Source organism: Symphalangus syndactylus, chromosome X (assembly GCF_028878055.3).
Source record: "Symphalangus syndactylus isolate Jambi chromosome X, NHGRI_mSymSyn1-v2.1_pri, whole genome shotgun sequence".
NCBI classification, from domain to species: domain Eukaryota; kingdom Metazoa; phylum Chordata; class Mammalia; order Primates; family Hylobatidae; genus Symphalangus; species Symphalangus syndactylus.
Genome location: NC_072447.2, coordinates 138605149 through 138676547, shown reverse-complemented (window position 1 = coordinate 138676547; position 71399 = coordinate 138605149). Strand labels below are relative to the sequence as shown.

General features: G+C 44.7%; 3 protein-coding genes across 10 annotated transcripts in view; 2 read left to right on the top strand and 1 right to left on the bottom strand.

The window, feature by feature from the left end:
* The first annotated feature begins 1854 nt into the window (after nt 1-1854).
* LOC129475125 (cancer/testis antigen family 45 member A1) lies at nt 1855-9956 on the top strand. 2 transcript variants are annotated; one of them, XM_055267052.2, is made up of 5 exons: nt 1855-1932; nt 5626-5800; nt 7736-7984; nt 8363-8456; nt 9699-9956. In XM_055267052.2, exons 2-5 carry the CDS (start codon nt 5632-5634, stop codon nt 9754-9756), a joined length of 570 nt encoding a protein of 189 aa, XP_055123027.1. In that variant the 5' UTR covers nt 1855-1932; nt 5626-5631; the 3' UTR covers nt 9757-9956. The 2 variants fall into 2 exon arrangements, with proteins under 2 accessions (XP_055123027.1, XP_063491444.1); XM_063635374.1 differs by lacking the exon at nt 1855-1932 and adding an exon at nt 2169-2201.
* A 20413-nt stretch (nt 9957-30369) lies between these two features.
* LOC129475547 (cancer/testis antigen family 45 member A1) lies at nt 30370-66508 on the bottom strand. Of its 7 annotated transcripts, none has more exons than XM_055267674.1 (5): nt 66381-66508; nt 34526-34700; nt 32342-32590; nt 31870-31963; nt 30370-30627 (listed from the first exon to the last, which is right to left on the bottom strand). In XM_055267674.1, exons 2-5 carry the CDS (start codon nt 34692-34694, stop codon nt 30570-30572), a joined length of 570 nt encoding a protein of 189 aa, XP_055123649.1. In that variant the 5' UTR covers nt 34695-34700; nt 66381-66508; the 3' UTR covers nt 30370-30569. The 7 variants fall into 7 exon arrangements, with proteins under 7 accessions (XP_055123649.1, XP_055123650.1, XP_055123648.1 ...); XM_055267675.1 differs by having other exon boundaries at nt 66364-66480; XM_055267673.1 differs by lacking the exon at nt 66381-66508 and adding an exon at nt 42822-42897.
* Nucleotides 66509-69172: 2664 nt separating this feature from the next.
* The window catches only part of LOC129475418 (sarcoma antigen 1), a 16276-nt gene continuing 14049 nt past the window's right edge, over nt 69173-71399 (top strand). Inside the window, exon 1 of the mRNA XM_055267471.2 lies at nt 69173-69343. Within this exon, the coding sequence (XP_055123446.1) occupies nt 69257-69343 (87 nt within the window). The 5' untranslated portion in view covers nt 69173-69256. The remainder of the gene's footprint in view (nt 69344-71399) is intronic.

Genomic DNA, 71399 nt, shown 5'->3' with positions numbered 1-71399 from the left:
AAATCTCATATTTAGTAGTGTATATCTACCAACTTAGTTCTTTTCCTTAAAGACTGTCTTAGCTTTACCAAATCTTCCATTTGCATATACTTAAAACAATTATCTGTTTGTCAGTTTTTAGAAAAAATTTTGTTAACACGGTGGAATTTTAAATATGATTGCTACGATCATTCTGAGAGAAATAACAATAATGTCTCTTAATAATGTCTTCCATTCCATGGAAAGAAAACCAAAGCGCCAATAAAGGCATGCCTTTTTATCAAGCAGTTCAAGTCAAGTCAAAATCAAAACTAGAAGTATCAAGCAACTCAAGTCAAGTCAAAAACAAAAACCAAAGTGCTGGTACAGGCGCACCGTGGGTGACCTGGCCACGCTTCCACTCAAATGGAGTTGGCAAGTTCCAAAGACCAGTCTTACCAAGTTTTAGATGTCCAGACTTAAAGTGCCAGTTCCTTCCCGGTGTTCAGCCACTGCGTCGATCCTCCGCGGGGGCCTGCTGTGCACTGCTCTGACAAGGCGTTCCACCGGGGCAAATGCCTACCCCGGAGCGCTCTCAGGATCCGCATCGCTCAAGCTGGCCAGAGTTCCCAGCAGGGATGCTCTACAGGGCAGGCATAAGCTGCCTAAGGAGCTGCCTCGACTGTCCTTTAATCACCTCGCTTCCCGGTCAGGAAACCAAGAAATGTAGCAGGATGAGCCGCAGACAAAACTCCTCAGACACCGGATTAAAGAAGGAAGTGGTTTATTCGGCTGGGAGCGTCGGCCAACTTGCGTCGTAAGAGCTGAGTTCCCCGAAAAAGAAATTCTTAGCCTTTTTAAAGGCTTACAACTTTAAGGGATCCGCGTGAAAGAGTGGTGATAAATTGAGCAAGCGTGGGAAATGTGACTGGGGGCTACATGCAGCAGCTAACAGAACAAAAAGTTTTACAATGCTTTTTTTCATACAGTGTCTGGAATTTACAGATAACACAAATAGTTTAGGTCAGGGGTTGATGTTATGATTATTACTTTTTTTAATTCCTAGGGCCGGGTGGTGGTGCCAAGGTTGTCTGGCTATTTATTTTACTTTTTTTTTTTTTTTTTCCAACTTTTTGCTTTCTCTCTTTCCTCCTGTCTTGTGAACTAGGCAAAGTAGGGGGAGGAGGGCAGCAGGAGTAATAGTGGTCTCCTTCCTTAGCGGGACTACAGGTGCGCGCCACCACGCCTGACTAATTTTCTGTATTTTTAGTAGAGACGGGATTCACCATGTTGGCCATGCTGGTCTTGAACTCTTGACCTCAGGTGATCCAGACACTTCGCCCTCCCAAAGTGCTGAGATTACAGGCGTGAGCCGCTGCGCCCGGTCAGGGTTGACTTTAAAAAACAACCCCCTCAAGTGAAAATTTCAGTTTGTTGTTGTTGTTGTTTCTTTTTCTTTCTTTTTCTTTTTTTTTTTTTTTTGATAGAGTCTCCTGTATCACCTGGGATGGAGTGCACTGGCGCGATCTTGGCTCACTGCTACCTCCGCCTCCCGGGTTCAAGCGATCCTCCCACCTCAACTTCCTGAGTAGTTGGGACCACAGGCATGCACCACCATGCCCAGCTAATTTTTGTGTTTTTCTTTTTTTTTTTTCTTTCTTGTTTTGGTTGGTTGGTTGCTTTGTAGAGCCGGGGTCTCACTATGTTACCCAGGCGATTTCATCCCGCTGTGTGAGAAGGTTCTGCGTTCCTCTGCTTATGTTGCTGTGCAGTTGTTACTGAAAGTCGCCTGTAGAGGGCGCCAGAGTCAACGAAGGGGAGGGCTGCGCTTCCTGGTTCTGTGGGGCACGAGGCTTCTCCTCAGGACTCTGGCGCCCCCAACAGGTTCCCAGTGTTCGGCTGGGGCAGGCACGCTGTGGCTGGCTACTTGCCTTCCTTCCATCCCCTTTGGGCCGAACGGGATCGGTGCTTCTGGTGAGACGCCTCCCCATGCACATCACTCCCAGGTGCCCTAGGGGGCACATTTCCCACAACTCCCAGAGGGCAGGTTTCTAGAAAGTGCCACCAGTGGGGAGGCGCCACAACTTCACTGCCATTTTGTGAGGTGCCACAATTCACTGCCATTTTGTGAGGTGCCACAACTTCACTGCCATTTTGTGAGGTGCCACAATTCACTGCCATTTTGTGAGGTGCCACAACTTCACTGCCATTTTGTGAGGTGCCGCCATCTCTCCTCCAGCAAGGTCAGGACTTCAGGACTGTGAGTGGGCAGTTTTTCCCCGGATGCTTTAATTTCGCCCTGGAAAGTGTCCTTTTTCCTCAGAGAGAGTCTTTTCTGTGGTGTTCTCTGTCCGGTGTGTGGGAGGGCTCCCGTGGGGAAGTGGCTCAGCTCTGGGGACACCGCCATGGGCGCCTGTGTCAGCCGCGGGGGAGCGTTTTCCTTGGGCACCCCGTCTCGGCTATGTTGTGGGGCCGGGGGGCTTTTCTTGGGGGCTCTCTCTCGGTGATGGAAAAGGCGACTTTTCTTGCTGAAATGACCTGAGCCCGGGGGGTGGGGGCCATGCCTCGGTTGCCTGTGTCGGCCTCAGGTGCGGCGGTGTTTCTTTCCCACTCAGTCGCTGTCCTGAGGGGGGACTCTGCCTTGGGGACACTATCTGTGCTCATGGAACGTGGTGGGGGTGGCTGTGCCCCGGACACATGATTGTAGCCCTGTGGGGTCACTGTCAGGGGCTTTATCTCAACCTCTGATGGACTCTTCCTTGGGTGCTGATGTCGGCCGTGAGGCGCATTTGTCCTCGGGTGTCGCTCGCTCTCAGCTAGAATGTGTTGGCCTTTCTTTGGTTCTGCTTATCCCCGTTGTGGACGCTTACTGGATGCTTTCTCTTGGTGCTGGGTTTTTAAAATTACTATCCGTAGGTGCACTCTCCCGGTGCCGCCGGGGAATGGGGTAATGTTCCTTGGATTCTCTAAGCCTATGGTGGGACTCAGGGAGCTCTGTGTCAGCCATGAACGAGGCCACGTGACCTTGGGAACTCTGTCTCGACCCAGGTTGGGGTGCTTTTCCTCGATTGGTTGATCTCAATTCTGAAGGAACTCTTTCCCGGGATTCTATCTGATCTTTCAGCCACAGCCTCAGGTGTCTGTGTGGGAATGGGAGTCCAGAAATATTCGAAGGTTCCAGCTGTGCCACATTCGAACACTCACCGTACCGTTAGTCTTTCATTCCAGCCACTCTGATGGGTGTGCAGTGATCCCTCCTTATGTCTACACTCGCGTTTCTCTGCTGATTAATGAGATCGAGTGCCTTTTTAAAACATTGTTTTTATTGATTGATTTTTGTTTGTCTTTTGAGACAGGGTCTCCCTCTGTCACCCAGACTGGATTGCAGTGCCACCGCACCCGGCTATTTATTGCATTTTTTTTTTGCACCATTTTATGTGTTTATTGGTCATTTAACTATGCCTTTTATGAAGTTCCTTTTCAGGTATTTTCCCCCAGCTTTTACTGAGATGTTTGTATTTTTAAAATGGATTTGTAGCTTCCATATATTCTGTATTTGAGTTATACACACAGGCACCCAGGCGTATATGTACATATATAAAAATACATATACAATTTTAGTATCTTCTATAAATCTCTTTTGCTTTTACACGATCTCAATAATGTGTTTTAGATGAACAGATTCTCTTAATTTTATTAATCAGTGTATTACTTATGGCTAGTGCTTTTTATTATTTTAAGAAACATCTTTGCCTCACCCAATGCCATTAGGATAATATTCCTTTTTTTAAAATTATACTTTAAGTTCTGGGATACATGTGCAGAACGTGCAGGTTTGTTACATAGGAAGACACATGCCATGGTGGTTTGCCGCACCCATCGACCCGTCATCTACATTAGGTATTTCTCTAATGCTATCCCTCCCCTAGCCCCCCACCCCCTGACAGGCCCCACCATGTGATGTTCTCCTCCCTTCGTCCATGTGTTCTCATTGTTCAACTCCCACTTATGAGTGAGAACATGTGGTGTTTGGTTTTCTGTTCCTGTGTTAGCTTGCTGACACATGTCCCTTCAAAGGACACGAACTCATTCTTTTTTATGGCTGCATAGTATTCTGTGGTGTATATGTACCACATTTTCTTTATCCAGCATCGTGGCAGGCGCCTGTAATCGCAGCTACTCAGGAGGCTGAGGCAGGAGAATTGCTTGAACCCGGGAGGTGGGGGTTGCAGTGAGCAGAGACTGTGCCACTCCACTCCAGGCTGGGTGACAGAGCGAGGCTCCGAATCAAAAAAAAAAAAAAAAAAAAAATGTCTTCCAATGCACGGAAAGAATATTTTTCTCCATTTACTGCAGTCTTGAATTTCTCTGAGTGATGTTTTATAATTTTTGTGAAGCACTCTAGCACATCTTGATTAGATTTGTTCCTAAATATTTGATGTTTTTGGAACTGTTTTTAATGACATTTGAAATCTCATATTCTAATTATTTGTTGCTGTTAATTATACAGAAATGCCATTGGTTTTCATTATATCTAGTAAGTTGACTAAATTTGCCTATTAATCATAATGATTTTATTGTTCTGCATTTTTCTATGCACAGAACAATGTCATCTGTGAATAATGACAGTTTTATTTCTTTCCAAATTTTAAATCTATTATATTTTCCTGATGCTATGGCACTTTTTAGAACCTCCAGTAAATTGTTGAATGGATAGTGGACATCTTTGTCTTGTTTTCAAACTCAGGGAGAAAATACTGATACGTCACTATAAAGTATGGCATTTACAATTTTTTTGTACGTATGCTAACCAGAATAAGAAAATTGCCTTGGACTTTAAACATTGACCCACGTATGAAAATGATCATGTGGTGTTTCCCTGTTATTTTGTTGTTGTTGTTGTTGTTGTTGTTGTTAATGTGGTGCACTACATTTATCGATATTCAAATGTTAAATCAGTGTTGCCTTTCTGCAATATACTCCACCATGGCTGATGTATGTCCTTTTTAAGTACTAGTACATTTTATTTGCTCACCCTTAGTTTGGAATTTTTGTGTCTAAGTTCAGGGGTGATCTTGGCTTGTATTTTTGGCTTGATCTTGTAGTTTTTCTTCCTTCTAAAGTCCTTGTCAGATGTTGTTATCAGTTTTGTATCAATCTTCTAATAAGGGTTCCTAATAAGGGTTAATACAGATTGGTTTATACATCTATTTGAATATATAAGCATAAATACTTATATATTAAATGTATATGATGTATAATATAATGCATAATATATAATTTAAAATATAATGTATAATAAGGGTTAATACAGATTGGTTTATACATCTATTTTTTCTAATGAGGGTTAATACAGATTGGCTTATACATCTTCAAATAGGTAATAATATTTTTATCTATTTTTGGTTGATGACAGCTGCTTATTCCACAAGCATTCTGATTGATTTGGTTATACCATCTTTCTTCTGTTTTACTTAGTGCACATTAAAATTAGGTTTCTTTTCCTGAGAACAGAGTGTTTGTTGAGACTTGGTAAATGTTGGCTCATGATTAAAAGTGAAATTAATGATTCAAAGTCTTGGTTGTATACACATATGCAGACTGTTTGCCATTTTGTGATTGTTAGATTTTTGTCGTGAATGGAGTATGTTCACTGGTGTTTTTCAGGAAACAATGACCGATAAAACAGAGAAGGTGGCTGTAGATCCTGACGCCGTGTTTAAACGTCCCAGGGAATGTGACAGTCCTTCGTATCAGAAAAGGCAGAAGATGGCCCTGTTGGCAAGGAAACAAGGAGCAGGAGACAGTCTTACCGCAGGCTCTGCCATGTCCAAAGGAAAGAGTAAGTAAGCCTGTCCTCACCTGCTCTTCATGCTGTATCCAGTGCAGTCGGCCTCCTGCCTCATCCCCTCCAGAGAAACTGTCCTTGACAAGGTCAACAATTTCGGTTGACATTGCCATTAATTTCTCAGCAGCATTTGACAGTTGTTCACTCGCTTCTTCATGAAAACCTTCCAGGATTTCCATTTCCCACAATCTTTTTTTTTAAATTTCCTGTCCTTATTGGTGAATCTCTATCATTTTTTTCTTGAGACGGAGTTTCGCTCTTCTCGGCCAGGCTGGAGTGCAGTGGCCAGATCTCGGCTCACTGAAATCTCCGTCTCCTGATTTCAAGTGATTCTTCCGCCGCAGCCTCCCGAGTAGTGGGATTACAACCACCAGCCACCACACACAGCTAATTTTTGTAAGTTTAGTAGAGATGGGGTTTCGCCATGTCGGCCAGGCTGGTCTCGAACTCCTCACCTCAGGTGATCCACCCACCTCAGCCTCCCAAAGTGCTGGGATTACACGCACGAGCCACCGTCCCCGACCCCATCATTGTTTTTTTCTACCTTTCTTTTTCTTCTCTTCTCTAAATACTGTAAAAAATTCCTGAACCCCAGCATCTCTCTCTCTCCTTCTATTCCACTCTGCCATGATCAATCACTGAGCTCCTGTGATACCTCCATGTTTCCCATTATTTCCCGCATCAAACACATACCCTCCAACCCTGCAGCCGGGTCATGATGTTGGCATGTAAATCACGTGACGCCATGTCGCTCCTGAACACCCATCCTCAACACTCCTAAGCACTCAGAACCGACTGTGAACCAGCTTTGGTCTGCGAGGTTCTGCGTGGCCTGGCCTCCATCACCCTCTCCTCACATGGGCCCCATCATCTCCTGACTCTCTCTGCTTCTGTCCTTCACCCCGTAGTGCCCGGTCCATCCCCACTCCAGCCCATATCCTTGGCCTCGCCGCAACCTGGAACTCCCCCTCTGCCTCTGCGCAGGCAGCTCTGCTTCTTCCTTCAAGCCCTGCCCAAGGATACCTCCACAGAAGGCTCTGCCCAACCAGCAGCAGCTCCTGGGGCTCCCTCTGCTGCTGTTGCCCACAGGCCCATGGACTGCTTCCTTACCACTAGCCCAACACTGTATGTTTCATTTGCTCATTGTGCACGTACTGTCTGACCGCCCCATGAGGATGTGAGCTCCACAAGGGCGGGGAACGTTGCTCTCTGGGCTGTTTACTGCTGATCCCCAGCTACTGGCACGCTGCCTGCTACAGACGATGGATAAATGAGAGGTGTCAGACCTGGAGTGAAAAGAAAGTCACTTTTGTGAGACAGAAAGGAAGGATGAGGAAAATCATACACTAAAAGGGACTTTTTGGTGATGGAGTGCGTATAGAACTTTCAGCAGTAACGGCCGCCTCTATTTTCTCAGAATATGTTTGATAGAACAGGAGACCGGTTGAGTTGTATCCCAGTTGTCTGGGTTCCAGCTCAGTAAAGCATGGCAGTTTGTAAGTGAATGTGAGAAATCATGATATCAAGTGAGTCTTGTTGCTTTCATCTTGTAAAGCATAACAAGCTGAAACTATCCCATGAGTACCAGGGATCTGTGAATGTTGCTTTAGAGTTGTACTGTCTTACTTGGTTTCCATATCTATTCATAGGGCCAGAAAATAAGAGGTGGTTTTATTGTATTATGTGTCCTGGCCTCAGTTTGTCAGGCCTGGGATTTCTCCCTGGTACGTCCTCCCATTTATGAAATAAATAATTCCCTAGAAACTGAGGAGCACATAGATGTACCCAGAGGGGTGACGAAACACACATATCTCACAGCTCAACTTCTCAGTTTGGTTTCCAGATCTGTCATTCATGAGGTCTATGTGGAGGGGAAAGAAAGTGGTCAAACACCAACTGATGGCTTTTAGTCAAAATTTGTTTCACCAGAGCTTGTGACAGGAGATGCTATTCCACCCAGCCAATTGGATTCTCAGACTGATGACTTCACTGGCTTCAGCAAAGATGAGATGATGCAGAAACCTGGTAGCAAGGCACCTGTGGGAGGAAACATTACCAGCAGTTTCTCTGGAGATGACCTAGAAGGCAGAGAAACAGTCTCTTTTCCTAAAAGCCAAGAAGAAATTAATGCTGATATAAAACGTCAAGTAGTGAAGGAAATCCGATGCATTGGACAAAGTAAGTAGTGTAAGAATGTCTGTTTTATAAAACTATAGGAAGTCTCTCTTTCTATGATTCAGAAGATATCCATGCTACCTGTTGAGGCTCATTCTTTGCCAGAGTTGAGATTGCACATAATTTATGGTGGTTCCTCTTTTCTTTGACTAAAGCATAGTACATTTTTTCTTTTTCTTTTCTTACTTGGTTATGGTTAAAGGAGTTACATTCGTATGTATGTGCAGGTGTCTTTTCTATTATTTAGGTTTTGTATGTGCAGGTATCTTGATTTAAGCATTTAAAACATTTTAGCCTCTGAAGCATGATTGCTGAGGTGTAGATTCACTTCTGTTCTTCTTTATATTTGATAATACTGAAGTTTTTTTTAAACATCTTCAGAATATGAAAAAATCTTCAAAATGCTTGAAGGAGTGGAAGGACCTACTGAAGTCAGGAAACGATTTTTTGAATCGATCATCAAGGAAGCAGCAAGGTGGGTAGAAACAGGAACTGTCCAATTTCTTTAAGCACTTGGGCTCAATAGAGTACTGGGGGTGAGCGTGGGGGAACAGCTTCTGCCTTGCGTTTCTCAAACCCTGGTCCTCACTCATAGTTATGGCTGTCTCCCACAGTTATGGCTGTCTCCACAGTTACTTAGGCTAATGTTATCTGAATCTAACTCATTCTTCGAATCCTATGGAGACTTCCATTTTCACCATAGTCTGAGGTGCGCATTGTCCCTCAGTTGACACTCTTTGTATTTGCTAGACTACCTCTTTTTAAAAAATTTCTGTAGGGACATAGCAGATGCATATATTTCTGGAGTATATGAGATATTGTGATGCAGACAACAATGTGTAATAATCACATCAAGGTAAGTTGGGTTTCTGTCACCTCAAGGTTTTATCCTTTGCGTTACAGACAATACAATTATACTCTTCATTATTTGTAAATGTGCGATTAAATTATTACCGACTATAGTCACCCTGTTGGGCTATGACATGCGACCTCTTATTTATTCCATACTTCTACCTATTAATCACCCCCACTTCCCACACCCTCCACCCCCACTAACCTTCCCAGCCTCTGGTAACCGCCATTCTACTCTCTATCTCCCTTAGTTCAATTGTTTTACATTTTTACTCCCAAAAGTAAGTGAGAACACGTGAAGTTTGTCTTTCTGTGCCTGGCTTATTTCACTTAACGTAAGGACCTTCGGTTCTATCCGTGTTGTTGCAAATGACTGAATCTCATTCTTTTTTTTTTATGGCTAAACAGTACTCTATGGTGTATATGTACCATATTTTCTTTATCCACTCATCTGTTAGTGGACACTTAGGTTGCTTCCAAATCTTAGCTACTGTGAATGGTGCTGCAACACACATGGGAGTGCAGATATCTCTTCGGTACACTGACTTCCTTTCTCTTGGGTATATACCCAGCAGTGGGATTGTTGGATCATGTGATAGCTCCATTTTTAGTTTTTTGAGGAACCTCCAAACTGTTCTTCATAGTTGTTGTAGTAATTTACATTCCCACCAACAGTGTATGAAGGCTCCCTTTTCTCCACACCCTTGCCAGCACTTGTTATTGCCGGCTAGACTACCTCTTACCATGCAGATACATTTCTATTTCCATGCTGACTGTTACTTCATCTTTCTATCCGTCACAGTGCTTCCTACAGCATAGGTTCTTTGGCTATCTTTTGGTTAATGACATGTCTCTTTCTTTTCAGATGTGTGAGAGGAGACTTTGTTAAGCACCTTAAGAAGAAACTCAAACGTATGATTTGAGAATACTTGTCCCTGGAGGATTATCACACACCAAATGCATAATCTCATTAATGATTGAGGAGAGAAAAGGATCAGATCGCTGTTTTCTACAACGGAGCAGGATATTGCTGAAGTCTCCTGCCATATGTTACCGAATCAAATGGCCTTCCAGAGGCTAAGAAATTTCTGTTAGTAAAAGATGTTTTTATTTGAAAGGATAACTTGTGTTTTGGTTATTTTGTATTCCCACCTGTGCTGGTAGATATTATTAACCCATTAGGTAAATACTATTACAGTCGTGGTTTCTGCAGCAGCTCACATTGTTGTAGCTGGTATTTGTAACTACCTTCTTTCACTACCCATTTCGCATTCCCTTTGCCCCAAGATAGCATGTCAGTTGGTCATGATGCTTGGCCTGGCAGGATGACTCAAACCTTCATTACGGAAGAGTCTGAACCATTAGATGTCCTGCCTGGATGGGGTTGCTGTGATTTTCCGTTAACTCTAATCGAAAAACACGGGAGGACTAAGAAGCTCTCTAGACATATCATACATACTCTTCCTTAGCCCCTGGTGTAGTGGGAACCTGATCTCTTGGTTTTTTGTTTTTGTTTTTGTTTTTGTTTTTGTTTCAGTTTCCATCACCCGAGCCAGTAGCAGACCCCCAAGTTTGTCTCTTGGTTGAGAAGAATGAAGAGTTCAAAGTGGTCAGCTGGAAGACACAATTTTCATTTCAATGGAATCATTTTTGTTTCCCCTGTTGAAAAAATTTCTCAATTTCTAGTTAAGACCTCTAGTCCAGCAGAGCCAAAAGTTTGCTTCTTGAGAGCAAAGTTTGCTTCTTGAGCAGAAAAAGAAAAATTTTGCTACTAGATACCCATGAGTAATAGTGAGAGGAGGCCAGCATCTTGCCTCTTTCATTCTTGAAGACGTAGATAGGGCTATGGGAGAAATAGTTCCACACACTTGATGCTGGGATACAGCATTGCCGCCTCTGAGATTGTCAGCCAAAACACTGCCAGAAAGATCGAACTACAACTCAGGCTTTAAAAGATCACTCCACAGTTCTATTGAGCCAGCCACTTCAGGATGTTGAAGAACATCACAAGACTAGTGAAATACATTAGCATGAGCCCATTCCCGTACTTCATTTCCTGTAAAGTGAGTTTCATGTTTAAAGCTGGTGCAGTGTGGGATACCACGATGGTGGATACAGCCTTTCCTAATATCACAGTATTGATTTTCTTGAAGCACCGTGGGTGGGAATGAAAATCCATATGCAGAATAAGTGTCCATTTGAGCAAGATCAACGTGATGCCCCTTCAATTGTGGAAGCAGACCCAAGTAATCACAGTGCTACCTGGAAGCTGACTGACCACTCTGGGACATGGTGCCATACTGGGGACTCAGTGTTGGTCTCTGCTGCTGGCAGATTGAATAGCGAGCAGCGGCTGTAGTGAGATGGACCTGGTAAATGAAAGTTCATGTTGCCAAACCCACAAATAATCTTTATCTCAGCCACCATAATCATGATGCACCATTACTGCTTAGGAGACAGAGGGGTGCACCCAAGGAGGTATGGAGGTGTCTCAGGTAGCTTAGAGTGGCCTCAGCCGAGACCGCAAGTATACGGCTACCTCAGTTCCACAACTTTAAGAAGTTAGACCTGCCCGTAACCCAAATGAGCTTGAAAACAGTTTCTCTCTGAGTCCTCAGTCAGCGGCTTGGTTGATACCTTAACTTTGATTTTGTGAGATCCTAAGCAGAGAAACCAATCCAGGCTGCATGGATTTCTGATCTACAGAACTGCTTATATATTTGTGTTGTTTTAAGCTGCTGAATTGGGGATAATTTCTTTTGCAGTAGTAACAAACTTAATACATGTTGTGCCTGCATATTCTGAAGAAACAAATGAAAATCAGGCATGATGTTTTTTATTTTCTAGTCAACTGGTCACAGGGAACTCCACATGCCAGGTGCAGGACTAGGGAAGCTTCTCTTTTTCTGGGCCCAGATCCATGCTAGCAGGGTTTCAGGCACCTGCCAATGGGTCACGGTACTGCACAACATTGAGGTATATACTAAAACAACATCTTTTATGCAACTCGGTTCTGTGTTCCTTATTTAATAGTAAAAAAGGCAAGATGTAAGAACATGCTGTTCACCTTATAACCACCATCTTGACATTCCAGACTAGTAGGTTGTTAAACGTTTCACTCAGGTAGAAGACCCCTGACGTTGTGTGGGAATTATTTCTCACATCATGTCTTGCAAGTGTGTCGCTAATGTGTCTGGATTAGTTGCTACCTCCTGCACAGTCAGCATAATGTCATGAGTGCAATGAATGGTGTCACATCTGGTTTAAGAGAAAGGTGGCCATTTTCTCTAAGGACTCGTTTAGGATATAAACCTAGAGAGTTGATATAAGCTTGAAATAGGAAATGATAGTACATTGCTGTGCTTTCTAGCTGAATCCAAACTCTTGTTTATGACAATTACTGAAAGAAAGCAAAACATTCACCTAATCAATATTGTATATCAGGTTCTGAGGGATGTCACAGTTGCTGACACAACAAAACCACCTGTAGTACAGCAGCTGCAGTTGGAACAACAATTTGATTAAGTTTAGGGTGCAATCTTGGCTCACTGCAACCTCCACCTCCCGGGTTCAAACAGTTCTCTTGCCTCAGCCCCCTTGTGTAGCTGGGACTATAGAAACGCATTATTACACCTGGCTAAGTGTTTGTATTTTTAGTAGAGACAGGGTTTCACCATGTTGGCCAGGCTAGTCACAAACTCCTGACCTCAAGTGATAGGCCCACCTCAGACTCCCAAAGTGCAAGCGCGAGCCACTGCGCAGGGCCCCGGCTATTTTTTGTATTTTTGGTAGAGATGTGGTTTCGCCACGTTGGCCAGCCTAGTCTGGAACTCCTGACCTCAAAGGATCCACCCACTTCTGCCTCCCAAATCCTGGGATTACAGGCGTGAGCCATTGTGTCCGGTGAAAACTTCACTTTTAAGTGAAACGCAGAGGCAAAATCTGATAATCAGAAAATGAGATACTGCATGTTCTCATTCATATATGGGAGCTAAACAATGGGTACACATGAACATAAAGGTAGAAACCATTGACTCTGAGGACTCCAAAATGGAGATAGAGGAGATTGCGCCACTGCACTCCAGCCTGGGGGACAGAGAAAGACTCCGTCTCAAAAAAAAAAAAAAAAAAGATGTTTCATCTTAATCCAGACTTTCCACATTCCTGAGTTGAGCTGTATTCTTCACTCTAAACTAGTGGTAATTCCAGAAATTTAGTGGCATAAAATATTGTTGCCCCCATCTGAAAATCTAATTGCCACCACCAATTTTTGATTCAGTAGTACCAGATAGTAAAATTAAGAAACCTGCCTATTGAAAGTATTCTTTCTTTCTTTCTCTCTTTCTTTCTTTTTCTTTCTTTCTTTCTTTCTTTCTTTCTTTCTTTCTTTCTTTCTTTCTTCTTTCTTTCTTTTTCTTTCTTTCTTTCTTTCTTTCTTTCTTTCTTTCTTTCTTTCTTCTTTCTTTCTTTCTTTCTTTCTTTCCTTCTTTCTTTCTTTCTTTTTCTTCTTCTTTCCTTCTTTTTTTTTCTTTCTTTTGAAAGAGTTTCACTCTTGTTGCCCAGGCTGGAGTGCAATGGTATGATCTCCGCTCACCACAACATCCACTTCCCCGGTTCAAGCTATTCTTTTGCCTCAGCCTCCTGAGTAGCTGGGATTACAGGCCTGTGCCACCACGCCCGGCTAATTTTTTGTATTTTTGGTAGAGATGGGGTTTCTCTTTGATGGTCGGAGTGGTCTTGAACTCCTGACCTCAGGTTATCCATCACCTCAGCCTCCCGAAGTGCTGGGATTACAGGTGTGAGCCACTGCACCCGGCTGAAAGTATTTTCTAAATATTTAGAAATTTCTGTTATGAATTAGTATTTTGGTATTAATTTACTAGAATATTTTATTATATCTGCTCTGCTGAGCACATTACTAACTTGTAATTGGAGAATATGAGCAAGATTCATGTTATTTATTTTTAATAAAACAGATATTGTTGTCCTAAGCCAGACCTGATCACCTGTCTGGAGCAAGGAAAAAAACCCTTGACTATGAAGAGACATGAGATGATTGCCAAACCCCCAGGTAGGTGTGAGTGAAAATGAATACAAGAGATGACACAGATAAGAGGTCCCAAGGTCAATGAGAAAGCCAGTTTTTAAAATGTGATTCAGGAAGCTGTGTTCCAAAGGAAATAGTTCCTGGGCAGCTGTGTTATTTGTTTATTTATTTATTTAATTTTGCTCCTACAAAGGGGCATCTTCTGTCTTATGATTTTAAATTCTCTAAGGATTCCACTTTTCTTTTGGTGGGCTTCCTTCAAGTTCACAGTGAGAGCCAAAGTCCTCTTCACGGCATATAAGAGACTGCACAGGCTGGGCACATTGGCTCATGCCTGTAATCTCAGAACTTTGGGAGGCTGGGGCAGTGGATCACCTGAGGTCAGAAATTCGAGATTAGCCTGGCCAACATGGTGAAACCTCGTCTTTACAAAAAATACAAAAATTAGCGAGGTGGGTTGTTGGGCCCTATAGTCACAGCTACTTGGGAGGCTGAGGCCAAAGAATCACTTGAACCCTGAAGACAGAGCTTGCCGTGAGCCAAGATCGTGCCATTGCACCCCAGCCCAGGCAACAGAGTGAGACTCCGTCACAAAAAAACAAAACAAGGCAAACAAACGAAAAAGAGACTGCACAATCTGGCTGCTTTTCCATTGTTTTGCGGACATGCAAATATCTATCTGCATTATTTAGAGAAACTAAAACTATTTTTCATGTTCTCTTTTTGCATCAGGGCTGATATGTGTGAGAGTGATAGTTTCTGTTGCATTTTTTTGTTCATTTTCCCGCACAGTCTGTTCTGTTTTTATTACTATAAAGTCTTGAAATATAGTTTGAAATTATAAGTATGATATTTTTCTGCTTTATTCTTTTTCCTCAAGATTGCTTTGGCTATTCAAAGTTTATTTTAGTTTCACGGAAATTTTAGAATTGTATTTTCCAGTACTGTGAAAAAAATGCCACTGCAATTTTGATAGGAAGTTTATTGAATCTATAGATCACTTTGGATAATATGGCACTTTATTAATATTTATTCTTTCAATCCATAGACATAAAATATTTTAAAATTTATTTGGATCTTCTCTAATTTTTTATTGTAAAGATTTTTATCTCCTTGGTCAATTTTTTTCTCAGAAATGTATTACTTAATGCTATAGCAAATAAGATTTTTTTCCCTCTATTTTGTCAGATAGTTTGTTTTAAGTGTATGAAACCGAAGCCAGGCACGGTGGCCAATGCCTGTAATTCCAGCACTTTGGGAGACCAAGGCAGGTGTATCAACTGAGGTGGGGAGTTCGAGACCAGCCTAACCAACATGGAGAAACCCTGTCTCTCCTAAAAATACAAAAATTAGCTGGGTGTAGCGGTGCATGTCTGTAATCCCAGCTACTCGGGAGGCTGAGGCAGGAGAATTGCTTGAACCTGGGAGGTGGAAGTTGCAGGTAGTCAAGATCACACCATTGCACTCCAGGCTGGTCAAAAGAGCAAGACTCCTTCTCCAAAAAAAAAAAAAAAAAAAAAAAAAAGTGAAACCCTTTACATACTTGTACATTAATTTTGTATTTTGCTAATTTACTGAGTGTATTTATTAGTTTAGACAGATTTTAACGTACTGTTTATGGTTTTTTATATACACAAGTGTATGAGCCCTTCCTTCCTTCCTTCCTGCCTGCCTGCTTTCCTTCCTTCCTTTTTCTTTTTTCTTTTCTTTTCTTTTCTTCCCTCTGTGGCCCAGGCAGGAATCTACTCAGCTCACTGCAGACTCCCTGCCTCCGGCTCCCGTGATTCTCCTGCCCGGGCCTGCGGGCTACCTGGGATTGCCGACGCGCGCCACCACCGCTGCCTGCTTTTTCTCCTTTGGCTGGAGGCGCGGTTACGCCATGTTGGCCAGGCTGGTCTCCAGCTCCTGACCCCGAGTGTTCTGCCCGCCTCGGCCTCCCGAGGTGCTGGGACTGCAGACGGAGTCTCGCTCACTCGCTGCTCGGTGTTGCCCGGGCTGGAGTGCGGTGGCGTGGTCTTGGCTCGCTGCAGCCTCCACCTCCCAGCCGCCTGCCTTGGCCTCCCAGGGTGCTGGGATTGCAGCCTCTGCCCAGCCACCGCCCCGTCTGGGTGGTGGGGAGCGTCTCTGCCTGGCCGCGCATCGTCTGGGATGTGAGAAGCGCCTCTGCCCGGCCGCCCCGTCTGGGAGGTGAGGAGCTCCTCTGCCCAGCCGCCACCCCGTCTAGGAAGTGAGGAGCGTCTCTGCCCGGCTGCCCTGTCTGGGATGTGAGGAGCGCCTCTACCCGGCCGCCCACCATCTGGGACCTGAGGAGCGCCTCTGCCCAGCCACCCATCGTCTGGGAAGTGAGGAGCGCCTCGGCCCGGCTGCCCATTGTCTGGGAAGTGAGGAGCACCTCTGCCCGGCCGCCCCGCCTGGGATGTGAGGAGCGCCTCTGCCCGGCCGCCCTGTCTGGGAAGTGAGGAGCACCTCTGCCCGGCCACCCATCATCTGGGAAGTGAGGAGCGCCTCTGCCCGGCTGCCCCGTCTGGGAAGTGAGGAGCGCCTCTGCCCTGCCGCCCTGTCTGGGAAGTGAGGAGCGCCTCTGCCCGGCCACCCATCATCTGGGAAGCGAGGGGCGCCTCTGCCTGGCCACCCATCGTCTGGGAAGAAGTGAGGAGCGCCTCTGCCCGGCCGCCCCGTCTGGGAAGAAGTGAGGAGCGCCTCTGCCCGGCCGCCCCCTCTAGGAAGTGAGGAGCGCCTCTGCCCGGCCACCCATCCTCTGGGAAGTGAGGAGCGCCTCTGCTGGGCCACCCATCGTCTGGGAAGTGAGGAGCGCCTCTGCCCCGCCGCCCCATCGGGGAAGTGAGGAGCGCCTCTGCCCAGCTGCCCCGTCTGGGAAGTGAGGAGCGCCTCTGCCCGGCCACCCATCATCTGGGAAGTGAGGAGCGCCTCTGCCCGGCCGCCCATCGTCTGGGAAGTGAGGAGCGCCTCTGCCCGGCCACCCATCGTCTGGGAAGTGAGGAGCGCCTCTGCCCGGCCGCCCCCTCTGGGAAGTGAGGAGCGCCTCTGCCCGGCCACCCATCGTCTGGGAAGTGAGGAGTGCCTCTGCCTGGCCACCCATCGTCTGGGAAGCGAGGAGCGCCTCTGCCCGGCCACCCATCGTCTGGGAAGTGAGGAGCGCCTCTGCCCGGCCGCCCTGTCTGGGAAGTGAGGAGCGCCTCTGCCCGGCCGCCCAGTCTGGGAAGAAGTGAGGAGCGCCTCTGCCCGGCCGCCCCGTCTGGGAAGAAGTGAGGAGCGCCTCTGCCCGGCCGCCCCCTCTGGGAAGTGAGGAGCGCCTCTGCCCAGCCGCCCCGTCTGGGAAGTGAGGAGCACCTCTGCCCGGCCGCCCATTGTCTGGGAAGTGAGGAGTGCCTCTGCCCGGCTGCCCCGTCTGGGAAGTGAGGAGCGCCTCTGCCCAGCTGCCCCGTCTGGAAAGTGAGGAGCGCCTCTGCCCGGCCCCCCCATCTGGGAGGTGAGGAGTGCCTTTGCCCGGCTGCCCCGTCTGGGAAGTGAGGAGCGCCTCTGCCCGGTCGCCCCGTCTGGGAAGAAGTGAGGAGGGCCTCTGCCCGGCCACCCCGTCTGGGAAGTGAGGAGCTCCTCTGCCCGGCCGCCCATTGTCTGGGATGTGGGGAGCGCCTCTGCCCGGCCGCCCCTTCCGGGAAGTGAGGAGCCCCTCTGCCAGGCCACCACCCCATCTAGGAAGTGAAGAGCGTCTCTGCCTGGCCACCCATCATCTGGGAAGTGAGGAGCGCCTCTGCCCGGCCACCCATCATCTGGGAAGTGAGGAGCGCCTCTGCCCGGCCGCCCTGTCTGGGAAGTGAGGAGCGCCTCTGCCCGGCCGCCCAGTCTGGGAAGAAGTGAGGAGCACCTCTGCCCGGCTGCCCCGTCTGGGAAGAAGTGAGGAGCGCCTCTGCCCGGCCGCCCCCTCTGGGAAGTGAGGAGCGCCTCTGCCCGGCCACCCATCCTCTGGGAAGTGAAGAGCGCCTCTGCCCGGTCGCCCCGTCTGGGAAGAAGTGAGGAGCCCCTCTGCCAGGCCACCACCCCATCTGGGAAGTGAAGAGCGTCTCTGCCTGGCCACCCATCGTCTGGGAAGTGAGGAGCGCCTCTGCCCGGCCGCCCCATCTGGGATGTGGGGAGCGCCTCTGCCCGGCCGCCCCGTCTGGGAGGTCTACCACGGAGGCCAGAAGCAATGTGGGGGCTGGACGTGGTGGCTCACGCCTGTAGTCCCAGCACTCTGGGAGGCCGAGGCAGGTTGATCACTTGAGGCTAGGAGTTCGAGACCAGCCTGGCCAACGTGGCGAAACGTTTGAAAAATACAACAGACAAACCAACCAACCAACCCAGCGACAACAAAACAGGTCTACCCTGGGGTCATACTCTAATTTTTTCTATTTTCCTCCATTTCTGATCCTTTATCCCACTTTCTTTTTCTTCCTCTTCCTTCTTCTTTGTCAAATAGAGGATTGAGTTATTATCATTGATCCATACAAAGTCCCTCTCTCATTTATTTTCTTTAATTCCCACTCCCCATTTCTATTCCCCGTCTTCCCATGTGCAACCTTCCTAATATGTTTGATATGCATCTTTTTGTTTGTATGTATTTTTGGAAAATGTTTACTGTTTTGTGTGCAAAAAAATTAATAAAAAAAAAATTTTAAAAAATGGAGGCAGAGGGGAGGGAGGGAGCGGGTCGGAGGGTTGAAAAACTACCTATTGGATGCTCTGTTCACTATTTGGGTGATGGGTTCACTAGAAGCCCAAAACCCGGCATTATGCAATTATATCCAAGTGAGAAATCTGTACATGTACCCTTTTGGCATCTATAATTTTAAAAAGGTTAAAAAAGAAAGCTTCAGTTTTAAATCTTAACCAAATATACATGAAAAAGATTACTATACTTGAACACCTTTACAGGTTTCTATGTTAGTTTTTGGTATTAAAGCAGAAACCTGTTCCTGCTTAGAAACCTGTTCCTGTCTTAAAAATATTGTAGACAAATGATGAGAAATATGGGATATCGCCCCGGAAAAAGATGAGGAAAAGATAAAAATGGCCAATCAGAACCTTTAGAATTAAAAGGACAAACAGATCGGACCGGATTGGGGTGTCATTTTTAGAAGCAGCCATTGTTGAGCCTCAGGCTCCCATTCCTCTTGTTTGGCTAACTGCCAACCCAGTTTGGGTGGAGCAATGGCTGCTGAAACAGGAGAAACTTCGAGCCTTTAAAAGAGCTGGTGCAAGAACAATTGCAAAAGGGTCATATAGAACCTACTTTCTCCCCTTGGAATTCTCCTGTATTTGTCATTAAGAAAAAAATCAGAGAAATGGAGAATGTTAACAGAATTAAGGGCTGTTAATGCTGTAATTCAACCCATGGGTGCACTACAACCAGGGTTACTCTCCCCAACAATGATCCCAGATAGTGGCCTCTCATAGTGATAGATCTAAAGGATTGCTTTTTACCATTCCTTTAGCTGCCCAAGATTATGAAAAACTTGCTTTTACTATTCCCGCCATAAATAATAAAGAACAAGCGGACAGATACCATTGGAAATTACTACCACAAGGCATGCTAAATAGCCCGACTGTTTGCCAAACTTATGTCAGGAAAGCTATTAAACCAGTTGGAGAACAGTTTAAAAAAATGTTATATTATCCATTACATGGGTGATATCTTGTGTGCAGCTGAAACTAGGGAAGAATTGATGTTGTGCTACAAACAGTTAGAAAAGGCTGTAAATGCAGCAGGGTTGATTATAGGCCCCAATAAAATCCAAACTTCTTCTCCCTTTCAATATCTAGGAAGGAAGGTAGAGCAAAGTGCTATTAAGCCTCAAAAGGTTCAAATTCGAAGAGATACTTTAGAAACCTTAAATGATTTCCAAAAATTAATAGGAGACATTAATTGGATTTGTCCAACTTTAGCCATTCCTCCTTATGCTATGTCTCACCTCTTTTCTACTTTACGTGGTAATTCTAACCTTAAAAGTAAATTCTCCTTGTCCAAAGAAGCACTGGAGGAACTTCAATTAATTGAGAAAAAAATTCAGCAAGCACATGTAGAATGGATTAATCCGATGCAGCTATTACAGTTTTGTTTTTCCTACTAAGCATTTGCCTACAGGAGTTATAGTTCAACAGAATGATCTGATTAAGTGGCTTTTTCTACCTCACAATACAACCAAAACATTCTCTCTGTACTTGGATCAAATTGCTGTGCTAGTAGGACAAGCGAGGCTGCGCACAACAAAGCTGATGGGATATGATCCAAATCAGATTATAGTTCCATTAACTAAACAACAAATTCAACAAGCCTATGTTAATTCCCAAAAATGGCAGGTTAATTTGGCAGGTTTCATTGGCATTCTTGATCATCATTATCATAAATCTAAGATATTTCAGTTTCTAAAATTAACATTCTGGATGTTGCCTTCTATTACTCAAAAACCCCCTATTAAAGGGGCCATTACTGTTTTTAACTGATGGATCTAGTAATGGAAAAGCCTCATCTGCAGGACCTCAACAACAAGTTTTGCAAACTGACTTTGCTTCTGCTCAAAGGGCTGAACTTATGGCTATGATAACAGTGTTAAAAACTTTTAAACAGCCAGTAAACATTGTTTCCGATTCAGCCTATGTAGTGCAAGCCACACAAAATATTGAATGTGACTTAATTCGAAATGTGACTGAACAACTTAATTTTTTATTTCATTCTTTACAGCAAGCAGTACAACAAAGGCATTCACCTTTCTATATCACTCATATGAGAGCACATACTAACCTCCCTGGCCCTTTAGCTAAATTTAATCAAAGGGAGGATGCACTGGTGTCTGCAGCTTTTGCTGATGCACAAACATTTCATTCTTTAACCCATCTTAATGCTGCTGAAAAAGATACGGTCTATCATGGAGACAAGCTAAAGAAATTGTGAAACACTGTTCTGCCTGCCAAGTTCTGCATTTGCCACATTAAGGAACAGGAGTTAACCTTAGAGATTTATCTCCAAATTCCATTTGGCAGATGTATGTAGCACATATTCCTGCTTTTGGAAAATTGTCCTTTGTTCATTTTTCAGTAGATACCTATTCACATTTTATCTGGGCCACATGTCAAACAGGGGAGGCTACAGCTCGTGTTAAAAGACATCTTTTATCTTGCTTTTCTGTTACAGGAATCCCAGAAAAAAATCAAAACTGATAACGGCCCAGGATACTGTAGCATTCTTTCAACAATGGAATATTGCCCATACTACAGGTATTCCATATAACTCACAAGGACAGGCAATAGTGGAAACAGCTAATCATACTTTAAAAACTCAAATACAAAAGCAGAAGGCAGGAGACCAGGAATATAAAATACCACATATGCAATTGCATCTAGCTTTATGAACATTAACTTTTTTAATGTACAAAAAGATCAACCCATAACTGCAGTGGTACAACACCTGACAGGACAAAAGGAAAATAAAAAGGCTGGAGAAGATATATGGTGGAGGGATGCACATACAAAGAACTGGGAAAAAAGGAAAGATAATTATATGGGGAAGAGGATTTGCTTGAGTCTCTCCAGGTGACAATCAGGTGCCTGTGTGGGTGCCCACCAAACATCTGAAGATCTATCATGAGCCACAGCATCTAGTGGACCCACCTGTACAGTGCAAATTGAAAGTTTGAAAAGCCTCTATTTGCTTTCCCTGTGCCTTCTGGTCGAAGGGGCCTGTTTCTCATTTTCAGTGGCCTCCCAGCTACAGCTACAAAAGTATTTGCTTCTGTTTCAGTAGATTTACTAACGTGGGGGTGAGGGTATGCATGTCGATGCCCTCAAGATGTGTACGACCATGGAATGGCAGACTGGAGGGACCCATGGATCCCAACCATGGACCAGGTTCCCCCAGTATGAGCCATGAGCCAGTTGAATCTGAATGTGAAGATGGAACGAAGACCGACCAGAGTCATGATGCTTAATGGACCAATGCTTTCTGACTCAGCTCCTCTCCACCCTGAATACAAGAGACCCTAATAGTTAGGCAGGAATATCACTGCCCCTATTCAGCATGAAAATGTTACAGAAGACGGACCTTCATCCTTCTGCAACCCCTAGAATTAAGGGTCCTCTTGTAAAAGGGAAAGGGGAGATATGTGGGAAGCATTCAAACCAGAGCGACTCCAGTTTGCATAAGGGCTGAGAAAAATGAAGCTGGATCATCAACCGGCAATTAAGGGCTGCACAACCTGCAACTGACTTGCTCAATTAAAAGAGGCCACCTTTTATGCTAGTAATAATGATAGCTAGTAATAATGATACCATCTCTTTTACAAAAAAGAGAAGGGGGGCATATTGGGAAAAAGTTGAGTGTTGGGAGAAAAACTGAGGGAGGGCTTGCATGTCTGACATAACGTCCACAGGAATATGGCTAGACTTGCTGGCTCCTAGCTTCTAGCCCTCCTAGGCTCCTAGATCGATTCTATTCCCATTATCTCAAGTAGCAGAAGATGTTCCATATAAATGGTAAAGCATCACAGCTGTAGATCATGCACCTGCCTTTTTGACCCCCACATTCTCACCACCTGTCTCTTTGTGGGATTACCAATAAATAGCATGGGCTCTCAGAGCTCAGGGCCTTCACAGCCTCCACAATCGCGATGGCCCCCGGTCCCACTTTCCTTCTCAAACTGTCTTTTTCCCAATCCTTTGATTCTGCCAGACTTCGTCACCCCCATGACCTGATGCTGGGTCTGATCACCCCAACTGTTGGCAGTAGTAAAATGAGCACTGGTAGTGCATGGTAAGAAATAGCAAAAGAATTACTCAAATTTACACCTTTAGAGTCCTGTAATCAAGTGCCTATAAAAGACAAGTCTCTGGGTGACTAACTGTAAATTTTTTGTCTGGTCTCTAACTCCTGGGCTCCAGCAATACTCCTGCCTCAGCCTCCCAAAGTACTGGGATTACAGGCATGAGCCACCAGCCCTGACCTGGTTGGCTTTCTTATGCTTTGATATATTAGAATGGTTTGGTCAAAATAAGGAGTATTGAGTGGTTGATTTGTTGTTTCTAATGTACTGTAGAACATGAAGAAGGAAGTCATTAAAGTTCTTGCTCAAGGTCTGAATGAAGGACCTGATAACATCTATGACTGGCCTGAAAGAAACTGTCATTTCCTATAGCCACCAGGCCAGGATTTGGGAAAATAAAATCCAAAGTCTACTCCTGTCAGTGGCTGAATTACAACACAAATTGAATTCACAACCTCAAAAGGGTCTCTTCTGTTAACGTTAGGGCACTAATAGGGAGAAATCAGATACTGAAAACTGGAATGGAAACGTATAAGTTTATGCCCATGAATCTGGTCACTTTGAACCGTGTTTTAGGCAGTTAGGGCTGCTATAATAGAATACCATATACTAGGTAGCTTATAAACAACAGAAATTGTATTTCTCACATTTCTAGAGGCTGAGATCAAGGTGCCAGCATGGTCGGGTTCTGGTGAGGGCCCTCTTCCATGTTGCCAGGGCACAGAGAGCTCTCTGGGGTCCCTTTTATGTGGACAATATTCCCATTTATTAGGGCTCCACTTTCATGACCTAATCACCTTCCAATGGCTCCACCTCCTAATAACACCACAATAGGAGTTAGGATTTCAATAAACGAATGTGGCGGGGGACACAAACATTCAGTCCGTTGCAAATCCCTAAATCCTCCCGGTGTCTTCGTCAATAGAAGCAGCCCTCCCACTCCTCCTGCACGAGGTTCCCCTTTACCTGAAGAGCTGTAAGGGTCTCACCTGAGATTGTTGCCTTGAAGGGCACTGCTGCTCCTTCTCTGAAACTAACACCACCACCCCTCATTGCTTCTTAACCTACACTTAAATTCAAGTTCCTGCTGGCCAAAACAGTGAGTTAAACACTGAGCCCTGTCAGGAGGTGTGATAGTCACCAAAACAACTGTATGATTTTTCCAATACAAAGTTTATATAGTAGTCTGTGGTAAATGTGTGAGAATAGTTTTTTTTTTTTTTTTCTTTTTTTTTTTTTTTTTTTTTTTTTTTTTGAGATGGAGTCTCGCTCTGTCGCCCAGGCTGGAGTGCAGTGGCGCAATCTCGGCTCACTGCAAGCTCCGCCTCCCGGGTTCACGCCATTCTCCTGCCTCAGCCTCTCCGAGTAGCTGGGACTACAGGCGCCCGCCACCACGCCCGGCTAATTTTTTGTATTTTTAGTAGAGACGGGGTTTCACTGTGGTCTCGATCTCCTGACCTCGTGATCCGCCCGCCTCGGCCTCCCAAAGTGCTGGGATTACAAGCGTGAGCCACCGCGCCCGGCCGAGAATAGTTCTTAAGGCTGGGGTATGAAGGTGGACAAAATATAATATTGGATCTGGCTTCAAATATTTGTGTGCAGATTTTTCTGTGGATATATGCTTGTATTTCTCTTGGATATTTAGCTAGAAGTGGAATTTCCAGGTCATTCAATAACTTTAATATCAATTCTTTGATGAAATGCCAGACTATTTTTCAAAGATGCTGCATCATTTTACACTCCCAGCAGCAATGGTGAAGGGTTCTGATTTCTCCACATCCTCTATAACACTCATTAATTACTTGTTAATATTCATCCCAGTGAGGTGAAGCAGTATCTCCTTGTGGATTTGATTTCCATTTCCTTAATGACTGAGGACATTGATGATCTATTCCTGTGTTTAAGGTTGTAGAAATGAGGTCCTGGTTTCTTTACTGGATGACAGCCAGGGACCACTCTCAGCTCCTAGGCCCTCCAGCATAGCTTCGTTGTGTACTCCTACATCCTCAAAACAGTAAAGCCCAATCAAATCCCTCTTGTCCTTTGATTATCTTGTACTTCTTTTTCTGCTCTCTGGTGGAGAAATCTGTCTGCTTTTATGTGTTTTTATTGGGGCAGGTAGGGGGGCATCAGTGGTGTTGTTCATTTGTTTGTTTGTTTGTTAGACAGGATCTCGCTCTGTCTCCCAGGCTGGAGTGCAGTGGCGTGATCACGGCTCACTGCAGCCTCAAATTGCTGCGTTCAAATGATCCTCTAGCCTCAGCCTCCCAAGTAGCTGGGACTATAGGCATGCACCACCACACGCACCTAATTTAAAAAACAATTGTGTTTGGAGACAGGGGTTTCACTATGCTGGCCAGGCTGGTCTCGAACTCCTGGACTCAAGTGGTCTGCCCGCCTCACCATCCCAAAGCGCTGGGATTCGAGGCATGAAACACCACGCCCATCTCTGTCTGCTTTTAAAGGACTCAATTGAGTGTGGCAGGCCCATCCACAGGGACAACTCAGGGATAACTGAGATATGGAGTTTATGCCATCTGCAAAAGCCCATCCTAGCCAGTCACTGCTGGAGTGGGCAGAGGCTGCTTGGCTGGGTCCTGCAGGCCCCTGGCCACTGACGGATGAGTGTGCCCAGGAGGCAAGTCCGCTGGCAGCACAGGGAAAAAAGAGGGCTGGGGTGGGCTCAGGCAGGGCTTCTCCCAGGACAGACCTGCGTGCTGAACTGGGAGGACTGAGGTGATGCTGAGCCCTGGCGGCTCCTAGTCTGATGAGCTGCAGCTGCCAAGGGAGGATGTGGAGCCTTGGCAGTGCAGGGCAGCTGAGAGCCTATGGGCAGGCACCCCAGGACCCAAGATGAGGGCAGCTGCCAGAGCCAGCTCCAACTGCTACAGTCCAAGGCCACCACTGTGAGGCTGTCTGGTTCTACTAATGTTCTCTCCTTTCAGCATTTGTTGGTACCCGAATGAGTTTCCAGGTAATGACCCCAGACATTGCCTCAGGTACCTGAAGAAGAATGCAGCTTTGAAGATGGGGTGCTTAATCCCAAGAATCCCCACCCATTTGGCCATATCAAATGACTTTGGTATTGTAATTTGCATTTTGTATGCGAAAGGCTCAAAATACTTCAGGGGTAGGCTGGTGTTCGATTTTTGCTAGAGAACAATCACTACTTTACCCCAGACTTTTATCATGTCTTCAAAAAGATGTGGCTATCAGAGTGGCAAGAGTGCCCTGAGTGTGATGTTCTGTTTCCAGGGACTTCCATTGCCAGCTGCAGTTTCTACAGCACTGCTGATGAAGTGCATATAAAGACTTGGAAAAGAAAGGAAATTAGTATTTGGAAGATGTATCTGCACTCCCACGTTTGTTGCAGCACCATTCACAATAGCTAAGATTTGGAAGCAACCTAAGTGTCCTCCAACAGAAGAATGGATAAAGACAATGTGGTACATATACACAATGAAGTACCCTTCAGCCATAAAAAAGAATGAGATCTCATCATTTGCAACAACATGGATGGAACTGGAGGTCATTATGTTAAGTGAAATAAGCCAGGCAAAGAAAGACAAACTTCACATGTTCTCACCCCTTTGTGGGAGCTAAAAATTAAAACCACCGAACTCATGGAGGTAGACATTAGAAGGATGGTTACCAGAGGCAGGGAAGAGTAGTGGGGGTGTCAGGGGGAAGCGGGGATGGCACATGGGTACAAAAATATAGTTAGGTAGAATGAGTAAGATGTAGCATTTGATAGCACAACGGAGTGACTACAGTCAATAATTTATTAAAAACTTTAAAATCACTAAAAGAGTATAATTGGATTGTTTGTAACACGAAGGAAGGATAAATAGTTGAGGTGATGGAGACTATTTACCCTGATGTGATTATTATACATTGTATGCCTTATCAAAATATCTCATGTAATCCATAAATATATACACCCACTACGTACTGACAAAAATGAAAAATGAAAAAAAACCCCGGAAATCCACAGAGCACGATATGGGTCTAGCCTTCACCTAGGATGGCAATTAGAAACTGATTGAATGCACAGACATTTTCTCTTCTGATGGTGATTATAACTGGGACTGGATTCTTCAATATTTGTATCTTGGCTTCCAAATTTCTGGAAAGCACTAGTCCCTCAAGTTCCTACCATTATTCATTCTGGAGACTCAAGTATACACTGCAAGAAAACCTGTAGGCCATCCAACGGAATGCCCAAATGGAGTCACTCTTAAATAACAAGCCCTGCATGTTTCCAAAACCTCTAATTATCAGTGAAAAGTTTACTATGGCAGCCATTTCGCCACCCAGGGCAATTGGAGAATGGCAAATACTAGGGACCATTAACTCTGTACAAGCTGTAGAAGACTGCAGTGAAGAATCACAGTTACAGAACCAAAAGTGACAGTCCTATTTTGGATGTTTGTACAAAGAGGATATAGAATTAATAAAGTGGTCGAGGAACAGTTTTCTGCTTTAATACCAAAAACTAACATAGAAACCTGTAAAGGTGTCCAAGTATAGTAATCCTTTTCATGTATATCTGGTTAAGATTTAAAACTGAAGCTTTCTTTTATAACCTTTTTGAAATTATAGATGCAAGATGGGTACATGTACAAGTTTCTCACTTGGATATAATTGCATAATGCCGGGTTTTGGGCTTCTAGTGAACCCATCTCCCAAATAGTGAAGAGAGCATCCAATAGGTAGTTTTTCAACCCTCCAACCCACTCCCTCCCTCCCCTCCACTTCCCTTTTGGAGTCCTCAGAGTCAATGGTTTCTACCTTAATATTCATGTGTACCCATTGTTTAGCTCCCACATATGAATGAGAACATGCAGTATCTCATTTTCTGATTATCTGATTTTATTTCTGTGTTTCACTTAAAAGTGAAGTTTTCACCGGACACAGTGGCTCACGCCTGTAATCCCAGGATTTGGGAGGCAGAAGTGGGTGGATCGCTTGAGGTCAGGAGTTCCAGATAAGGCTGGCCAACATGGCGAAACCACAGTTCTACCAAAAATACAAAAAATAGCCGGGGCCTGGCGCGGTGGCTCACGCTTGTAATCCCAGCACTTTGGGAGTCTGAGGTGGGCAGATGACTTGAGGTCAAGAGTTTGAGACTAGCCTAGTCAACATGGTGAAACCCTGTCTCTACGAAGAAATGCAAACAACTAGCCAGGTGTGATAGTGTGTGCCTATAGTCCAGCTACACAGGAGGCTGAGGCAAGAGAATTGCTTGAATCCGGGAGGTAGAGGTGGCAGTGAGCCGAGATCGGACCATAAACTTAATCAAATTGTTGTTTGAACTGAAGCTGCTGTACTGCAGATGGTTTTGTTGCATCGGCAACTGTGACATCTCTGGGAACCTGATATACAACCTTGATTAGGTGAATGTTTTGTTTTCTTTCAGTAACTGTCATAAACAAGAGTTTGGGTCTAGCTAGAAAGGACAGCAATGTACTATCATCTCCTCTTTCAACCTTATATCAACTCTCAAGGTTTATATCCTAAACGAGTCCTTAGGGACCATGACCACCTTTCTCTTCAACCAGATGTAACACCATTCATTGCACTCATGACATTATGCTGACTGTGCAGGAGGTAGCAACTAATCCAGACACATTAGCGACACACTTGCAAGACATGATGTGAGAAATAATTCCCACACAACGTCAGGGGTCTTCTACCTGAGTGAAACGTTTAACAACCTACTAGTCTGGAATGTCAAGATGGTGGTTATAAGGTGAACAGCATGTTCTTACATCTTGCCTTTTTTACTATTAAATAAGGAACACAGAACCGAGTTGCATAAAAGATGTTGTTTTAGTATATACCTCAATGTTGTGCAGTACCGTGACCCATTGGCAGGTGCCTGAAACCCTGCTAGCATGGATCTGGGCCCAGAAAAAGAGAAGCTTCCCTAGTCCTGCACCTGGCATGTGGAGTTCCCTGTGACCAGTTGACTAGAAAATAAAAAACATCATGCCTGATTTTCATTTGTTTCTTCAGAATATGCAGGCACAACATGTATTAAGTTTGTTACTACTGCAAAAGAAATTATCCCCAATTCAGCAGCTTAAAACAACACAAATATATAAGCAGTTCTGTAGATCAGAAATCCATGCAGCCTGGATTGGTTTCTCTGCTTAGGATCTCACAAAATCAAAGTTAAGGTATCAACCAAGCCGCTGACTGAGGACTCAGAGAGAAACTGTTTTCAAGCTCATTTGGGTTACGGGCAGGTCTAACTTCTTAAAGTTGTGGAACTGAGGTAGCCGTATACTTGCGGTCTCGGCTGAGGCCACTCTAAGCTACCTGAGACACCTCCATACCTCCTTGGGTGCACCCCTCTGTCTCCTAAGCAGTAATGGTGCATCATGATTATGGTGGCTGAGATAAAGATTATTTGTGGGTTTGGCAACATGAACTTTCATTTACCAGGTCCATCTCACTACAGCCGCTGCTCGCTATTCAATCTGCCAGCAGCAGAGACCAACACTGAGTCCCCAGTATGGCACCATGTCCCAGAGTGGTCAGTCAGCTTCCAGGTAGCACTGTGATTACTTGGGTCTGCTTCCACAATTGAAGGGGCATCACGTTGATCTTGCTCAAATGGACACTTATTCTGCATATGGATTTTCATTCCCACCCACGGTGCTTCAAGAAAATCAATACTGTGATATTAGGAAAGGCTGTATCCACCATCGTGGTATCCCACACTGCACCAGCTTTAAACATGAAACTCACTTTACAGGAAATGAAGTACGGGAATGGGCTCATGCTAATGTATTTCACTAGTCTTGTGATGTTCTTCAACATCCTGAAGTGGCTGGCTCAATAGAACTGTGGAGTGATCTTTTAAAGCCTGAGTTGTAGTTCGACCTTTCTGGCAGTGTTTTGGCTGACAATCTCAGAGGCGGCAATGCTGTATCCCAGCATCAAGTGTGTGGAACTATTTCTCCCATAGCCCTATCTACGTCTTCAAGAATGAAAGAGGCAAGATGCTGGCCTCCTCTCACTATTACTCATGGGTATCTAGTAGCAAAATTTTCCTTTTTCTGCTCAAGAAGCAAACTTTTGGCTCTGCTGGACTAGAGGTCTTAACTAGAAATTGAGAAATTTTTTCAACAGGGGAAACAAAAATGATTCCATTGAAATGAAAATTGTGTCTTCCAGCTGACCACTTTGAACTCTTCATTCTTCTCAACCAAGAGACAAACTTGGGGGTCTGCTACTGGCTCGGGTGATGGAAACTGAAACAAAAACAAAAACAAAAACAAAAACAAAAAACCAAGAGATCAGGTTCCCACTACACCAGGGGCTAAGGAAGAGTATGTATGATATGTCTAGAGAGCTTCTTAGTCCTCCCGTGTTTTTCGATTAGAGTTAACGGAAAATCACAGCAACCCCATCCAGGCAGGACATCTAATGGTTCAGACTCTTCCGTAATGAAGGTTTGAGTCATCCTGCCAGGCCAAGCATCATGACCAACTGACATGCTATCTTGGGGCAAAGGGAATGCGAAATGGGTAGTGAAAGAAGGTAGTTACAAATACCAGCTACAACAATGTGAGCTGCTGCAGAAACCACGACTGTAATAGTATTTACCTAATGGGTTAATAATATCTACCAGCACAGGTGGGAATACAAAATAACCAAAACACAAGTTATCCTTTCAAATAAAAACATCTTTTACTAACAGAAATTTCTTAGCCTCTGGAAGGCCATTTGATTCGGTAACATATGGCAGGAGACTTCAGCAATATCCTGCTCCGTTGTAGAAAACAGCGATCTGATCCTTTTCTCTCCTCAATCATTAATGAGATTATGCATTTGGTGTGTGATAATCCTCCAGGGACAAGTATTCTCAAATCATACGTTTGAGTTTCTTCTTAAGGTGCTTAACAAAGTCTCCTCTCACACATCTGAAAAGAAAGAGACATGTCATTAACCAAAAGATAGCCAAAGAACCTATGCTGTAGGAAGCACTGTGACGGATAGAAAGATGAAGTAACAGTCAGCATGGAAATAGAAATGTATCTGCATGGTAAGAGGTAGTCTAGCCGGCAATAACAAGTGCTGGCAAGGGTGTGGAGAAAAGGGAGCCTTCATACACTGTTGGTGGGAATGTAAATTACTACAACAACTATGAAGAACAGTTTGGAGGTTCCTCAAAAAACTAAAAATGGAGCTATCACATGATCCAACAATCCCACTGCTGGGTATATACCCAAGAGAAAGGAAGTCAGTGTACCGAAGAGATATCTGCACTCCCATGTGTGTTGCAGCACCATTCACAGTAGCTAAGATTTGGAAGCAACCTAAGTGTCCACTAACAGATGAGTGGATAAAGAAAATATGGTACATATACACCATAGAGTACTGTTTAGCCATAAAAAAAAAAGAATGAGATTCAGTCATTTGCAACAACACGGATAGAACCGAAGGTCCTTACGTTAAGTGAAATAAGCCAGGCACAGAAAGACAAACTTCACGTGTTCTCACTTACTTTTGGGAGTAAAAATGTAAAACAATTGAACTAATGGAGATAGAGAGTAGAATGGCGGTTACCAGAGGCTGGGAAGGTTAGTGGGGGTGGAGGGTGTGGGAAGTGGGGGTGATTAATAGGTAGAAGTATGGAATAAATAAGAGGTCGCATGTCATAGCCCAACAGGGTGACTATAGTCAGTAATAATTTAATCGCACATTTACAAATAATGAAGAGTATAATTGTATTGTCTGTAACGCAAAGGATAAAACCTTGAGGTGACAGAAACCCAACTTACCTTGATGTGATTATTACACATTGTTGTCTGCATCACAATATCTCATATACTCCAGAAATATATGCATCTGCTATGTCCCTACAGAAATTTTTTAAAAAGAGGTAGTCTAGCAAATACAAAGAGTGTCAACTGAGGGACAATGCGCACCTCAGACTATGGTGAAAATGGAAGTCTCCATAGGATTCGAAGAATGAGTTAGATTCAGATAACATTAGCCTAAGTAACTGTGGAGACAGCCATAACTGTGGGAGACAGCCATAACTATGAGTGAGGACCAGGGTTTGAGAAACGCAAGGCAGAAGCTGTTCCCCCACGCTCACCCCCAGTACTCTATTGAGCCCAAGTGCTTAAAGAAATTGGACAGTTCCTGTTTCTACCCACCTTGCTGCTTCCTTGATGATCGATTCAAAAAATCGTTTCCTGACTTCAGTAGGTCCTTCCACTCCTTCAAGCATTTTGAAGATTTTTTCATATTCTGAAGATGTTTAAAAAAAACTTCAGTATTATCAAATATAAAGAAGAACAGAAGTGAATCTACACCTCAGCAATCATGCTTCAGAGGCTAAAATGTTTTAAATGCTTAAATCAAGATACCTGCACATACAAAACCTAAATAATAGAAAAGACACCTGCACATACATACGAATGTAACTCCTTTAACCATAACCAAGTAAGAAAAGAAAAAGAAAAAATGTACTATGCTTTAGTCAAAGAAAAGAGGAACCACCATAAATTATGTGCAATCTCAACTCTGGCAAAGAATGAGCCTCAACAGGTAGCATGGATATCTTCTGAATCATAGAAAGAGAGACTTCCTATAGTTTTATAAAACAGACATTCTTACACTACTTACTTTGTCCAATGCATCGGATTTCCTTCACTACTTGACGTTTTATATCAGCATTAATTTCTTCTTGGCTTTTAGGAAAAGAGACTGTTTCTCTGCCTTCTAGGTCATCTCCAGAGAAACTGCTGGTAATGTTTCCTCCCACAGGTGCCTTGCTACCAGGTTTCTGCATCATCTCATCTTTGCTGAAGCCAGTGAAGTCATCAGTCTGAGAATCCAATTGGCTGGGTGGAATAGCATCTCCTGTCACAAGCTCTGGTGAAACAAATTTTGACTAAAAGCCATCAGTTGGTGTTTGACCACTTTCTTTCCCCTCCACATAGACCTCATGAATGACAGATCTGGAAACCAAACTGAGAAGTTGAGCTGTGAGATATGTGTGTTTCGTCACCCCTCTGGGTACATCTATGTGCTCCTCAGTTTCTAGGGAATTATTTATTTCATAAATGGGAGGACGTACCAGGGAGAAATCCCAGGCCTGACAAACTGAGGCCAGGACACATAATACAATAAAACCACCTCTTATTTTCTGGCCCTATGAATAGATATGGAAACCAAGTAAGACAGTACAACTCTAAAGCAACATTCACAGATCCCTGGTACTCATGGGATAGTTTCAGCTTGTTATGCTTTACAAGATGAAAGCAACAAGACTCACTTGATATCATGATTTCTCACATTCACTTACAAACTGCCATGCTTTACTGAGCTGGAACCCAGACAACTGGGATACAACTCAACCGGTCTCCTGTTCTATCAAACATATTCTGAGAAAATAGAGGCGGCCGTTACTGCTGAAAGTTCTATACGCACTCCATCACCAAAAAGTCCCTTTTAGTGTATGATTTTCCTCATCCTTCCTTTCTGTCTCACAAAAGTGACTTTCTTTTCACTCCAGGTCTGACACCTCTCATTTATCCATCGTCTGTAGCAGGCAGCGTGCCAGTAGCTGGGGATCAGCAGTAAACAGCCCAGAGAGCAACGTTCCCCGCCCTTGTGGAGCTCACATCCTCATGGGGCGGTCAGACAGTACGTGCACAATGAGCAAATGAAACATACAGTGTTGGGCTAGTGGTAAGGAAGCAGTCCATGGGCCTGTGGGCAACAGCAGCAGAGGGAGCCCCAGGAGCTGCTGCTGGTTGGGCAGAGCCTTCTGTGGAGGTATCCTTGGGCAGGGCTTGAAGGAAGAAGCAGAGCTGCCTGCGCAGAGGCAGAGGGGGAGTTCCAGGTTGCGGCGAGGCCAAGGATATGGGCTGGAGTGGGGATGGACCGGGCACTACGGGGTGAAGGACAGAAGCAGAGAGAGTCAGGAGATGATGGGGCCCGTGTTAGGAGAGGGTGACGGAGGCCAGGCCACGCAGAACCTCGCAGACCAAAGCTGGTTCACAGTCGGTTCTGAGTGCTTAGGAGTGTTGAGGATGGGTGTTCAGGAGCGACATGGCGTCACGTGATTTACATGCCAACATCATGACCCGGCTGCAGGGTTGGAGGGTATGTGTTTGATGCGGGAAATAATGGGAAACATGGAGGTATCACAGGAGCTCAGTGATTGATCATGGCAGAGTGGAATAGAAGGAGAGAGAGAGATGCTGGGGTTCAGGAATTTTTTACAGTATTTAGAGAAGAGAAGAAAAAGAAAGGTAGAAAAAAACAATGATGGGGTCGGGGACGGTGGCTCGTGCGTGTAATCCCAGCACTTTGGGAGGCTGAGGTGGGTGGATCACCTGAGGTGAGGAGTTCGAGACCAGCCTGGCCGACATGGCGAAACCCCATCTCTACTAAACTTACAAAAATTAGCTGTGTGTGGTGGCTGGTGGTTGTAATCCCACTACTCGGGAGGCTGCGGCGGAAGAATCACTTGAAATCAGGAGACGGAGATTTCAGTGAGCCGAGATCTGGCCACTGCACTCCAGCCTGGCCGAGAAGAGCGAAACTCCGTCTCAAGAAAAAAATGATAGAGATTCACCAATAAGGACAGGAAATTTAAAAAAAAAGATTGTGGGAAATGGAAATCCTGGAAGGTTTTCATGAAGAAGCGAGTGAACAACTGTCAAATGCTGCTGAGAAATTAATGGCAATGTCAACCGAAATTGTTGACCTTGTCAAGGACAGTTTCTCTGGAGGGGATGAGGCAGGAGGCCGACTGCACTGGATACAGCATGAAGAGCAGGTGAGGACAGGCTTACTTACTCTTTCCTTTGGACATGGCAGAGCCTGCGGTAAGACTGTCTCCTGCTCCTTGTTTCCTTGCCAACAGGGCCATCTTCTGCCTTTTCTGATACGAAGGACTGTCACATTCCCTGGGACGTTTAAACACGGCGTCAGGATCTACAGCCACCTTCTCTGTTTTATCGGTCATTGTTTCCTGAAAAACACCAGTGAACATACTCCATTCACGACAAAAATCTAACAATCACAAAATGGCAAACAGTCTGCATATGTGTATACAACCAAGACTTTGAATCATTAATTTCACTTTTAATCATGAGCCAACATTTACCAAGTCTCAACAAACACTCTGTTCTCAGGAAAAGAAACCTAATTTTAATGTGCACTAAGTAAAACAGAAGAAAGATGGTATAACCAAATCAATCAGAATGCTTGTGGAATAAGCAGCTGTCATCAACCAAAAATAGATAAAAATATTATTACCTATTTGAAGATGTATAAGCCAATCTGTATTAACCCTCATTAGAAAAAATAGATGTATAAACCAATCTGTATTAACCCTTATTATACATTATATTTTAAATTATATATTATGCATTATATTATACATCATATACATTTAATATATAAGTATTTATGCTTATATATTCAAATAGATGTATAAACCAATCTGTATTAACCCTTATTAGGAACCCTTATTAGAAGATTGATACAAAACTGATAACAACATCTGACAAGGACTTTAGAAGGAAGAAAAACTACAAGATCAAGCCAAAAATACAAGCCAAGATCACCCCTGAACTTAGACACAAAAATTCCAAACTAAGGGTGAGCAAATAAAATGTACTAGTACTTAAAAAGGACATACATCAGCCATGGTGGAGTATATTGCAGAAAGGCAACACTGATTTAACATTTGAATATCGATAAATGTAGTGCACCACATTAACAACAACAACAACAACAACAACAACAAAATAACAGGGAAACACCACATGATCATTTTCATACGTGGGTCAATGTTTAAAGTCCAAGGCAATTTTCTTATTCTGGTTAGCATACGTACAAAAAAATTGTAAATGCCATACTTTATAGTGACGTATCAGTATTTTCTCCCTGAGTTTGAAAACAAGACAAAGATGTCCACTATCCATTCAACAATTTACTGGAGGTTCTAAAAAGTGCCATAGCATCAGGAAAATATAATAGGTTTAAAATTTGGAAAGAAATAAAACTGTCATTATTCACAGATGACATTGTTCTGTGCATAGAAAAATGCAGAACAATAAAATCATTATGATTAATAGGCAAATTTAGTCAACTTACTAGATATAATGAAAACCAATGGCATTTCTGTATAATTAACAGCAACAAATAATTAGAATATGAGATTTCAAATGTCATTAAAAACAGTTCCAAAAACATCAAATATTTAGGAACAAATCTAATCAAGATGTGCTAGAGTGCTTCACAAAAATTATAAAACATCACTCAGAGAAATTCAAGACTGCAGTAAATGGAGAAAAATATTCTTTCCGTGCATTGGAAGACATTTTTTTTTTTTTTTTTGATTTGGAGCCTCGCTCTGTCACCCAGCCTGGAGTGGAGTGGCACAGTCTCTGCTCACTGCAACCCCCACCTCCCGGGTTCAAGCAATTCTCCTGCCTCAGCCTCCTGAGTAGCTGCGATTACAGGCGCCTGCCACGATGCTGGATAAAGAAAATGTGGTACATATACACCACAGAATACTATGCAGCCATAAAAAAGAATGAGTTCGTGTCCTTTGAAGGGACATGTGTCAGCAAGCTAACACAGGAACAGAAAACCAAACACCACATGTTCTCACTCATAAGTGGGAGTTGAACAATGAGAACACATGGACGAAGGGAGGAGAACATCACATGGTGGGGCCTGTCAGGGGGTGGGGGGCTAGGGGAGGGATAGCATTAGAGAAATACCTAATGTAGATGACGGGTCGATGGGTGCGGCAAACCACCATGGCATGTGTCTTCCTATGTAACAAACCTGCACGTTCTGCACATGTATCCCAGAACTTAAAGTATAATTTTAAAAAAAGGAATATTATCCTAATGGCATTGGGTGAGGCAAAGATGTTTCTTAAAATAATAAAAAGCACTAGCCATAAGTAATACACTGATTAATAAAATTAAGAGAATCTGTTCATCTAAAACACATTATTGAGATCGTGTAAAAGCAAAAGAGATTTATAGAAGATACTAAAATTGTATATGTATTTTTATATATGTACATATACGCCTGGGTGCCTGTGTGTATAACTCAAATACAGAATATATGGAAGCTACAAATCCATTTTAAAAATACAAACATCTCAGTAAAAGCTGGGGGAAAATACCTGAAAAGGAACTTCATAAAAGGCATAGTTAAATGACCAATAAACACATAAAATGGTGCAAAAAAAAATGCAATAAATAGCCGGGTGCGGTGGCACTGCTCCAGTCTGGGTGACAGAGGGAGACCCCGTCTCAAAAGACAAACAAAAATCAATCAATAAAAACAATGTTTTAAAAAGGCACTCGATCTCATTAATCAGCAGAGAAACGCGAGTGTAGACATAAGGAGGGATCACTGCACACCCATCAGAGTGGCTGGAATGAAAGACTAACGGTACGGCGAGTGTTCGAATGTGGCACAGCTGGAACCTTCGAATATTTCTGGACTCCCATTCCCACACAGACACCTGAGGCTGTGGCTGAAAGATCAGATAGAATCCCGGGAAAGAGTTCCTTCAGAATTGAGATCAACCAATCGAGGAAAAGCACCCCAACCTGGGTCGAGACAGAGTTCCCAAGGTCACGTGGCCTCCTTCATGGCTGACACAGAGCTCCCTGAGTCCCACCATAGGCTTAGAGAATCCAAGGAACATTACCCCATTCCCCGGCGGCACCGGGAGAGTGCACCTACGGATAGTAATTTTAAAAACCCAGCACCAAGAGAAAGCATCCAGTAAGCGTCCACAACGGGGATAAGCAGAACCAAAGAAAGGCCAACACATTCTAGCTGAGAGCGAGCGACACCCGAGGACAAATGCGCCTCACGGCCGACATCAGCACCCAAGGAAGAGTCCATCAGAGGTTGAGATAAAGCCCCTGACAGTGACCCCACAGGGCTACAATCATGTGTCCGGGGCACAGCCACCCCCACCACGTTCCATGAGCACAGATAGTGTCCCCAAGGCAGAGTCCCCCCTCAGGACAGCGACTGAGTGGGAAAGAAACACCGCCGCACCTGAGGCCGACACAGGCAACCGAGGCATGGCCCCCACCCCCCGGGCTCAGGTCATTTCAGCAAGAAAAGTCGCCTTTTCCATCACCGAGAGAGAGCCCCCAAGAAAAGCCCCCCGGCCCCACAACATAGCCGAGACGGGGTGCCCAAGGAAAACGCTCCCCCGCGGCTGACACAGGCGCCCATGGCGGTGTCCCCAGAGCTGAGCCACTTCCCCACGGGAGCCCTCCCACACACCGGACAGAGAACACCACAGAAAAGACTCTCTCTGAGGAAAAAGGACACTTTCCAGGGCGAAATTAAAGCATCCGGGGAAAAACTGCCCACTCACAGTCCTGAAGTCCTGACCTTGCTGGAGGAGAGATGGCGGCACCTCACAAAATGGCAGTGAAGTTGTGGCACCTCACAAAATGGCAGTGAATTGTGGCACCTCACAAAATGGCAGTGAAGTTGTGGCACCTCACAAAATGGCAGTGAATTGTGGCACCTCACAAAATGGCAGTGAAGTTGTGGCGCCTCCCCACTGGTGGCACTTTCTAGAAACCTGCCCTCTGGGAGTTGTGGGAAATGTGCCCCCTAGGGCACCTGGGAGTGATGTGCATGGGGAGGCGTCTCACCAGAAGCACCGATCCCGTTCGGCCCAAAGGGGATGGAAGGAAGGCAAGTAGCCAGCCACAGCGTGCCTGCCCCAGCCGAACACTGGGAACCTGTTGGGGGCGCCAGAGTCCTGAGGAGAAGCCTCGTGCCCCAGAGAACCAGGAAGCGCAGCCCTCCCCTTCGTTGACTCTGGCGCCCTCTACAGGCGACTTTCAGTAACAACTGCACAGCAACATAAGCAGAGGAACGCAGAACCTTCTCACACAGCGGGATGAAATCGCCTGGGTAACATAGTGAGACCCCGGCTCTACAAAGCAACCAACCAACCAAAACAAGAAAGAAAAAAAAAAAAGAAAAACACAAAAATTAGCTGGGCATGGTGGTGCATGCCTGTGGTCCCAACTACTCAGGAAGTTGAGGTGGGAGGATCGCTTGAACCCGGGAGGCGGAGGTAGCAGTGAGCCAAGATCGCGCCAGTGCACTCCATCCCAGGTGATACAGGAGACTCTATCAAAAAAAAAAAAAAAAGAAAAAGAAAGAAAAAGAAACAACAACAACAACAAACTGAAATTTTCACTTGAGGGGGTTGTTTTTTAAAGTCAACCCTGACCGGGCGCAGCGGCTCACGCCTGTAATCTCAGCACTTTGGGAGGGCGAAGTGTCTGGATCACCTGAGGTCAAGAGTTCAAGACCAGCATGGCCAACATGGTGAATCCCGTCTCTACTAAAAATACAGAAAATTAGTCAGGCGTGGTGGCGCGCACCTGTAGTCCCGCTAAGGAAGGAGACCACTATTACTCCTGCTGCCCTCCTCCCCCTACTTTGCCTAGTTCACAAGACAGGAGGAAAGAGAGAAAGCAAAAAGTTGGAAAAAAAAAAAAAAAAAGTAAAATAAATAGCCAGACAACCTTGGCACCACCACCCGGCCCTAGGAATTAAAAAAAGTAATAATCATAACATCAACCCCTGACCTAAACTATTTGTGTTATCTGTAAATTCCAGACACTGTATGAAAAAAAGCATTGTAAAACTTTTTGTTCTGTTAGCTGCTGCATGTAGCCCCCAGTCACATTTCCCACGCTTGCTCAATTTATCACCACTCTTTCACGCGGACCCCTTAAAGTTGTAAGCCTTTAAAAAGGCTAAGAATTTCTTTTTCGGGGAACTCAGCTCTTACGACGCAAGTTGGCCGACGCTCCCAGCCGAATAAACCACTTCCTTCTTTAATCCGGTGTCTGAGGAGTTTTGTCTGCGGCTCATCCTGCTACATTTCTTGGTTTCCTGACCGGGAAGCGAGGTGATTAAAGGACAGTCGAGGCAGCTCCTTAGGCAGCTTATGCCTGCCCTGTAGAGCATCCCTGCTGGGAACTCTGGCCAGCTTGAGCGATGCGGATCCTGAGAGCGCTCCGGGGTAGGCATTTGCCCCGGTGGAACGCCTTGTCAGAGCAGTGCACAGCAGGCCCCCGCGGAGGATCAACGCAGTGGCTGAACACCGGGAAGGAACTGGCACTTTAAGTCTGGACATCTAAAACTTGGTAAGACTGGTCTTTGGAACTTGCCAACTCCATTTGAGTGGAAGCGTGGCCAGGTCACCCACGGTGCGCCTGTACCAGCACTTTGGTTTTTGTTTTTGACTTGACTTGAGTTGCTTGATACTTCTAGTTTTGATTTTGACTTGACTTGAATTGCTTGATAAAAAGGCATGCCTTTATTGGCGCTTTGGTTTTCTTTCCATGGAATGGAAGACATTATTAAGAGACATTATTGTTATTTCTCTCAGAATGATCGTAGCAATCATATTTAAAATTCCACCGTGTTAACAAAATTTTTTCTAAAAACTGACAAACAGATAATTGTTTTAAGTATATGCAAATGGAAGATTTGGTAAAGCTAAGACAGTCTTTAAGGAAAAGAACTAAGTTGGTAGATATACACTACTAAATATGAGATTTACTATAAAGGTAGAGTAATTAAAACCGTGTGGTATTGGAGCAATGACAGGCAAATACACCAAGGGCAGAGGACACAGAGGCCAGAAACAATCTGGAAATGGAAAATAGCTAGATTTACCACAGAAGAGCTCCTGTAAATCACTGTGGAAAGACTAGTGCTTTTAATAAAATCACTTCATAAATGCAGGGAAAATACAAACTTTGATTCTTACCCCATCCCACTGCAGAAAACGTTATTAAAGATAGATAGTGAATCCAGTAAAAAATATAAGATATTAGCTTTACAGCTTTAGGATAGGCCAAGGTGTTTTTGATTAGGATAAAAAAGCTCTAACCATAAAGAATACATTGTTTAATTAGACATAATTAAATGTAAAACTTCTATTCCTCAAAAGACACTCTTAAGAGAGTGCAAAAGCAAAGCATATATGTAGATTACATATTATATAATGTATAGTATAGGTTATATATAAAAATATACATTAATCATATATAAATATATATTTATATATAATATATATTATATATATAACATTATATACATCTGACAACAACTGAGTGGAATCCAGAGTATATCCAGAACTATAAATCAATTTTAAAAGCAAACATCGCAATAAAATTTGGGGGGAAAAGCTGAATACGCACTTCATAAGAGTCATACTCAAATATACCTTTAATAATCACATAAAATATACCCGGACTCTGACTTTACTCCATTCCATGAAAATTTATTTGAGGTGAATAGGAGATCTAGAAGAAAACTTAGAATATTATCGTCATGGCATTGGGGGAGGCAAAGGTTTTCACTTAAAATAATAAAAAGCTCTAGCCATAAACAATAGACTGATTAATAAGATTAAGAGAATCTGTTCATCTAAAACACATTATTGAGATAGTGTAAAAGCAAAACAGATTTGTAGAAGACATTAAAATTGTGTATGTATTTTAATATATGTACATATATGCCTGTGTGCATGTGTGTATAACTGAAACCCAGAATATACGTAAACTACAAATCCATTTTTAAAATACAAACATCTCAACAAAATTTGGCAGAAAAGACCTCAAAAGGAACTTCCTTAAAGACATGGTTAAATGACCAATAAACACATAAAAAAGTGCTCCGAAAAAAAATCAACAAATAGCTGGGCACAGTGGCTCACGCCTGTAATCCCAGCACTTTGGGAGGCCGAATTGGGCAGATCACTTGAGTCCAGGAGTTCGAGACCAGCCTGGGCAATTTGGCGAAACTCCGTCTCTACTAAAAAATACACAGATTAGCCAGGCTTGGTGGCATGCGCTTGTAGTCCCAGCTACTGAGGCACGAGAATCGAGCGAGCCTGGGAGGTCGAGGTTGCAGTGAGCCGAGATCACGCCTCTGCACTCCAGCCTGACCTCGTCCCAAAAAACAATCAAAAATCAATAAATGAACACTTTTTTAAAAAGGGTGCTCAATCTCATTAATTAGCACAAAATTGCAAGTGTAGACATAAGGAGAGATCACTACACTCCCAAAGAGTGGCCGGAATGAAAGAATAATTGCACAGTGAGTTGTGTGCATGTGGCGAATCTGGAACCTATCAAACATTTCTGGACCCCGATTCCCGCACAGACATCCGAGGCTATGGCTGAAAGGTCAGATAGAATCCTGGGGAAGAGCTCCCTCAGGACTGAGAACCAACCAAGGAAAAGCACCCGACCCCGGGGTGAGACAGAGCTCCCAAGGTCAGCTGGGCGCCCTCGTGGCTGACACAGAGTTCCCCGAGTCCCACCACAGGCTCAGAGAATCCAAGGAACAGCACTCCACTCCCCCGCGGCACCAGGAGACAGCACCCAGAGATAACAATTTTAAAAACCCAGCACCAAGAGAAAGCGTCTGGTAAGCGTCCCCATCAGGGATAAGCAGAACCAAAGAAAAGCCAACACATCCTAGCCGAGAGCGAGCGACGTCTAAGGACAAATGTGCCCCACAACCGAAGACAGCACTCAAGGAAGAGTCCCTCACAGGCTGAGACAAAGCCCGCAACGGAGAGTGACCCCATAGGGCTGCGATCATGCGTCCAGGGCACAGCCACCACCACCCCGGCTCTTGAACATAGACAGAGTTCCCAAGGCAGAGTCCCCCCTCAGGGCTGCCACCGAGCAGGGAAGAAAAACGGCCACACCCGAGGCTGACACAGGCAACCAAGGCAGGGTCCCCAACCCCGGGCTCAGGTCATTTCAGCAGGAAAAGTCCCACGCATCACCGAGGGAGCCCCCAAGAAAAGCCCCCCGGACCCACAACATAGCCGAGACGGGGTGCCCAAGGAAAACACTCCCCCACGGTTGACACAGGCGCCCATGGCGGTGTCCTCAGAGTGGAGCCACTTTCCCAGGGAACCCTACCACACACCCGACAGAGAACACCTCAGAAAAGACACTTTCTGAGGAAAAAGGACACTTTCCAGGGCGAAATTAAAGCATCCGGGGAAAAACTGCCCCACTCACAGTCCTGAAGTCCTGACCTTGCTGGAGGAGAGACGGCGGCACCTCACAAAATGGCAGTGAAGTTGTGGCACCTCACAAAATGGCAGTGAATTGTGGCACCTCACAAAATGGCAGTGAAGTTGTGGCACCTCACAAAATGGCAGTGAATTGTGGCACCTCACAAAATGGCAGTGAAGTTGTGGCGCCTCCCCACTGGTGGCACTTTCTAGAAACCTGCCCTCTGGGAGTTGTGGGAAATGTGCCCCCTAGGGCACCTGGGAGTGATGTGCATGGGGAGGCGTCTCACCAGAAGCACCGATCCCGTTCGGCCCAAAGGGGATGGAAGGAAGGCAAGTAGCCAGCCACAGCGTGCCTGCCCCAGCTGAACACTGGGAACCTGTTGGGGGCGCCAGAGTCCTGAGGAGAAGCCTCGTGCCCCAGAGAACCAGGAAGCGCAGCCCTCCCCTTCGTTGACTCTGGCGCCCTCTACAGGCGACTTTCAGTAACAACTGCACAGCAACATAAGCAGAGGAACGCAGAACCTTCTCACACAGCGGGATGAAATCGCCTGGGTAACATAGTGAGACCCCGGCTCTACAAAGCAACCAACCAACCAAAACAAGAAAGAAAAAAAAAAAAAAGAAAAACACAAAAATTAGCTGGGCATGGTGGTGCATGCCTGTGGTCCCAACTACTCAGGAAGTTGAGGTGGGAGGATCGCTTGAACCCGGGAGGCGGAGGTAGCAGTGAGCCAAGATCGCGCCAGTGCACTCCATCCCAGGTGATACAGGAGACTCTATCAAAAAAAAAAAAAAGAAAAAAGAAAAAGAAAGAAAAAGAAACAACAACAACAACAAACTGAAATTTTCACTTGAGGGGGTTGTTTTTTAAAGTCAACCCTGACCGGGCGCAGCGGCTCACGCCTGTAATCTCAGCACTTTGGGAGGGCGAAGTGTCTGGATCACCTGAGGTCAAGAGTTCAAGACCAGCATGGCCAACATGGTGAATCCCGTCTCTACTAAAAATACAGAAAATTAGTCAGGCGTGGTGGCGCGCACCTGTAGTCCCGCTAAGGAAGGAGACCACTATTACTCCTGCTGCCCTCCTCCCCCTACTTTGCCTAGTTCACAAGACAGGAGGAAAGAGAGAAAGCAAAAAGTTGGAAAAAAAAAAAAAAAAAGTAAAATAAATAGCCAGACAACCTTGGCACCACCACCCGGCCCTAGGAATTAAAAAAAGTAATAATCATAACATCAACCCCTGACCTAAACTATTTGTGTTATCTGTAAATTCCAGACACTGTATGAAAAAAAGCATTGTAAAACTTTTTGTTCTGTTAGCTGCTGCATGTAGCCCCCAGTCACATTTCCCACGCTTGCTCAATTTATCACCACTCTTTCACGCGGACCCCTTAAAGTTGTAAGCCTTTAAAAAGGCTAAGAATTTCTTTTTCGGGGAACTCAGCTCTTACGACGCAAGTTGGCCGACGCTCCCAGCCGAATAAACCACTTCCTTCTTTAATCCGGTGTCTGAGGAGTTTTGTCTGCGGCTCATCCTGCTACATTTCTTGGTTTCCTGACCGGGAAGCGAGGTGATTAAAGGACAGTCGAGGCAGCTCCTTAGGCAGCTTATGCCTGCCCTGTAGAGCATCCCTGCTGGGAACTCTGGCCAGCTTGAGCGATGCGGATCCTGAGAGCGCTCCGGGGTAGGCATTTGCCCCGGTGGAACGCCTTGTCAGAGCAGTGCACAGCAGGCCCCCGCGGAGGATCAACGCAGTGGCTGAACACCGGGAAGGAACTGGCACTTTAAGTCTGGACATCTAAAACTTGGTAAGACTGGTCTTTGGAACTTGCCAACTCCATTTGAGTGGAAGCGTGGCCAGGTCACCCACGGTGCGCCTGTACCAGCACTTTGGTTTTTGTTTTTGACTTGACTTGAGTTGCTTGATACTTCTAGTTTTGATTTTGACTTGACTTGAATTGCTTGATAAAAAGGCATGCCTTTATTGGCGCTTTGGTTTTCTTTCCATGGAATGGAAGACATTATTAAGAGACATTATTGTTATTTCTCTCAGAATGATCGTAGCAATCATATTTAAAATTCCACCGTGTTAACAAAATTTTTTCTAAAAACTGACAAACAGATAATTGTTTTAAGTATATGCAAATGGAAGATTTGGTAAAGCTAAGACAGTCTTTAAGGAAAAGAACTAAGTTGGTAGATATACACTACTAAATATGAGATTTACTATAAAGGTAGAGTAATTAAAACCGTGTGGTATTGGAGCAATGACAGGCAAATACACCAAGGGCAGAGGACACAGAGGCCAGAAACAATCTGGAAATGGAAAATAGCTAGATTTACCACAGAAGAGCTCCTGTAAATCACTGTGGAAAGACTAGTGCTTTTAATAAAATCACTTCATAAATGCAGGGAAAATACAAACTTTGATTCTTACCCCATCCCACTGCAGAAAACGTTATTAAAGATAGATAGTGAATCCAGTAAAAAATATAAGATATTAGCTTTACAGCTTTAGGATAGGCCAAGGTGTTTTTGATTAGGATAAAAAAGCTCTAACCATAAAGAATACATTGTTTAATTAGACATAATTAAATGTAAAACTTCTATTCCTCAAAAGACACTCTTAAGAGAGTGCAAAAGCGAAGCATATATGTAGATTACATATTATATAATGTATAGTATAGGTTATATATAAAAATATACATTAATCATATATAAATATATATTTATATATAATATATATTATATATATAACATTATATACATCTGACAACAACTGAGTGGAATCCAGAGTATATCCAGAACTACAAATCAATTTTAAAAGCAAACATCGCAATAAAATTTGGGGGGAAAAGCTGAATACGCACTTCATAAGAGTCATACTCAAATATACCTTTAATAATCACATAAAATATACCCGGACTCTGACTTTACTCCATTCCATGAAAATTTATTTGAGGTGAATAGGAGATCTAGAAGAAAACTTAGAATATTATCGTCATGGCATTGGGGGAGGCAAAGGTTTTCACTTAAAATAATAAAAAGCTCTAGCCATAAACAATAGACTGATTAATAAGATTAAGAGAATCTGTTCATCTAAAACACATTATTGAGATAGTGTAAAAGCAAAACAGATTTGTAGAAGACATTAAAATTGTGTATGTATTTTAATATATGTACATATATGCCTGTGTGCATGTGTGTATAACTGAAACCCAGAATATACGTAAACTACAAATCCATTTTTAAAATACAAACATCTCAACAAAATTTGGCAGAAAAGACCTCAAAAGGAACTTCCTTAAAGACATGGTTAAATGACCAATAAACACATAAAAAAGTGCTCCGAAAAAAAATCAACAAATAGCTGGGCACAGTGGCTCACGCCTGTAATCCCAGCACTTTGGGAGGCCGAATTGGGCAGATCACTTGAGTCCAGGAGTTCGAGACCAGCCTGGGCAATTTGGCGAAACTCCGTCTCTACTAAAAAATACACAGATTAGCCAGGCTTGGTGGCATGCGCTTGTAGTCCCAGCTACTGAGGCACGAGAATCGAGCGAGCCTGGGAGGTCGAGGTTGCAGTGAGCCGAGATCACGCCTCTGCACTCCAGCCTGACCTCGTCCCAAAAAACAATCAAAAATCAATAAATGAACACTTTTTTAAAAAGGGTGCTCAATCTCATTAATTAGCACAAAATTGCAAGTGTAGACATAAGGAGAGATCACTACACTCCCAAAGAGTGGCCGGAATGAAAGAATAATTGCACAGTGAGTTGTGTGCATGTGGCGAATCTGGAACCTATCAAACATTTCTGGACCCCGATTCCCGCACAGACATCCGAGGCTATGGCTGAAAGGTCAGATAGAATCCTGGGGAAGAGCTCCCTCAGGACTGAGAACCAACCAAGGAAAAGCACCCGACCCCGGGGTGAGACAGAGCTCCCAAGGTCAGCTGGGCGCCCTCGTGGCTGACACAGAGTTCCCCGAGTCCCACCACAGGCTCAGAGAATCCAAGGAACAGCACTCCACTCCCCCGCGGCACCAGGAGACAGCACCCAGAGATAACAATTTTAAAAACCCAGCACCAAGAGAAAGCGTCTGGTAAGCGTCCCCATCAGGGATAAGCAGAACCAAAGAAAAGCCAACACATCCTAGCCGAGAGCGAGCGACGTCTAAGGACAAATGTGCCCCACAACCGAAGACAGCACTCAAGGAAGAGTCCCTCACAGGCTGAGACAAAGCCCGTAACGGAGAGTGACCCCATAGGGCTGCGATCATGCGTCCAGGGCACAGCCACCACCACCCCGGCTCTTGAACATAGACAGAGTTCCCAAGGCAGAGTCCCCCCTCAGGGCTGCCACCGAGCAGGGAAGAAAAACGGCCACACCCGAGGCTGACACAGGCAACCAAGGCAGGGTCCCCAACCCCGGGCTCAGGTCATTTCAGCAGGAAAAGTCCCACGCATCACCGAGGGAGCCCCCAAGAAAAGCCCCCCGGACCCACAACATAGCCGAGACGGGGTGCCCAAGGAAAACACTCCCCCACGGTTGACACAGGCGCCCATGGCGGTGTCCTCAGAGTGGAGCCACTTTCCCAGGGAACCCTACCACACACCCGACAGAGAACACCTCAGAAAAGACACTTTCTGAGGAAAAAGGACACTTTCCAGGGCGAAATTAAAGCATCCGGGGAAAAACTGCCCCACTCACAGTCCTGAAGTCCTGACCTTGCTGGAGGAGAGACGGCGGCACCTCACAAAATGGCAGTGAAGTTGTGGCACCTCACAAAATGGCAGTGAATTGTGGCACCTCACAAAATGGCAGTGAAGTTGTGGCACCTCACAAAATGGCAGTGAATTGTGGCACCTCACAAAATGGCAGTGAAGTTGTGGCGCCTCCCCACTGGTGGCACTTTCTAGAAACCTGCCCTCTGGGAGTTGTGGGAAATGTGCCCCCTAGGGCACCTGGGAGTGATGTGCATGGGGAGGCGTCTCACCAGAAGCACCGATCCCGTTCGGCCCAAAGGGGATGGAAGGAAGGCAAGTAGCCAGCCACAGCGTGCCTGCCCCAGCTGAACACTGGGAACCTGTTGGGGGCGCCAGAGTCCTGAGGAGAAGCCTCGTGCCCCAGAGAACCAGGAAGCGCAGCCCTCCCCTTCGTTGACTCTGGCGCCCTCTACAGGCGACTTTCAGTAACAACTGCACAGCAACATAAGCAGAGGAACGCAGAACCTTCTCACACAGCGGGATGAAATCGCCTGGGTAACATAGTGAGACCCCGGCTCTACAAAGCAACCAACCAACCAAAACAAGAAAGAAAAAAAAAAAAAAGAAAAACACAAAAATTAGCTGGGCATGGTGGTGCATGCCTGTGGTCCCAACTACTCAGGAAGTTGAGGTGGGAGGATCGCTTGAACCCGGGAGGCGGAGGTAGCAGTGAGCCAAGATCGCGCCAGTGCACTCCATCCCAGGTGATACAGGAGACTCTATCAAAAAAAAAAAAAAGAAAAAAGAAAAAGAAAGAAAAAGAAACAACAACAACAACAAACTGAAATTTTCACTTGAGGGGGTTGTTTTTTAAAGTCAACCCTGACCGGGCGCAGCGGCTCACGCCTGTAATCTCAGCACTTTGGGAGGGCGAAGTGTCTGGATCACCTGAGGTCAAGAGTTCAAGACCAGCATGGCCAACATGGTGAATCCCGTCTCTACTAAAAATACAGAAAATTAGTCAGGCGTGGTGGCGCGCACCTGTAGTCCCGCTAAGGAAGGAGACCACTATTACTCCTGCTGCCCTCCTCCCCCTACTTTGCCTAGTTCACAAGACAGGAGGAAAGAGAGAAAGCAAAAAGTTGGAAAAAAAAAAAAAAAAAGTAAAATAAATAGCCAGACAACCTTGGCACCACCACCCGGCCCTAGGAATTAAAAAAAGTAATAATCATAACATCAACCCCTGACCTAAACTATTTGTGTTATCTGTAAATTCCAGACACTGTATGAAAAAAAGCATTGTAAAACTTTTTGTTCTGTTAGCTGCTGCATGTAGCCCCCAGTCACATTTCCCACGCTTGCTCAATTTATCACCACTCTTTCACGCGGACCCCTTAAAGTTGTAAGCCTTTAAAAAGGCTAAGAATTTCTTTTTCGGGGAACTCAGCTCTTACGACGCAAGTTGGCCGACGCTCCCAGCCGAATAAACCACTTCCTTCTTTAATCCGGTGTCTGAGGAGTTTTGTCTGCGGCTCATCCTGCTACATTTCTTGGTTTCCTGACCGGGAAGCGAGGTGATTAAAGGACAGTCGAGGCAGCTCCTTAGGCAGCTTATGCCTGCCCTGTAGAGCATCCCTGCTGGGAACTCTGGCCAGCTTGAGCGATGCGGATCCTGAGAGCGCTCCGGGGTAGGCATTTGCCCCGGTGGAACGCCTTGTCAGAGCAGTGCACAGCAGGCCCCCGCGGAGGATCAACGCAGTGGCTGAACACCGGGAAGGAACTGGCACTTTAAGTCTGGACATCTAAAACTTGGTAAGACTGGTCTTTGGAACTTGCCAACTCCATTTGAGTGGAAGCGTGGCCAGGTCACCCACGGTGCGCCTGTACCAGCACTTTGGTTTTTGTTTTTGACTTGACTTGAGTTGCTTGATACTTCTAGTTTTGATTTTGACTTGACTTGAATTGCTTGATAAAAAGGCATGCCTTTATTGGCGCTTTGGTTTTCTTTCCATGGAATGGAAGACATTATTAAGAGACATTATTGTTATTTCTCTCAGAATGATCGTAGCAATCATATTTAAAATTCCACCGTGTTAACAAAATTTTTTCTAAAAACTGACAAACAGATAATTGTTTTAAGTATATGCAAATGGAAGATTTGGTAAAGCTAAGACAGTCTTTAAGGAAAAGAACTAAGTTGGTAGATATACACTACTAAATATGAGATTTACTATAAAGGTAGAGTAATTAAAACCGTGTGGTATTGGAGCAATGACAGGCAAATACACCAAGGGCAGAGGACACAGAGGCCAGAAACAATCTGGAAATGGAAAATAGCTAGATTTACCACAGAAGAGCTCCTGTAAATCACTGTGGAAAGACTAGTGCTTTTAATAAAATCACTTCATAAATGCAGGGAAAATACAAACTTTGATTCTTACCCCATCCCACTGCAGAAAACGTTATTAAAGATAGATAGTGAATCCAGTAAAAAATATAAGATATTAGCTTTACAGCTTTAGGATAGGCCAAGGTGTTTTTGATTAGGATAAAAAAGCTCTAACCATAAAGAATACATTGTTTAATTAGACATAATTAAATGTAAAACTTCTATTGCTCAAAAGACACTCTTAAGAGAGTGCAAAAGCGAAGCATATATGTAGATTACATATTATATAATGTATAGTATAGGTTATATATAAAAATATACATTAATCATATATAAATATATATTTATATATAATATATATTATATATATAACATTATATACATCTGACAACAACTGAGTGGAATCCAGAGTATATCCAGAACTACAAATCAATTTTAAAAGCAAACATCGCAATAAAATTTGGGGGGAAAAGCTGAATACGCACTTCATAAGAGTCATACTCAAATATACCTTTAATAATCACATAAAATATACCCGGACTCTGACTTTACTCCATTCCATGAAAATTTATTTGAGGTGAATAGGAGATCTAGAAGAAAACTTAGAATATTATCGTCATGGCATTGGGGGAGGCAAAGGTTTTCACTTAAAATAATAAAAAGCTCTAGCCATAAACAATAGACTGATTAATAAGATTAAGAGAATCTGTTCATCTAAAACACATTATTGAGATAGTGTAAAAGCAAAACAGATTTGTAGAAGACATTAAAATTGTGTATGTATTTTAATATATGTACATATATGCCTGTGTGCATGTGTGTATAACTGAAACCCAGAATATACGTAAACTACAAATCCATTTTTAAAATACAAACATCTCAACAAAATTTGGCAGAAAAGACCTCAAAAGGAACTTCCTTAAAGACATGGTTAAATGACCAATAAACACATAAAAAAGTGCTCCGAAAAAAAATCAACAAATAGCTGGGCACAGTGGCTCACGCCTGTAATCCCAGCACTTTGGGAGGCCGAATTGGGCAGATCACTTGAGTCCAGGAGTTCGAGACCAGCCTGGGCAATTTGGCGAAACTCCGTCTCTACTAAAAAATACACAGATTAGCCAGGCTTGGTGGCATGCGCTTGTAGTCCCAGCTACTGAGGCACGAGAATCGAGCGAGCCTGGGAGGTCGAGGTTGCAGTGAGCCGAGATCACGCCTCTGCACTCCAGCCTGACCTCGTCCCAAAAAACAATCAAAAATCAATAAATGAACACTTTTTTAAAAAGGGTGCTCAATCTCATTAATTAGCACAAAATTGCAAGTGTAGACATAAGGAGAGATCACTACACTCCCAAAGAGTGGCCGGAATGAAAGAATAATTGCACAGTGAGTTGTGTGCATGTGGCGAATCTGGAACCTATCAAACATTTCTGGACCCCGATTCCCGCACAGACATCCGAGGCTATGGCTGAAAGGTCAGATAGAATCCTGGGGAAGAGCTCCCTCAGGACTGAGAACCAACCAAGGAAAAGCACCCGACCCCGGGGTGAGACAGAGCTCCCAAGGTCAGCTGGGCGCCCTCGTGGCTGACACAGAGTTCCCCGAGTCCCACCACAGGCTCAGAGAATCCAAGGAACAGCACTCCACTCCCCCGCGGCACCAGGAGACAGCACCCAGAGATAACAATTTTAAAAACCCAGCACCAAGAGAAAGCGTCTGGTAAGCGTCCCCATCAGGGATAAGCAGAACCAAAGAAAAGCCAACACATCCTAGCCGAGAGCGAGCGACGTCTAAGGACAAATGTGCCCCACAACCGAAGACAGCACTCAAGGAAGAGTCCCTCACAGGCTGAGACAAAGCCCGCAACGGAGAGTGACCCCATAGGGCTGCGATCATGCGTCCAGGGCACAGCCACCACCACCCCGGCTCTTGAACATAGACAGAGTTCCCAAGGCAGAGTCCCCCCTCAGGGCTGCCACCGAGCAGGGAAGAAAAACGGCCACACCCGAGGCTGACACAGGCAACCAAGGCAGGGTCCCCAACCCCGGGCTCAGGTCATTTCAGCAGGAAAAGTCCCACGCATCACCGAGGGAGCCCCCAAGAAAAGCCCCCCGGACCCACAACATAGCCGAGACGGGGTGCCCAAGGAAAACACTCCCCCACGGTTGACACAGGCGCCCATGGCGGTGTCCTCAGAGTGGAGCCACTTTCCCAGGGAACCCTACCACACACCCGACAGAGAACACCTCAGAAAAGACACTTTCTGAGGAAAAAGGACACTTTCCAGGGCGAAATTAAAGCATCCGGGGAAAAACTGCCCCACTCACAGTCCTGAAGTCCTGACCTTGCTGGAGGAGAGACGGCGGCACCTCACAAAATGGCAGTGAAGTTGTGGCACCTCACAAAATGGCAGTGAATTGTGGCACCTCACAAAATGGCAGTGAAGTTGTGGCACCTCACAAAATGGCAGTGAATTGTGGCACCTCACAAAATGGCAGTGAAGTTGTGGCGCCTCCCCACTGGTGGCACTTTCTAGAAACCTGCCCTCTGGGAGTTGTGGGAAATGTGCCCCCTAGGGCACCTGGGAGTGATGTGCATGGGGAGGCGTCTCACCAGAAGCACCGATCCCGTTCGGCCCAAAGGGGATGGAAGGAAGGCAAGTAGCCAGCCACAGCGTGCCTGCCCCAGCTGAACACTGGGAACCTGTTGGGGGCGCCAGAGTCCTGAGGAGAAGCCTCGTGCCCCAGAGAACCAGGAAGCGCAGCCCTCCCCTTCGTTGACTCTGGCGCCCTCTACAGGCGACTTTCAGTAACAACTGCACAGCAACATAAGCAGAGGAACGCAGAACCTTCTCACACAGCGGGATGAAATCGCCTGGGTAACATAGTGAGACCCCGGCTCTACAAAGCAACCAACCAACCAAAACAAGAAAGAAAAAAAAAAAAAAGAAAAACACAAAAATTAGCTGGGCATGGTGGTGCATGCCTGTGGTCCCAACTACTCAGGAAGTTGAGGTGGGAGGATCGCTTGAACCCGGGAGGCGGAGGTAGCAGTGAGCCAAGATCGCGCCAGTGCACTCCATCCCAGGTGATACAGGAGACTCTATCAAAAAAAAAAAAAGAAAAAAGAAAAAGAAAGAAAAAGAAACAACAACAACAACAAACTGAAATTTTCACTTGAGGGGGTTGTTTTTTAAAGTCAACCCTGACCGGGCGCAGCGGCTCACGCCTGTAATCTCAGCACTTTGGGAGGGCGAAGTGTCTGGATCACCTGAGGTCAAGAGTTCAAGACCAGCATGGCCAACATGGTGAATCCCGTCTCTACTAAAAATACAGAAAATTAGTCAGGCGTGGTGGCGCGCACCTGTAGTCCCGCTAAGGAAGGAGACCACTATTACTCCTGCTGCCCTCCTCCCCCTACTTTGCCTAGTTCACAAGACAGGAGGAAAGAGAGAAAGCAAAAAGTTGGAAAAAAAAAAAAAAAAAGTAAAATAAATAGCCAGACAACCTTGGCACCACCACCCGGCCCTAGGAATTAAAAAAAGTAATAATCATAACATCAACCCCTGACCTAAACTATTTGTGTTATCTGTAAATTCCAGACACTGTATGAAAAAAAGCATTGTAAAACTTTTTGTTCTGTTAGCTGCTGCATGTAGCCCCCAGTCACATTTCCCACGCTTGCTCAATTTATCACCACTCTTTCACGCGGACCCCTTAAAGTTGTAAGCCTTTAAAAAGGCTAAGAATTTCTTTTTCGGGGAACTCAGCTCTTACGACGCAAGTTGGCCGACGCTCCCAGCCGAATAAACCACTTCCTTCTTTAATCCGGTGTCTGAGGAGTTTTGTCTGCGGCTCATCCTGCTACATTTCTTGGTTTCCTGACCGGGAAGCGAGGTGATTAAAGGACAGTCGAGGCAGCTCCTTAGGCAGCTTATGCCTGCCCTGTAGAGCATCCCTGCTGGGAACTCTGGCCAGCTTGAGCGATGCGGATCCTGAGAGCGCTCCGGGGTAGGCATTTGCCCCGGTGGAACGCCTTGTCAGAGCAGTGCACAGCAGGCCCCCGCGGAGGATCAACGCAGTGGCTGAACACCGGGAAGGAACTGGCACTTTAAGTCTGGACATCTAAAACTTGGTAAGACTGGTCTTTGGAACTTGCCAACTCCATTTGAGTGGAAGCGTGGCCAGGTCACCCACGGTGCGCCTGTACCAGCACTTTGGTTTTTGTTTTTGACTTGACTTGAGTTGCTTGATACTTCTAGTTTTGATTTTGACTTGACTTGAATTGCTTGATAAAAAGGCATGCCTTTATTGGCGCTTTGGTTTTCTTTCCATGGAATGGAAGACATTATTAAGAGACATTATTGTTATTTCTCTCAGAATGATCGTAGCAATCATATTTAAAATTCCACCGTGTTAACAAAATTTTTTCTAAAAACTGACAAACAGATAATTGTTTTAAGTATATGCAAATGGAAGATTTGGTAAAGCTAAGACAGTCTTTAAGGAAAAGAACTAAGTTGGTAGATATACACTACTAAATATGAGATTTACTATAAAGGTAGAGTAATTAAAACCGTGTGGTATTGGAGCAATGACAGGCAAATACACCAAGGGCAGAGGACACAGAGGCCAGAAACAATCTGGAAATGGAAAATAGCTAGATTTACCACAGAAGAGCTCCTGTAAATCACTGTGGAAAGACTAGTGCTTTTAATAAAATCACTTCATAAATGCAGGGAAAATACAAACTTTGATTCTTACCCCATCCCACTGCAGAAAACGTTATTAAAGATAGATAGTGAATCCAGTAAAAAATATAAGATATTAGCTTTACAGCTTTAGGATAGGCCAAGGTGTTTTTGATTAGGATAAAAAAGCTCTAACCATAAAGAATACATTGTTTAATTAGACATAATTAAATGTAAAACTTCTATTCCTCAAAAGACACTCTTAAGAGAGTGCAAAAGCGAAGCATATATGTAGATTACATATTATATAATGTATAGTATAGGTTATATATAAAAATATACATTAATCATATATAAATATATATTTATATATAATATATATTATATATATAACATTATATACATCTGACAACAACTGAGTGGAATCCAGAGTATATCCAGAACTACAAATCAATTTTAAAAGCAAACATCGCAATAAAATTTGGGGGGAAAAGCTGAATACGCACTTCATAAGAGTCATACTCAAATATACCTTTAATAATCACATAAAATATACCCGGACTCTGACTTTACTCCATTCCATGAAAATTTATTTGAGGTGAATAGGAGATCTAGAAGAAAACTTAGAATATTATCGTCATGGCATTGGGGGAGGCAAAGGTTTTCACTTAAAATAATAAAAAGCTCTAGCCATAAACAATAGACTGATTAATAAGATTAAGAGAATCTGTTCATCTAAAACACATTATTGAGATAGTGTAAAAGCAAAACAGATTTGTAGAAGACATTAAAATTGTGTATGTATTTTAATATATGTACATATATGCCTGTGTGCATGTGTGTATAACTGAAACCCAGAATATACGTAAACTACAAATCCATTTTTAAAATACAAACATCTCAACAAAATTTGGCAGAAAAGACCTCAAAAGGAACTTCCTTAAAGACATGGTTAAATGACCAATAAACACATAAAAAAGTGCTCCGAAAAAAAATCAACAAATAGCTGGGCACAGTGGCTCACGCCTGTAATCCCAGCACTTTGGGAGGCCGAATTGGGCAGATCACTTGAGTCCAGGAGTTCGAGACCAGCCTGGGCAATTTGGCGAAACTCCGTCTCTACTAAAAAATACACAGATTAGCCAGGCTTGGTGGCATGCGCTTGTAGTCCCAGCTACTGAGGCACGAGAATCGAGCGAGCCTGGGAGGTCGAGGTTGCAGTGAGCCGAGATCACGCCTCTGCACTCCAGCCTGACCTCGTCCCAAAAAACAATCAAAAATCAATAAATGAACACTTTTTTAAAAAGGGTGCTCAATCTCATTAATTAGCACAAAATTGCAAGTGTAGACATAAGGAGAGATCACTACACTCCCAAAGAGTGGCCGGAATGAAAGAATAATTGCACAGTGAGTTGTGTGCATGTGGCGAATCTGGAACCTATCAAACATTTCTGGACCCCGATTCCCGCACAGACATCCGAGGCTATGGCTGAAAGGTCAGATAGAATCCTGGGGAAGAGCTCCCTCAGGACTGAGAACCAACCAAGGAAAAGCACCCGACCCCGGGGTGAGACAGAGCTCCCAAGGTCAGCTGGGCGCCCTCGTGGCTGACACAGAGTTCCCCGAGTCCCACCACAGGCTCAGAGAATCCAAGGAACAGCACTCCACTCCCCCGCGGCACCAGGAGACAGCACCCAGAGATAACAATTTTAAAAACCCAGCACCAAGAGAAAGCGTCTGGTAAGCGTCCCCATCAGGGATAAGCAGAACCAAAGAAAAGCCAACACATCCTAGCCGAGAGCGAGCGACGTCTAAGGACAAATGTGCCCCACAACCGAAGACAGCACTCAAGGAAGAGTCCCTCACAGGCTGAGACAAAGCCCGCAACGGAGAGTGACCCCATAGGGCTGCGATCATGCGTCCAGGGCACAGCCACCACCACCCCGGCTCTTGAACATAGACAGAGTTCCCAAGGCAGAGTCCCCCCTCAGGGCTGCCACCGAGCAGGGAAGAAAAACGGCCACACCCGAGGCTGACACAGGCAACCAAGGCAGGGTCCCCAACCCCGGGCTCAGGTCATTTCAGCAGGAAAAGTCCCACGCATCACCGAGGGAGCCCCCAAGAAAAGCCCCCCGGACCCACAACATAGCCGAGACGGGGTGCCCAAGGAAAACACTCCCCCACGGTTGACACAGGCGCCCATGGCGGTGTCCTCAGAGTGGAGCCACTTTCCCAGGGAACCCTACCACACACCCGACAGAGAACACCTCAGAAAAGACACTTTCTGAGGAAAAAGGACACTTTCCAGGGCGAAATTAAAGCATCCGGGGAAAAACTGCCCCACTCACAGTCCTGAAGTCCTGACCTTGCTGGAGGAGAGACGGCGGCACCTCACAAAATGGCAGTGAAGTTGTGGCACCTCACAAAATGGCAGTGAATTGTGGCACCTCACAAAATGGCAGTGAAGTTGTGGCACCTCACAAAATGGCAGTGAATTGTGGCACCTCACAAAATGGCAGTGAAGTTGTGGCGCCTCCCCACTGGTGGCACTTTCTAGAAACCTGCCCTCTGGGAGTTGTGGGAAATGTGCCCCCTAGGGCACCTGGGAGTGATGTGCATGGGGAGGCGTCTCACCAGAAGCACCGATCCCGTTCGGCCCAAAGGGGATGGAAGGAAGGCAAGTAGCCAGCCACAGCGTGCCTGCCCCAGCTGAACACTGGGAACCTGTTGGGGGCGCCAGAGTCCTGAGGAGAAGCCTCGTGCCCCAGAGAACCAGGAAGCGCAGCCCTCCCCTTCGTTGACTCTGGCGCCCTCTACAGGCGACTTTCAGTAACAACTGCACAGCAACATAAGCAGAGGAACGCAGAACCTTCTCACACAGCGGGATGAAATCGCCTGGGTAACATAGTGAGACCCCGGCTCTACAAAGCAACCAACCAACCAAAACAAGAAAGAAAAAAAAAAAAAAGAAAAACACAAAAATTAGCTGGGCATGGTGGTGCATGCCTGTGGTCCCAACTACTCAGGAAGTTGAGGTGGGAGGATCGCTTGAACCCGGGAGGCGGAGGTAGCAGTGAGCCAAGATCGCGCCAGTGCACTCCATCCCAGGTGATACAGGAGACTCTATCAAAAAAAAAAAAAAGAAAAAAGAAAAAGAAAGAAAAAGAAACAACAACAACAACAAACTGAAATTTTCACTTGAGGGGGTTGTTTTTTAAAGTCAACCCTGACCGGGCGCAGCGGCTCACGCCTGTAATCTCAGCACTTTGGGAGGGCGAAGTGTCTGGATCACCTGAGGTCAAGAGTTCAAGACCAGCATGGCCAACATGGTGAATCCCGTCTCTACTAAAAATACAGAAAATTAGTCAGGCGTGGTGGCGCGCACCTGTAGTCCCGCTAAGGAAGGAGACCACTATTACTCCTGCTGCCCTCCTCCCCCTACTTTGCCTAGTTCACAAGACAGGAGGAAAGAGAGAAAGCAAAAAGTTGGAAAAAAAAAAAAAAAAAGTAAAATAAATAGCCAGACAACCTTGGCACCACCACCCGGCCCTAGGAATTAAAAAAAGTAATAATCATAACATCAACCCCTGACCTAAACTATTTGTGTTATCTGTAAATTCCAGACACTGTATGAAAAAAAGCATTGTAAAACTTTTTGTTCTGTTAGCTGCTGCATGTAGCCCCCAGTCACATTTCCCACGCTTGCTCAATTTATCACCACTCTTTCACGCGGACCCCTTAAAGTTGTAAGCCTTTAAAAAGGCTAAGAATTTCTTTTTCGGGGAACTCAGCTCTTACGACGCAAGTTGGCCGACGCTCCCAGCCGAATAAACCACTTCCTTCTTTAATCCGGTGTCTGAGGAGTTTTGTCTGCGGCTCATCCTGCTACATTTCTTGGTTTCCTGACCGGGAAGCGAGGTGATTAAAGGACAGTCGAGGCAGCTCCTTAGGCAGCTTATGCCTGCCCTGTAGAGCATCCCTGCTGGGAACTCTGGCCAGCTTGAGCGATGCGGATCCTGAGAGCGCTCCGGGGTAGGCATTTGCCCCGGTGGAACGCCTTGTCAGAGCAGTGCACAGCAGGCCCCCGCGGAGGATCAACGCAGTGGCTGAACACCGGGAAGGAACTGGCACTTTAAGTCTGGACATCTAAAACTTGGTAAGACTGGTCTTTGGAACTTGCCAACTCCATTTGAGTGGAAGCGTGGCCAGGTCACCCACGGTGCGCCTGTACCAGCACTTTGGTTTTTGTTTTTGACTTGACTTGAGTTGCTTGATACTTCTAGTTTTGATTTTGACTTGACTTGAATTGCTTGATAAAAAGGCATGCCTTTATTGGCGCTTTGGTTTTCTTTCCATGGAATGGAAGACATTATTAAGAGACATTATTGTTATTTCTCTCAGAATGATCGTAGCAATCATATTTAAAATTCCACCGTGTTAACAAAATTTTTTCTAAAAACTGACAAACAGATAATTGTTTTAAGTATATGCAAATGGAAGATTTGGTAAAGCTAAGACAGTCTTTAAGGAAAAGAACTAAGTTGGTAGATATACACTACTAAATATGAGATTTACTATAAAGGTAGAGTAATTAAAACCGTGTGGTATTGGAGCAATGACAGGCAAATACACCAAGGGCAGAGGACACAGAGGCCAGAAACAATCTGGAAATGGAAAATAGCTAGATTTACCACAGAAGAGCTCCTGTAAATCACTGTGGAAAGACTAGTGCTTTTAATAAAATCACTTCATAAATGCAGGGAAAATACAAACTTTGATTCTTACCCCATCCCACTGCAGAAAACGTTATTAAAGATAGATAGTGAATCCAGTAAAAAATATAAGATATTAGCTTTACAGCTTTAGGATAGGCCAAGGTGTTTTTGATTAGGATAAAAAAGCTCTAACCATAAAGAATACATTGTTTAATTAGACATAATTAAATGTAAAACTTCTATTCCTCAAAAGACACTCTTAAGAGAGTGCAAAAGCGAAGCATATATGTAGATTACATATTATATAATGTATAGTATAGGTTATATATAAAAATATACATTAATCATATATAAATATATATTTATATATAATATATATTATATATATAACATTATATACATCTGACAACAACTGAGTGGAATCCAGAGTATATCCAGAACTACAAATCAATTTTAAAAGCAAACATCGCAATAAAATTTGGGGGGAAAAGCTGAATACGCACTTCATAAGAGTCATACTCAAATATACCTTTAATAATCACATAAAATATACCCGGACTCTGACTTTACTCCATTCCATGAAAATTTATTTGAGGTGAATAGGAGATCTAGAAGAAAACTTAGAATATTATCGTCATGGCATTGGGGGAGGCAAAGGTTTTCACTTAAAATAATAAAAAGCTCTAGCCATAAACAATAGACTGATTAATAAGATTAAGAGAATCTGTTCATCTAAAACACATTATTGAGATAGTGTAAAAGCAAAACAGATTTGTAGAAGACATTAAAATTGTGTATGTATTTTAATATATGTACATATATGCCTGTGTGCATGTGTGTATAACTGAAACCCAGAATATACGTAAACTACAAATCCATTTTTAAAATACAAACATCTCAACAAAATTTGGCAGAAAAGACCTCAAAAGGAACTTCCTTAAAGACATGGTTAAATGACCAATAAACACATAAAAAAGTGCTCCGAAAAAAAATCAACAAATAGCTGGGCACAGTGGCTCACGCCTGTAATCCCAGCACTTTGGGAGGCCGAATTGGGCAGATCACTTGAGTCCAGGAGTTCGAGACCAGCCTGGGCAATTTGGCGAAACTCCGTCTCTACTAAAAAATACACAGATTAGCCAGGCTTGGTGGCATGCGCTTGTAGTCCCAGCTACTGAGGCACGAGAATCGAGCGAGCCTGGGAGGTCGAGGTTGCAGTGAGCCGAGATCACGCCTCTGCACTCCAGCCTGACCTCGTCCCAAAAAACAATCAAAAATCAATAAATGAACACTTTTTTAAAAAGGGTGCTCAATCTCATTAATTAGCACAAAATTGCAAGTGTAGACATAAGGAGAGATCACTACACTCCCAAAGAGTGGCCGGAATGAAAGAATAATTGCACAGTGAGTTGTGTGCATGTGGCGAATCTGGAACCTATCAAACATTTCTGGACCCCGATTCCCGCACAGACATCCGAGGCTATGGCTGAAAGGTCAGATAGAATCCTGGGGAAGAGCTCCCTCAGGACTGAGAACCAACCAAGGAAAAGCACCCGACCCCGGGGTGAGACAGAGCTCCCAAGGTCAGCTGGGCGCCCTCGTGGCTGACACAGAGTTCCCCGAGTCCCACCACAGGCTCAGAGAATCCAAGGAACAGCACTCCACTCCCCCGCGGCACCAGGAGACAGCACCCAGAGATAACAATTTTAAAAACCCAGCACCAAGAGAAAGCGTCTGGTAAGCGTCCCCATCAGGGATAAGCAGAACCAAAGAAAAGCCAACACATCCTAGCCGAGAGCGAGCGACGTCTAAGGACAAATGTGCCCCACAACCGAAGACAGCACTCAAGGAAGAGTCCCTCACAGGCTGAGACAAAGCCCGCAACGGAGAGTGACCCCATAGGGCTGCGATCATGCGTCCAGGGCACAGCCACCACCACCCCGGCTCTTGAACATAGACAGAGTTCCCAAGGCAGAGTCCCCCCTCAGGGCTGCCACCGAGCAGGGAAGAAAAACGGCCACACCCGAGGCTGACACAGGCAACCAAGGCAGGGTCCCCAACCCCGGGCTCAGGTCATTTCAGCAGGAAAAGTCCCACGCATCACCGAGGGAGCCCCCAAGAAAAGCCCCCCGGACCCACAACATAGCCGAGACGGGGTGCCCAAGGAAAACACTCCCCCACGGTTGACACAGGCGCCCATGGCGGTGTCCTCAGAGTGGAGCCACTTTCCCAGGGAACCCTACCACACACCCGACAGAGAACACCTCAGAAAAGACACTTTCTGAGGAAAAAGGACACTTTCCAGGGCGAAATTAAAGCATCCGGGGAAAAACTGCCCCACTCACAGTCCTGAAGTCCTGACCTTGCTGGAGGAGAGACGGCGGCACCTCACAAAATGGCAGTGAAGTTGTGGCACCTCACAAAATGGCAGTGAATTGTGGCACCTCACAAAATGGCAGTGAAGTTGTGGCACCTCACAAAATGGCAGTGAATTGTGGCACCTCACAAAATGGCAGTGAAGTTGTGGCGCCTCCCCACTGGTGGCACTTTCTAGAAACCTGCCCTCTGGGAGTTGTGGGAAATGTGCCCCCTAGGGCACCTGGGAGTGATGTGCATGGGGAGGCGTCTCACCAGAAGCACCGATCCCGTTCGGCCCAAAGGGGATGGAAGGAAGGCAAGTAGCCAGCCACAGCGTGCCTGCCCCAGCTGAACACTGGGAACCTGTTGGGGGCGCCAGAGTCCTGAGGAGAAGCCTCGTGCCCCAGAGAACCAGGAAGCGCAGCCCTCCCCTTCGTTGACTCTGGCGCCCTCTACAGGCGACTTTCAGTAACAACTGCACAGCAACATAAGCAGAGGAACGCAGAACCTTCTCACACAGCGGGATGAAATCGCCTGGGTAACATAGTGAGACCCCGGCTCTACAAAGCAACCAACCAACCAAAACAAGAAAGAAAAAAAAAAAAAAGAAAAACACAAAAATTAGCTGGGCATGGTGGTGCATGCCTGTGGTCCCAACTACTCAGGAAGTTGAGGTGGGAGGATCGCTTGAACCCGGGAGGCGGAGGTAGCAGTGAGCCAAGATCGCGCCAGTGCACTCCATCCCAGGTGATACAGGAGACTCTATCAAAAAAAAAAAAAAGAAAAAAGAAAAAGAAAGAAAAAGAAACAACAACAACAACAAACTGAAATTTTCACTTGAGGGGGTTGTTTTTTAAAGTCAACCCTGACCGGGCGCAGCGGCTCACGCCTGTAATCTCAGCACTTTGGGAGGGCGAAGTGTCTGGATCACCTGAGGTCAAGAGTTCAAGACCAGCATGGCCAACATGGTGAATCCCGTCTCTACTAAAAATACAGAAAATTAGTCAGGCGTGGTGGCGCGCACCTGTAGTCCCGCTAAGGAAGGAGACCACTATTACTCCTGCTGCCCTCCTCCCCCTACTTTGCCTAGTTCACAAGACAGGAGGAAAGAGAGAAAGCAAAAAGTTGGAAAAAAAAAAAAAAAAAGTAAAATAAATAGCCAGACAACCTTGGCACCACCACCCGGCCCTAGGAATTAAAAAAAGTAATAATCATAACATCAACCCCTGACCTAAACTATTTGTGTTATCTGTAAATTCCAGACACTGTATGAAAAAAAGCATTGTAAAACTTTTTGTTCTGTTAGCTGCTGCATGTAGCCCCCAGTCACATTTCCCACGCTTGCTCAATTTATCACCACTCTTTCACGCGGACCCCTTAAAGTTGTAAGCCTTTAAAAAGGCTAAGAATTTCTTTTTCGGGGAACTCAGCTCTTACGACGCAAGTTGGCCGACGCTCCCAGCCGAATAAACCACTTCCTTCTTTAATCCGGTGTCTGAGGAGTTTTGTCTGCGGCTCATCCTGCTACATTTCTTGGTTTCCTGACCGGGAAGCGAGGTGATTAAAGGACAGTCGAGGCAGCTCCTTAGGCAGCTTATGCCTGCCCTGTAGAGCATCCCTGCTGGGAACTCTGGCCAGCTTGAGCGATGCGGATCCTGAGAGCGCTCCGGGGTAGGCATTTGCCCCGGTGGAACGCCTTGTCAGAGCAGTGCACAGCAGGCCCCCGCGGAGGATCAACGCAGTGGCTGAACACCGGGAAGGAACTGGCACTTTAAGTCTGGACATCTAAAACTTGGTAAGACTGGTCTTTGGAACTTGCCAACTCCATTTGAGTGGAAGCGTGGCCAGGTCACCCACGGTGCGCCTGTACCAGCACTTTGGTTTTTGTTTTTGACTTGACTTGAGTTGCTTGATACTTCTAGTTTTGATTTTGACTTGACTTGAATTGCTTGATAAAAAGGCATGCCTTTATTGGCGCTTTGGTTTTCTTTCCATGGAATGGAAGACATTATTAAGAGACATTATTGTTATTTCTCTCAGAATGATCGTAGCAATCATATTTAAAATTCCACCGTGTTAACAAAATTTTTTCTAAAAACTGACAAACAGATAATTGTTTTAAGTATATGCAAATGGAAGATTTGGTAAAGCTAAGACAGTCTTTAAGGAAAAGAACTAAGTTGGTAGATATACACTACTAAATATGAGATTTACTATAAAGGTAGAGTAATTAAAACCGTGTGGTATTGGAGCAATGACAGGCAAATACACCAAGGGCAGAGGACACAGAGGCCAGAAACAATCTGGAAATGGAAAATAGCTAGATTTACCACAGAAGAGCTCCTGTAAATCACTGTGGAAAGACTAGTGCTTTTAATAAAATCACTTCATAAATGCAGGGAAAATACAAACTTTGATTCTTACCCCATCCCACTGCAGAAAACGTTATTAAAGATAGATAGTGAATCCAGTAAAAAATATAAGATATTAGCTTTACAGCTTTAGGATAGGCCAAGGTGTTTTTGATTAGGATAAAAAAGCTCTAACCATAAAGAATACATTGTTTAATTAGACATAATTAAATGTAAAACTTCTATTCCTCAAAAGACACTCTTAAGAGAGTGCAAAAGCGAAGCATATATGTAGATTACATATTATATAATGTATAGTATAGGTTATATATAAAAATATACATTAATCATATATAAATATATATTTATATATAATATATATTATATATATAACATTATATACATCTGACAACAACTGAGTGGAATCCAGAGTATATCCAGAACTACAAATCAATTTTAAAAGCAAACATCGCAATAAAATTTGGGGGGAAAAGCTGAATACGCACTTCATAAGAGTCATACTCAAATATACCTTTAATAATCACATAAAATATACCCGGACTCTGACTTTACTCCATTCCATGAAAATTTATTTGAGGTGAATAGGAGATCTAGAAGAAAACTTAGAATATTATCGTCATGGCATTGGGGGAGGCAAAGGTTTTCACTTAAAATAATAAAAAGCTCTAGCCATAAACAATAGACTGATTAATAAGATTAAGAGAATCTGTTCATCTAAAACACATTATTGAGATAGTGTAAAAGCAAAACAGATTTGTAGAAGACATTAAAATTGTGTATGTATTTTAATATATGTACATATATGCCTGTGTGCATGTGTGTATAACTGAAACCCAGAATATACGTAAACTACAAATCCATTTTTAAAATACAAACATCTCAACAAAATTTGGCAGAAAAGACCTCAAAAGGAACTTCCTTAAAGACATGGTTAAATGACCAATAAACACATAAAAAAGTGCTCCGAAAAAAAATCAACAAATAGCTGGGCACAGTGGCTCACGCCTGTAATCCCAGCACTTTGGGAGGCCGAATTGGGCAGATCACTTGAGTCCAGGAGTTCGAGACCAGCCTGGGCAATTTGGCGAAACTCCGTCTCTACTAAAAAATACACAGATTAGCCAGGCTTGGTGGCATGCGCTTGTAGTCCCAGCTACTGAGGCACGAGAATCGAGCGAGCCTGGGAGGTCGAGGTTGCAGTGAGCCGAGATCACGCCTCTGCACTCCAGCCTGACCTCGTCCCAAAAAACAATCAAAAATCAATAAATGAACACTTTTTTAAAAAGGGTGCTCAATCTCATTAATTAGCACAAAATTGCAAGTGTAGACATAAGGAGAGATCACTACACTCCCAAAGAGTGGCCGGAATGAAAGAATAATTGCACAGTGAGTTGTGTGCATGTGGCGAATCTGGAACCTATCAAACATTTCTGGACCCCGATTCCCGCACAGACATCCGAGGCTATGGCTGAAAGGTCAGATAGAATCCTGGGGAAGAGCTCCCTCAGGACTGAGAACCAACCAAGGAAAAGCACCCGACCCCGGGGTGAGACAGAGCTCCCAAGGTCAGCTGGGCGCCCTCGTGGCTGACACAGAGTTCCCCGAGTCCCACCACAGGCTCAGAGAATCCAAGGAACAGCACTCCACTCCCCCGCGGCACCAGGAGACAGCACCCAGAGATAACAATTTTAAAAACCCAGCACCAAGAGAAAGCGTCTGGTAAGCGTCCCCATCAGGGATAAGCAGAACCAAAGAAAAGCCAACACATCCTAGCCGAGAGCGAGCGACGTCTAAGGACAAATGTGCCCCACAACCGAAGACAGCACTCAAGGAAGAGTCCCTCACAGGCTGAGACAAAGCCCGCAACGGAGAGTGACCCCATAGGGCTGCGATCATGCGTCCAGGGCACAGCCACCACCACCCCGGCTCTTGAACATAGACAGAGTTCCCAAGGCAGAGTCCCCCCTCAGGGCTGCCACCGAGCAGGGAAGAAAAACGGCCACACCCGAGGCTGACACAGGCAACCAAGGCAGGGTCCCCAACCCCGGGCTCAGGTCATTTCAGCAGGAAAAGTCCCACGCATCACCGAGGGAGCCCCCAAGAAAAGCCCCCCGGACCCACAACATAGCCGAGACGGGGTGCCCAAGGAAAACACTCCCCCACGGTTGACACAGGCGCCCATGGCGGTGTCCTCAGAGTGGAGCCACTTTCCCAGGGAACCCTACCACACACCCGACAGAGAACACCTCAGAAAAGACACTTTCTGAGGAAAAAGGACACTTTCCAGGGCGAAATTAAAGCATCCGGGGAAAAACTGCCCCACTCACAGTCCTGAAGTCCTGACCTTGCCGGAGGAGGGGCGGCAGCACCTCACAAAATGGCAGTGAAGTTGTGGCGCCTCCCCACTGGTGTAAGTTTCTAGAAACTTGCCTTCTGGGAGTTATGGGAAACGTGCCCCCTCGCGTGCTTGGGAGTGATGCTCACGGGGAGGCGTGTCACCAGAAGCACCAATCCGGAAAGGCTCAAGGCAGATGGAAGGAAGGGAAGCTGCCGGCCATCGCGTGCCCTGCCCCAGCCTAACGCTGGGAACCTGTGCGGGGCGCCAGAGTCCGGAAGAGAAGTTTTGCGCTCAGCAGGACCGCGGGCGCCAGCGGGAGAACCAGGAAGCGCAGCCCTCCCCTTAGCTGACTCTGGTGCTCTCTACAGGCGGCCTTCGCTATCAACTGCACAGCGGGCAGAGGCAGAGGAACGCAGAACCTTCTCGCACAGTGGGATAAAAGGGTGAATTTGCAGCTGATAGGCAAATATATCTTGTGATATATTTCTCTGGCTTTGATATCAGGGTAATATTGGCCTCATAGAATGAAGTAGTGTTCCTCCGTTATTTTTTGGAAGACATTGCTAATTACTTCTTCCTTAAATGTTTGATAGAATTTACACGCGAAGCCATCTTGGCTTGGCGTGTATTTCTGGGGAGATTTAAAATTACTAATTAAATCTCTTTTCATCCTATAGTCCTAATTCGATTTTCTATTTATTATTTATTTATTCATTTATTTTGAGACCGAGTTTCGCTCTTGTTGTTCGCTCTTGTTGCCCGGGGTGGAGTGCAATGGCGCGATCTTGGCTCACCCAACCTCCACCTCCTGGGTTCAAGTGATTCTCCTGCCTCAGCCTCCCAAGTAGCTGGGATTACAGGCATGCGCCACCACGCCCAGCTAATTTTGTATTTTTAGTAGAGACGGAGTTTCTCCATGTTTGTCAGGCTGGTCTCAAACTCCCGACCTCAGGTGATCCGCCTGCCTTGGCCTCCCAAAGTGCTGGGATTACAGGCGTCAGCCACTGCGCCCAGACTGTTTCTTCTTGAGTCAGTCATTTGTCTTCCAAGAATTTTTTCCATTTTACCTAAGTTGTTTAGTTTGTTGGCGTAAAGTTGTTCATAATGTATTCCTTTTAATTTCTATAAGGTCAGTATTAATAACCCCCCTTTTATTTTTCATTTTGATAATCTGTGTAGTCCTTTCTATTTTTCTTGGTCAGTCAAGCTAAAAGATTGTTAGATTTTTTTTTTCACCTTTTCTGTGAACCAACTTTTGATTTCGTTGATTTTCCTGTTTCTTATTTCATTGATTTTCTTCTACTCTTAATTTTCATCATTCCCCTCCTTCTGCTTGCTTGTATTAAATACATCAGTTTAAAACTTCAGGAATAACAAATGATTTGTTTCGCAAAGGAAGATTTGAAATCTTAGACACGTAGAAATGCTTATGATATTGCAAGCAGCCGTCATTTCGACCAGTTAACCAGAAGGAAATTTGGTGTGCTGAAACCAAACAAGTTTTTTTTTTTTTTGTGCCGGGCTTTTACTGATTTTGAAAATATCAAGTCTAGTTTGTAGGAAGCTATTTATTGCATCAGCAGTTTATTTTTTAATGTTTTAATATAGAGAATGCCCATTTTCACTAAATCCCACAAGTTTTTTTTTTTTTTTTAACTTAAAGGAAAGTACGTATTAACCAGCACATACACTATCCTCTTTGTGCTTTATCTCTGGTAATCCTTATAAGAGCACCATGAGTTAGATACTGTTTTGTGCCCTTTTTATGGAAATAGAATCTTAAGAGTGTACATTTAAGTAGCTCTCCCAGGTATAACCAGCTGGAAAAGTGACAGAACCTAGGTCTGTCAGATGCCAGAGATTGCACACACGAATACTATATCACACTGCTTACTGCTGTGAGTTCAGCAGAGAATTCCTTGTTTATATGGAAATAACAAAACTGATAGTATCCAGGATAATTGGCAACAGTTTACAAACCCTCTTTACCCCCACTTTGGTGATTTTAAGTGGGGTCATCTGTCCACTAAATTAAACAGATGTTAAGCTGGTCACACTTCTAAAATTGTACACCAGGTTTGTGTGTAAAGGTACTTTCCCAGGGAAAAATATCTGTAGATTTAATCAAATTATCCAAAGAGGGTTAGGCCCCCTACCCAGCGTTCCCTGGATGATAAGAGAATGCCATGGAGCCTACACCCTTCCAGTGGGAAGAATAGTGCCAATTTATTTGCCATTTATGTTCTAGTTTTTAATCAGAGTGTTCTAGTCACACACATATAGTTAGCTATGAGGAATATCTGCAGATGCTGGTTCCTCCACTTCAAACGAGTCAGCTAACTCTAGGTGAAGAGCTTTATATTTTGGACTATGTGGTTATAAATGATGGGCAGGTAGGATAACTAGAACAGTGTATGTGCTCATTAATACATACTTATCCTTTAAGTCTGAAAAAATGAACTTGTGGAATTCAGTGAAAATTGGCATTCTAAATATTAAAGTATTAATATTTAGAATTATAGATTTTTAGTTGGGATGGTGGTATAAGGAAGGTCAGCCCATTCTCAAACTGGGCTGGAGGAATAAGGGAGTCGTTTAACCCAGTGGTGTGAACCTACAGGGAGCAGTGATGGTGGACTGAGTCACGACTTAGGTAGTGGGAGATGATTCTAGATCATGGAACATGATATAGATTCTAGACATGAGATTCTAAACTCTGTTTGGTATCAAGGCACACATTGCTAAGACAGTCTGTGATCATGTACTCTCAAGAGGATAATATATTTCAGCTGTATAGCGCCAATTTATGTGCCAGTTATGTTCCAGTTATAAATCAAAGTGTTCTAGTACCACACATAGTTAATTGTGAGGACTATCTGCAGATGCAGGCTTCTCCACTTCAAACGAGTCAACCAACTCCACCTGAAGAACTTCATGCTGCTGCCTATGTGTTTACAAATGATGGGCAGGTAAGATAACTCTTTCTATTTCTGCCCTAATTGTGACATTCTTTGTATAATTATTTTCTCGTTGGAAAGATGAATATAAACTATATGTGTTAATTCTCTTGATTTAAAAGATAAAATATGACACAGGAAATCTTATGTGAACATAAAATGGGAACTTTTTGATCCAAGAGTGGATCGGTTGTACTAGGAACTGATTTATTTTAATTTAATTTAATTTTATTTTATTTTATTGATATCTTTTTTTTTTTTTTGAGATGGAGTTTCACTCTTGTTGCCCAGGCTGGAGTGCAATGGCAAGATCTCAGCTCACCGCAACCTCCACTTCCCAAGTTCAAGTGATTCTCCTGCCTTAGCCTTCTGAGTAGCTGGGATTACAGGCGTGCGCCACCACACCCAGCTTATTTTTTGTATTTTTAGTAGAGACAGGGTTTCTCCACGTTGGTCAGGCTGCTCTCGAACTCCCGACCTCAGGTGATCCGCCCACCTCGCCTCCCAAAGTGCTGGGATTACAGGCATGAGCCACCGCACCCGGCCCAACTGATGTTTTTAATTATCACCTTTAGTGCTCATAGTTGTTCTGCAGATGTGTATTACTATCTACCCTTTAATAAGAAATCAAGGCTGACAGTGGTCAAATGGCTTGCCCCACGTGACACATGATAGGAGATAGAGCCAGGGTTTGAACGCATACCTTTCTGACTCCACAGTCTATATTCTTTCCCACTCCCCACAATAACTCCTTTCATATCGAGATTGCAGTCTACAGTCTCTGTTTCTGTTATCCAAGTCGCTAGTGCTCTGTCTAAAAAAATGACTAAGTATTCCTCGTGGAATATGAAGCACTAGGTGGTGTTGCCATGATTGGATTGTCCTGATGGAGATCTTAATGTGAGTTTTGTGTTGTGTATGAGAGAGACACACTAACTTCACCCTTAAAACATGAAGACAAAGGGAATTGCATCTGCACTCATGGAAAAGACCGTTGGTGTAAGGACGCAATTAGGCAATAATCTCTTCTGTAACAAAACCAGACTAAAGTTATTCCACCACATTCCCAAAACTCCTCAGTTAATTAGGCTTTTTCTTAATTTTCCGTGCCTTTATTTTCTCTTTTTTAGCAATAGTCATAAGAATCACACCTCACTCATAGGGATTGGCCAAGGATTGAGTTAATACATGTAAAGCATTTAGAACAGTACCTGGAGGGTAGTAAATGTTCAGTAAAAATGTTTTCACACATTCTCCACTCCGCTTTTATAGGAAATGAAAATGGTTTGGAAAATTTTTTAATCAAAATTATATATTTGAATATAATTTTCATTAAATATGCTTCTGCATATTTAATGCAAGAGCATATTCTTTATTTCTTCAACTTTTATTTTAAGTCCTGGGGTACATGTGCAGGATGTGCAGGTTTATTACATAGATAAACGTGTGGCATGGTGGCTTACTGCACCTATGAACCCATCACCTTGGTATTAAGCCCAGCACCCAGTAGCTAGTTTTCCTGATGCTCTCCCTTGCCCCACTCCTCCCCCGACAGGCCCAGTGTGTGTTGCCCTGCCCGACGCATCCATGTGTTCTCATCGTTCAGCTCCCACTTATAAGTGAGAACACGTGCTGTTTGGTTTTCTTTTCTTGCGTTAGTTTGCTGACGATAACGGCTTCTAGCTCCATCCATGTTTCTGCAAAGGACATGATCTCATTCCGTTTTTTTTTTTTTTTTTTTTCTTGAGACGGAGTCTCGCTCCATCGCCCGGGCTGGAGTGCAGTGGCGTGATCTCGGCTCACTGCAAGGTCTGCCTCCCGGGCTCACGCCATTCTCCTGCCTCAGCCTTCCGAGTAGCTGGGACTACAGGCACCCGCCACCACACCCGGCTAAATTTTTTTTGTATTTTTAGTAGAGACGGGGTTTCACCGTGTTAGCCAGGATGGTCTCGATCTCCTGACCTCGTGATCTGCCCGCCTCGGCCTCCCAAAGTGCTGGGATTACAGGCGTGAGCCATCTCGCCCGGCCGATCTCATTCCTTTTTATGGCTGCATAGTATTCCGTAGT

Bases quoted from the DNA above. Each gene is read 5' to 3' on its own strand.
- LOC129475125 (XM_055267052.2), top strand. From the start codon at position 5,632: ATGACCGATAAAACAGAGAAGGTGGCTGTAGATCCTGACGCCGTGTTT. The intron at 5,801-7,735 runs GTAAGTAAGCCT...TTGTTTCACCAG, and splicing joins TGCCATGTCCAAAGGAAAGA to AGCTTGTGACAGGAGATGCT. The intron at 8,457-9,698 runs GTGGGTAGAAAC...CTTTCTTTTCAG, and splicing joins ATCATCAAGGAAGCAGCAAG to ATGTGTGAGAGGAGACTTTG.
- LOC129475547 (XM_055267674.1), bottom strand. From the start codon at position 34,694: ATGACCGATAAAACAGAGAAGGTGGCTGTAGATCCTGACGCCGTGTTT. The intron at 31,964-32,341 runs GTAAGTAGTGTA...AAACATCTTCAG, and splicing joins AATCCGATGCATTGGACAAA to AATATGAAAAAATCTTCAAA. The intron at 30,628-31,869 runs GTGGGTAGAAAC...CTTTCTTTTCAG, and splicing joins ATCATCAAGGAAGCAGCAAG to ATGTGTGAGAGGAGACTTTG.